Consider the following 72,089-nt stretch of genomic DNA (forward strand, 5'->3'; position numbering starts at 1 on the left):
TATAGATCATAGACTTCGTGTGCGAGAGAGCTTTTGACTTTATTTGCTCTCGTTTGGTTTCAAAAACTTTGGTTTGTTGGATGACTTTATCATATGTCTGTGTGTGATCGTACACTTTATCATTTGTGATGCTACGATATTATATTTTAGCTATCCATGTGATGATCATTCACTTATTTTGTTGGTGTCATGTGCATTACTATTCCTTTTACGCACCAGCAAGATGTATGTGACATGGAAGAGTAACCCATGATCCTAATCGATTGTGCATTTGCATTCAAATGCAAATTTTGAAGAATGCACAAATTTTGGGGGTAGCTCTTTCTTTTCACATACTTCTCAAAGCATCGATGCTAATCGTTGATTATATCTTTTGTCGAAGCTTTGATCTACATGTTTTCATCAATTACCAAAAAGGGGAGATTGAAAGCACAGTTGCTCCCTAGGGTGATTTTAATAATTGATCACAACATATGTATCATTGGACTAAAGTGTTTTCCAATTATATTTCAGAAAAGTTCAAAATATGCTATGGCTTAAGGTGTATGTGGAGATGCCCCTATATGCAAGAAAGGAATAATATTGGCTCAAGCTTCAAGCTAGAGGACTCTTCATTTTATATTTGTGAGAAATTAATTTTTGAGTCCATAGAAAAGCCAATACTATTAAAAGGGGGTGAGGTAGTAAAATGAACTGATTGCTCAAATGCTCAAAGTTAGCCACCAAAACACTGAGTCATTTCTCCCACATATCCACTCTGTCAAGTTCCACATACACAAATTCGGTGTCACCAACATTGCCACATCAGACCCACCGAGTTTGATCCTCAGACAGAACCCTAGACATTCCCACCAAGTCGGTGCAACCGAAAGTGCATCGCTGCTATCGAGTTTGGGTGACGAACATTCTGTTGCCAAGATACACAAAATTTGAATTTCCGAGTTTGAGTTTCAATGCCACCGAGTTTGGCCATCTGACCGTTAGTCACCTTTTGCCACCGAGTTCTATATATTGGTCTCACCGAGATTCAAAACTTCACACCTTTGTACAAATCGGTACCACCGAGTTGTCCACTTCGGTGTCACCGAGTTTGCGCTATTGTGTGCAACGGTTGGATTTTGGTTGCTGCCTATATATACCCCTTCACCCACCTCTCATTCGTGGGAGAAGCACTCATAACACACACTCCAAATCCATTTTGTGAGAGAGAACCACCTACTCATGTGTTGAGACCAAGATATTCCAATCCAATCATTTGAAACTTGATCTCTAGCCTTCCCAAACTGCTTTCCACCAAATCAACCTCTCCTACCCATGCATATTCTGTGAGAGAGAGATTTGTGTTGAGGAGACTATCTTTAGAAGCACAAGAGCAAGGAGTTCATTGATCTACCCCATCTATTACCTTTTGGAGGGTGGTGCCTCCTAGATTGGTTAGGTGTTGCTTGGGAGCCTCCTACTTCGTGTTGTGGAGTTGAACCAAGATGTTTGTAAGGGCAAGGAGATCGCCAACTTCGTGAACATCTACTGTAAGTAAGGCTAGTCCTCCGTGAACGGAAGCCATGGTGGGATAGACAAGGCCGCTTCTTTGTGGACCTGATGACGAGATGATGTATATACTTCTCGTACCTACTTGGTTACCCAAGTGGAAGGTTGAGATGTAGTCACCAGCAAGTTTTCCCTCACACGGGAACCGTAAGGTTTATCGAACCAGGAGGACTCCTAGGATCAACAAGTAGGTGTCTCCTGTCCTGGTCAGCAGAAGACGTGGACCTGCACACACAACATATAACTTTGCTCCCAACGAGAATAGAGTGGTTGTCAATCTCTCCGGCCTTGTAGTTTGCAAAGGATCAAAAGACAAGCGGGAAAAGTAATAGTGATTGCAACGGAAAAGTAAATAAAAGTGGTAAATGATGGAGGTGTAAACAATGATGGTGATGTGGACCGGAGTCACATGATGTTCACTAGTGATGTCTCTCTCCCAAAATACGATAAACAACTATGCTTGGGTAAACAAATCACAGTTGGGCAATTGACAGAATTATGAACGCACCGCAATGCTAATTATGCTACTTGATAGTTAGAGGTTCAATAGTAATGGGAAGTACGCCAAGACAAGTAGACCGTTTATTCATCATCATCTACTTACAAATCATCCACCTTGAGATATCTATCCATAACATCTCTCCGGTATTAAGTTGCGAGCCCCACCCAAAGTGTAAACTCAAAGAAACGGACAACTGCATTAAAAAATTATGCACAAGGTAAACAAGATTTGCAATCGTGGTCACAATCACCGTTATTTTCTCCCTGGTTGCAACATCACATCCCCTAGTCTCCTGTTTCTGTCACTTAACCTAGACATCGAGGGGCATGAACCCACAATCATGCATAACACTCCCTCTTGGAGTTACAATCTACTACTCGGCCAAAGCAATAAATAGCAACGGAGAACATGCATGAATCACTAAGGAACATAATACAAAAGGATAATCAAATATATAACTCATAACAATCTTAACATAATCTCATAATCCATCGGATCCCAACAAACCGAGCATAGCAATAGCAAGAGAATTACATACATGCCTTGATCATGTAGGGCAGCTCACAAGGACTAACCATTGAAGCACAAGATTGGAGATAAGACATCAGAGAGCTACTGGTCATGGACCCATGGTCCAAGGAGGACTACTCACGACACGTTCGGGTAGCGTCCATGGCGGTGGAGAAGCTCCCGGAGGTCAATCCTCCCTACGGCACGGTTCCGGGAAGAGGTCTCCTGACGGTCCCGATCTCGGAAGCGCTGCGGCGGCGGAACGATGGATAAATTCGCGATTCTAGAAGTTGTGGAAGGTTAAACTCTCGGAGGACTAAGTATAGGCCAAAGGAGGGCACCGGAGGAGGTGAGACCACCCAGGTGGCCTCTTGGCGTGGCTTAGGGCCTGGCCGCGCCAGTAGGTCGCCTGGGAGGCCCGTGCCCCCTCTAGCCCATCTTCGGTAATCTGGAAGTTTCCGTTATGCTGATTTTTTATATATTTTTCCTGGAATTTTTATGGCTTCGGAAAATTGGGTAAAAGCCCCTGCAAAATAGACATCAGCAGACAGAAACGGGCACTGGGTGCACTGAGTTAGTAGGTTAATCCAAATATGTGTAAAATGATATAAAAGTGTAGCAAAACATATAAAAATGTCACCCAAAAGATCATGGAACAAGGAGAAATTATAGATACGTTTTGGATGTATCAAGACCCTCCGTGGGTGGAGCCCTCCATAGACTCTCGCAGTCGTTACCCTCCGTGGGTTGAAGTCTCCACTAACATGGACATACGATAGCGCCACCTATCGTAACCATGCCAAAAATCACTGTGTCAACCTCATGTGTTTGATCTCCCAACCTTACTCCTCTATTTACACTTGCATGTTCTATTTTCCGCTGCAATACTATTAGAACTGAATATGTAGGGTGTGCTAGACCTGTTATAACTATCGTAGCTGCCTCTCAAGTAAAATTGGGAAAAGGAAAAAAAATTATCTTGTCAAGATGTCTAATCACCCCCCTCTAGACATACTTTCGATCCTACAGCACCACCAAGATTTATGTGACATGGAAGAGTGATACGTCCATTTTGCATCATGTCTTGTTACTGTTATTTATAGTGTTTTAATGCATTTTTCCACTTGGTGCAGTAATTCTAATGCATTTTCTCTCATAATATGCAAGGTTTACGTCAAGTGGGAGAATAGAAGTAGATGGAATTTTGGACCTGAAAAAAGCTACATTAGAGATACCTATTCCGCACATCTCCAATTTGGCTGAAATTTTATGGAGATGTATTTTATAATAAATAAAAAATACTGGAATGAAGAAGTGCCGGAAGGGGCTACCAAGCGGCCACTAGACACTAGGGCACGCCCGACACCCCTAGTGTAGCATGATGTCTAGTAGGCCACCTGGCCCACCTCTCGTGCCCATCTTCTGGGATAAATTATCCTTTGCCCTAAAAAATTAAGGGGAGGACTTTCGGGATGAAACGTCACCATATCGAGGCGGAACCTGGGCAGGAGCATTTTTTCCTAGGTTGTCAATCTCTCCAGCCTTGTAGTTTGCAAAGGATTAGAACACAAGCGGGAAAAATAATAGTGATTGCAACAGAAAAGTAAATGAAAGTGGTAAATGATGGAGGTGTAAACAATGATGGTGATATGGACCGGAGTCACATGATGTTCACTAGTGATGTCTCTCTCCCAAAATACGATAAACAACTATGCTTGGGTAAACAAATCAAAATTGGGCAATTGACAGAATTATGAACGCACCGCAATGCTAATTATGATACTTGATAGTTAGAGCTTCAATAGTAATGGGCACTACGCCAAGACAAGTAGACTGTTTATTCATCAACATCTACTTACAAATCATCCACCTTGAGATATCTATCCAGAACATCTCTCCGGTATTAAGTTGCGAGACCCACCGAAAGTGTAAACTCAAAGCAACCGACAACTGCATTAACGAACTATGGGTAAGGTAAACAAGCCTTGGAACCGTGGTCACAAGCACCGTTGTTTTCTCCCTGGTGGCAACAACGCATCCCCTAGTCTCATGTTTCTATCACTTAACCTAGACATCGAGGGGCATGAACCCACAATCATGCATAACACTCCCTCTTGGAGTTACAATCTACTACTCGGCCAAAGCAATAAATAGCAACGGAGAACATGCATGAATCACTAAGGAACATAATATCAAAGGATAATCAAATATATAACTCATAACAATCTTAACATAATCTCATAATCCATCGGATCCCGACAAACCGAGCATAGCAATAGCAAGAGAATTACATAGATTCCTTGATCATGTAGGGCAGCTCACAAGAACTAACCATTACCGCACAAGATTGGAGAGAATACATCACATACCAACTGGTCATGGACCCATGGTCCAAGGAGGACTACTCACGACACACCCGAGAAGCGTCCATGGCGGTGGAGAATCTCCCGGAGGTCAATCCTCCCTCCGGCAAGGTGTCGGGAAGAGGTCTCCCGACACTCCCGATCTTGGAAGCGCGGCGGTGGCGGAACGATGGAGAAATTCGCGATTCGGAAAGTTGTGGAAGGGTTTCCTCTCGGAGGACTAAATATAGGCTAAAGGAGGGCATCGGAGGAGGTGGGACCCACCCGGGCAGCCTCCTGGCATGGTTTAGGGCCTGGCCGCGCTAGCACATCGCCTGGGAGGCCCCTGGTCCCCCTCTGGCCTATCTTTGGTGATCTCGGAGCTTCCGTTACTCTGATTTTTTATATATTTTTCCGGGAATTTTTCGGGCGTCAGAAAATTGGGTAAAAGCCCCTACAAAATAGACATTAGGAGACAGAAACTGGCACTGGGTGCACTGAGTTAGTAGGTTAATCCAAATATATGTAAAATGATATAAAAGTGTAGCAAAACATATAACAATGTCACCCAAAAGATCATGGAACAAGCAGAAATTATAGATACGTTTTGGGCATATCAGGACCCTTCGTCGGTGGAGCCCTCCGTGGACTCTCGCAGTCGTTACCATCCGTGGGTTGAAGTCTCCACTAACATGGACGTACGATAGCGCCACCTATCGGAACCATGCCAAAAATCGTTATGTCAACCTCATGTGTTTGATCTCCCAACCTTACTCCTCTATTTACACTTGCATGTTTTACTTTCTGCTGCAATACTATTAGAACTGAATGTGTAGGGTGTGCTAGACCTGTTATAACTATCGTAGCTGCCTCTCAAGTAAAATTGGGAAAAGGCAAAAAAATTATCTTGTCAAGATGTCTAATCACCGCCCTCTAGACATACTTTCGGTCCTACAACACCACCAAGATGTATGTGACATGGAAGAGTGATACGTCCATTTAGCATCATATCTTGTTAGTGTTATTTATAGTGTTTTATGCATTTTGCCACTTGGTGGAGTAATTCTAATGCATTTTCTCTCATAATATGCAAGGTTTTCATCAAGTGGGAGAATGCAAGTAGATGGAATTCTGGACCTGAAAAAGCTACATCAGAGATACCTATTCCGCACATCTCCAATTTGGCTGAAAGTTTATGGAGATTTATTTTATAATAAATAAAAAATACTGGAACGAAGAAGTGCCGGAAGGGGCCACCAAGCGGCCACTAGACACAAGGGCGCACCCGGCAACCCTAGCGCAGCATGATATCTAGTGGGCCACCTGGCCCACCTCTCGTGCCCATCTTCTGGGATAAATTCTCCTTCGCCCTAAAAAATTAAGGGGAGGACTTTTGGGACGAAGTGCCGCCATCTCGAGGTGGAACCTGGGCAGGAGCATTTTTGCCCTCGGGTGTAGCAATTTCGCTGGAGGAACTTCCCTTCTGAAGGGGGAAATCGAGGCCATCATCATCACCAACAACCCTCTCATCTTGGGGAGGCCAATCTTCATCAGCACCATCTCCTCTCAAAACCCTAGTTCATCTCTTGTACTCCATCTTGTACCAGAATCTCAGATTTGTACCCGGGATGTTTATACATCTTGTAGTTGATGCTTTATGGTTGACTTGGTCGAAGATCGTATGTTGAGATCCGTTATGCTATTCAATACCTCTATGATCATGAACATGTTTATAACTTGTCAGTAGTTACTTTTTTCTTGAGGCGATGGGAGAAATCATGTTGCAAGTAGTCATGTGAAGTTGATATTCGTTCGATATTTTGATGATATGAATGTTGTGATTCCCTTAGTGGTGTTATGTGAACGTCGACTACATGACACTTCACCATATTTTGGGCCTAAGGTAATGCATTGTGGAGTAGTAATTAGAGGGTGGAACACAAGAGTGACATAAACTTAAACCCTAATGTTGGAACTACTTCATAAGGGGCTGATTTGGATCCCTAAGTTTAATGCTATGGTTAGGCTTTATTGTTAATAATTTTCTCGTAGTTGCGGATGCTTGCGAGAGGGTTAATCATAAGTGGGAGGTTTCTTCAAGTAAGAAAAAACACCCAAGCACTAGTCCACCCACATATCAAATTATCAAAATACCGAACGCGAATTAACCCAACATGACGAAAGTGACTAGATGAAATTCCTGTGTGCCCTCAAGAACGCTTTGCCTATTATAAGTAATTGTTCTGGCTTGTCCTTTGCCACAAAAGGATTGGGCTACCTTGGTGGACCTACTGTTACTATTGCTACTTGTCACTTGCTACAATTTTCTTGCTATCAAACAACTTATCACCACTATTTCAGTGCTTGTAGAAATTACCTTGCTGAAAAACCGCTTGTCATTTCCTTCGGCTCCTTGTTGGGTTCGACACTCTTACTTGTGGGTCATCAAGACTCTTTTCTGGCACCTTTGTCAGGGAGTGAAGCGCCTTTGGTAAGCGGAATTTTGTAAGGGAAAATTCATATTACGTGCTGAAATTTACTGTTACTTGTCACTATGGAAAGTAATCCTTTGAGGGGCTTGTTCGGGGTATCTTCACCTCGACTAGAAACACCAAGGGTTGTCCCTCAACCTGGTGAACCTAGTGAAAATATTTACTATGACATTCCTTCGGGTATGATAGAGAAACTGCTAGCTAATCCTTATGCAAGAGATGGAACAAAACATACTGATATGCACCTAATTTATGTCGATGAAGTTTATGGATTATTTAAGCTTACAGGTTTATCCGGAGATAAAGTCAAGAAGAAGGTTTTCCCTTTATCTTTGGGGGGGGAAGCTTTTACATGGTATATGCTATGTGATGATAGAGGATCTTGGAATTGGAATCGATTGCAATTGGAGTTTCACCAATTTTTTTATCTTATGCATCTTGTTCATCATGGTCAGAATTTTATCTATAATTTTTGGGCTCATGAAAGAGAAAGTATCGCTAGCTTGGGGAGGCTGAAGTCAGAGTTACATTCATGCCCCAATCATGAGCTCTCAAGAGAGATTGTTGTTCAAAAATTTTATGCTCGACTTTCTCCTAACGATCAAACCATGCTCGATACTTGTTGCTTTTGTTCTTTTATGAAAAAGATTATTGAATTCAGGTGGGGTCTTTTCGAAATAATTAAACGCGACTTTGAATATTGGGAGCTCGATGAAGGTAAAGAGTGAGTGTTAAGGCATATTTCTCTTAAGTGGTTTTAGTGATTGATGACAATTGTTGTGCGGACTAATCTTGTGTTTTGAGCATTTGAGACTATTCTCTTCTAGGCACAAGATGACTCGACGCCCCTCGGAGGTTCTCGAAGACGTACTCTCTTCTACATTTCTCTTCTTAGTCTTGACTCGTAGGAAAGTCTTCTTATTAAGAGGGGGTCCGCGTCGGAAAGGTTTGGGTGGAATCTTCACGTACACTCTTTATGCACCCTCCTATGTTTTGGCTACAATGGAGCTACAATGTGTGTTTTCATTGTCTATGCGAAAAGGGTAAGCAGTAGTACCGCTCTCAGAGCGGTAGTAAATTTTTACCACCGCTCCAGGAGCGGTACTACTGCCCCAGGTGCGGTAGTAATTTTTTACTACCACTCCAGGAGCGGTACTACCGCTCCAGGTGCGGTAGTAATTTTTTAATACCGCTCCAAGGGTGGTACTACCGCAGTGCGGTAGTATTATTTTACTACCGCTCTGACGGACTTTTTCGCATACTTTTCCCCACGGAGGTGTTGGCACGGTAGTATCCCGGTACTACCGTGGTTGGTGAGAAGCTGAGCGGTAGTACCGCTCTAGGGAGCGGTAGTACCGCTTGTATTTTCATGTGGTAGGTGGGTAACGGGTGGATCTGCCCCCTACTATATAAAGGTATCTTCTTCTTCCTAGAGCTTACCTTTAACCTCTCTAAGCTCCATTGTTGCTCCACAAGCTCATTTTCGCCTGATCTCTCTCCCTAGCCAATCAAACTTGTTGATTTTCTAGGGATTGCTTGAGAAGGCCTTGATCTACACTTCCACCAAAGGATATTTGATTCCCCCCACTAATCCCTTGCGGATCTTGTTACTCTTGGGTGTTTGAGCACCCTAGACGGTTGAGGTCACCTCAGAGCCACATTCCATTGTGGTGAAGCTTCGTGGTCTTATTGGGAGCCTCCAAGCATTGTTGGGAGATTGCCCCAACCTTGTTTGTAAAGCTTCGGTCGCCGCCTTCAAGGGCACCTATAGTGGAATCACGGCACCTTGCATTGTGCGAGGGCGTCAGGAGAATACGGTGGCCCTAGTGGATTATTGGGGAGTATTGTGCCTCCACACTGCTCCAATGGAAACGTACTTCATGTCAAAGGGAAGGAACTTCGGTAACACATCCTCGTCGTCATCGGTTCCACTTGTGGTTATCTCTTACCTTTACTTTGTATTTGTTGTTGTTGTAGAGTATCTCTTACTTGCTTCTTTACTCTTTGTAAGTAGCATCATATAGGTTGCTCACCTAGTGTCATTTTAGAGAACCTTTATGTTGCTAATCGTAATTTGTTAAGAAAAGCTAAAAATTGGTAGTTGCCTATTCACCCCCCTCTAGTCAACCATATCGATCCTTTCAATTGGTATCAGAGCCACGTCTCTTTACTAAGGGTTTCACCACCCGAAGAGTATGGAAGATGAGGAGGGAGTTCCCCATGGGAAACCCGAGGCCATGGCCTTGACTTCGGTCACAAGGGACGACTTGAATACGACTATGGCTGCCCTCAAGACGTCCTTGACGAACAAAGTCAAAACCATGCTTAAAGAGTTAATTGAGGGAATTAAAGGTTCACCCAAACCGACGTTGGTGGTTAAACCCGCCAACACAGATTCGGAGGCTAGTTCCTCTAAGGAAGCGGCTAAAGGTATGCGACCTTCTTCCCCTCTCGAAAATAATGGGACTGGAACCTATGCCTCAGTTCCACCTCCCATGGTCTATGGAGGACCTGTTCCCACACCGCGTCTTAACCCTGTTGGTCCTCCTCCTAAGCTTGTTAAGGGTGATTTTGCTAACTGGTGTTTTCTATTAAGTCTCATTTGAATCACAACTCAACAAATTTATGGAGAATCATCGAGAAAGGCTACTATCCCCATGACCCAAGAAACCTCACTCCAAGAGAAGAAGCGGACAATCAATATAATCACTCCGCATTATTTATTCTACAGTCCACAGTACATCCTGAAGATCTTCCTCACTTGCGCCCCTTCACTCTGGCTAAGGACTGTTGGGAGCACATTATGGTGCCGTACAAGGGAAGCTCAAGCATTCAACGGTCCAACTATGAAGTTGTACTTGATAAGGCCGGTGAGTTTGTGATGAAGGAAGATGAGGACCCTCGTGATCTCTATCGAAGGGTGACTACTATTGCTGTTGCTCTCGAGGATCATGGGAGCAAGGATGTGGATGACACATGGATCAAGCGCAAGTTTCTCAAGGCCATCATGCCTTTCAACAAAGCCATGTCATCGGTCATTCGCCAATGACCAGATTTCCACTCCTTGTCTTCCAGTGAGGTGTTGGATGAATTCATTGCAATGTCAATCATGAACAAGACCGCTGACAATGCACTTGCTCGCATTTGGTCAAAGACACCTTTGACCCAACCTTGCTTTAAAGGCAAAGGCTGCTTCTGAAGAAGAAGAATAGGATGAGGAAGAGGAGAGCTGCCCTAAAGACACTAGGTATTCTTATCACGAGCACATGGCTCTTGCGTCAAGGCAATTCTGGGGCAACAAGAGGAACTCAAGACCCAACTTCACCAAGAACAAATAAAGTGCATTCAAATCCAAGCAACGAGTGAGGACATGCTATAACTACGGTAATGTGAGTCACTTCGTGGCAGAATGTCCCTATGAGAAGAGGGAAGACAACGGGGCCAAGCTCATTCGCAGAGGCAAAACCAAGTCATTCCCAAACAAGAACAACTTTGTCAAGAAACCCCACCCAAAGGGTATGGTGGCACTTGAAGAGTACCCCTCCGATGATGATGACAATGACGATATGGTGGGAACTACGACTGTCGCCATTGCCACCCCTTCTCCCAAGAATGTGTCTCTCTTCAACGCCCCCAACGATAACCACATCGCCAAGTGACTCATGGCCAAAGGTATCGATCAGGTAACACCCAACATTAAGACCAACATCACTACTGCTCCTTCATTGTTGAATTGTGTTGATGATAGTGATATTGTGGAACTTAATGAGCATGATCTTGACAAATTTCTGTGTACAATCAAAGGAGAAGCCAAATGGCACTTTGTTGCTCTTTTGGAACAACTGGGTGAGGCTAATGACCTCATCGAGTCTCATGAGGAGACCATCTCCGAGCTGCAAGGACATAGTCGTGACTATACCGATGAGATTGCTGAACTATCTATTGCACTAGAAAAGGAGCGCACTCTTCGTTTGGCTATTGAGGAGTCATACAACGATGACCGCGCTAAATTGCAAAAGGAACTAGATCATGCTACTGTTCTTACTCGTATGCTTAAGTCTGAAAAGGATGCTCTTGGGGTTGGCCATGACAAACTCAAAGTGGAGTTTGACACACTTGACAAGGCTCAGAGGTCTTGAAACGTGCTCATTTCTCCCTGAAAGAGTCTCATGATCAACTCCAAGCAAAGCTTACCAAGGAGATCTCTACTTATCCTCCTTTCGTTTTAATAGATAATGCTTGTACAACTAACCCTTGTTGTGAGCATGTACATCTTGTGGAGGAAAATGCCAAGTTGAAGGATAAACTTGAGAAGGGCCTTGTGTCATGCATCCAAGGCGAGAAGAAACTGAACGACCTCTTGAGCAATCAAAAGGGTGTGGTAGGAAAGGAGGGACTTGGACTTACATCCAAGTCGAAAAGAAAAAGGAAGAACAGGAACAAACGATCCCCTACCCTCATGGACATCTTTGTCAAAGAGGGCGAAGGGACTGAGGAGGTGAACAGGAACAAGATGGAAAATGGTAGCATCAAGAAGGGCACGACAATTCCTACCAACATAGCCGGCAAACTCAATCCTTCCTATGTTTTATGTCGTGCTGGTGATGGGCATGTTTATGCCAGATTTGTTGGTTCTTACTATGAGTTCATTGAATGGGCTGTTTGGATTCCTAAGACCCTTGTCTCTAACATTAAAGGACCCATTCAAAAATGGGTACCTAAAACCAAGGCTTGATCTATTGCAGGAGTTTGCTTCCGATGGGGTGTCATGGTTGCTCGATAGTGGAGCAACAAATCATATGACCACAAGCAAGGACTTAGTGGTGGATGTGCATCCTTCCCCATCTATGCCCACCCATGTCCAATTTGCCGATGCATCATCGTCAAAGGTATTGGGATTTGGTAAGGTGGTCATCTCTCAAGAGTTATCTATTGAGAAGGTCATGCTTGTTGAGTCCCTTGCTTACAATTTACTTTCGGTTCGTCAACTTGCAATTATGGGCTTTTCCACATTATTTAATCTTGATACTGTGGTCCTTTTGTGGAGCAAGACTCTTAAAGAAGCCTATGTTGGATATGTCGAAAATGGTCTCTATGTGGTGAACTTTTCAAAGAGAACCACTAAGACTGCGACTTGTCTAATGGCTAAAGTTGATGTGGGCTGGCTTTGGCATCGTCGACTAGCTCATGTCAATATGAGATCTTTGCAAAGTCTCCTCAAAGGGGACCATATTCGTGGACTAACGAATGTGAGTTTTGCCAGAGATCGTGCTTGCAGTGCTTGCATTGAAGGAAAGATTCATGAAACTGCTCATCGTCCAACGACTCTCATTTACACTAAGAGGCCGTTGGAGCTTCTTCATATGGATATCTTCGGTCCTCCATCATTTGATAGTCTTGGGGGCAGAAAGTACTGCTTGGTGATTGTTGATGACTACTCAAGATACACCTGGGTATATTTCTTCAAGAGGAAGAGTGAGACTCAACAAACTATCATCAATTTTGCTAATGAAGCCCAACGTCAACATGATGCAAAGATTTTGATGATTAGAAGTGACAACGTCACCGAGTTCAAGAACTATACCTTGGATGAATTTCTAGGTGATGAGGGAATAAAACATCAATATTCAGCACCATATACCCCTCAACAAAATGGTGTGGCGGAAAGGAAGAACCAGACGTTGATGGACGCTGCAAGAACAATGATGGCGGAATTCAAATCTCCATATAACTTTTGGGCCAAAGCCATCAACACAGCATGTCATGCGTCCAATCGGCTCTATATCCGCAAAGGCTTGAACAAGACCCCATATGAGATTCTCACCGGAAACAAACCCAATCTCAAGTACTTCCGGGTATTCGGTTCTAAGTGTTTCATTCTCAAGAAAGGTGCACGTTTAGCTAAATTTGATTCTAGAGCACAAGGGGGCATCTTTGTTGGTTATGCTACAAACTCTCATGCTTACCCTGTCCTCAACAAGTCCACCGGGCTCATTGAGGAGACGTGTAACGTGGAGTTTGATGAAAATAATGGCTCCCAAGTGGAGCAAAGTGGTCTATGTGCTGTAGGTGATGAAATTCCTCCCCAAGCCATAAGAAGAATGGGGATTGGTCAAATACTCCCCATTGAGGAACCCCTTGTGGCTGAAGGAGAAGGACAATGCTCTACTCAAGTGGAGCCATCCTCCTCAAAAGCCCCACACGCTTCCAATGAACAAATAGAAGACCATCAACCAGTTGAACAAGCTCAAGGACAAGATCAATTGCTCAAAGATGGTGATGTGTCTCATGACGTACAAGTGCTTACACGAGGTTCCGAATCTGCTCAAGATCAAGATCAAGTGCAACTACAAGATCCAGACCAAATAGAAGCACAATATCGAGATCAAGAGCAACCACAAGAAAAAGGACAAACCAGTGAACTTGCTCAAGTCGAAAATCAAGTTGATTGGGATGCTGTCTCTCAATTCCCTTCTGCGGCGCCTAAGAGGGCTACTGGTGCCAAGGGAGGATCAAAACGCAAGGGCAAGCAAAGTAATCAAGTCGATGCTCCCCAGTTATCCAATGCAGAACTCTTGGAGCGTCGCGCAGCCAAGATTGCAAACAAGCTGAGAATCAAGTCACATCTTATGAAGAATGTGCTTGGCAGTTTGAGAAGGGGAGTATCCACTTGTCAACAAATTTGGAATTATTGAGCATCACGCATTTGTTTCGTATTGTGAACCTCAACAGGTACAAGAACCGCTCGATGATGAGGATTGGCTTATGGCCATGCATGAAGAACTCAACAACTTCGAGGGTAATCAAGTCTGGAATTTAGTGCCAAGACCAAAGGAGGAACATAATGTCATCGGGACCAAATGGATCTTCAAAAACAAGCAAGATGCCAATGGAATTGTGATTCAAAACAAGGCAAGATTGGTGGCTCAAGGCTACTTCCAAGTCGAGGGTATCGACTACGGTGAAACCTTTGCCCCTGTTGCTCGTCTAGAATCTATTCGCATGCTGCTTGCATTTGCTTCTCATCATAATTTCAGATTAGAACAAATGGATGTGAAAAGTGATTTTCTTAATGGTCCTTTAAGTGAGTTGGCTACGTCAAACAACCCCCAGGGTTTGAACATCCCAAGCCCCCCAATCATGTGTACAAACTTAATAAGGCACTCTATGGCCTTAAACAAGCCCCACGTGCGTGGTATGAGTACCTTACTGAGTTGTTACAGGATCGTGGGTTTGAAATTAGGAAGATAGATCCGACACTTTTTACTAAGAGGGTCAAAGAGGATTTGTTCATATGCCAACTATGTATTGATGATATCATTTTTGGTTCTCCTAACGAATCTTTCAATGAAGAATTTGCTGCACTAATGACCGAAGAATTTGAGTTGAAGTTCTTCCTCGGGTTCGAGATTAAACAAGGCTTAGAAGGGACCTTCATGAAACAAGCCAAGTACACTCAAGACATGCTCAAGAGGTTCGATCTAGAGGATGTCAAGCCGGTCAAGTTTCCCATGCCAACAAGATGCAAGCTTGACAGTGATCCCAATGGTAAAGCAGTGGATCAAAAGGTATATCGATCCATGATTGGATCCCTTCTTTATCTTTGTGCATCTAGATCGGATATCATGTTGAGTGTAGGGATTTGTGCACGGTTTCAATCTGCACCAAAAGAAAGCCATTTTATGGCTGTTAAGCGAATCTTTCGATATTTGGCTCATACCCCAAACTTTGGTCTATGGTATCCCAAAGGAGAAAACTTCAACCTAGTGGGCTATTCTGACTTAGATTGGGCAGGAGACTGTGTGGAGAGGAAGTCAACTTCTGGAGGATGCCAATTCCTTGGTCGTTCACTGGTAAGTTGGTCTTCAAAGAAGCAGAATTGTGTCTCACTTTCTGCCATCGAAGCTGAGTATGTGGCAGCTGCAAGTTGTTGTGCACAGTTGCTATGGATGAGGCAAACTTTAAAGGATTAGGGTGTCACTTGTGACAAAGAGCCTCTTCTATGTGACAATGAAAGTGCTATCAAGATTTCCCTCAATCCGGTGCAACACAACAAGACCAAGCATATTGATATTCGCCATCACTTCATTCGTGAACATGTCAAGCTAGCTGATACTGAGATTCACTTCATCAACACTGAAGAGCAACTTGCAGATATTTTCACTAAGCCCCTAGATGAAGCAAGGTTCCGGGAGTTAAGGAATGAGCTAGATATCATTGATTCAAGTAATGTGGATTGAAACTAGGCACTTTGCACCTCACCCTGCATTACATCTTGCTCTAGGTGTAGGCATGGACATAGGGGGAGTGTTGTTCTCTCAATGAACTTTCCCTCCCCCCATTATGCATAAATCGATCAAGTCTTTCACTTTGGCCATTATTAAATGGCACTTGTGCTTCAAAGACGAGCTATGGTCATGAACCCAAGGATAATTCTTCGCGGTGTCATACCATTTGTCTCAAACATAGGTGGCTTTGGCCACCGCCCTCTCCATTGGAGATTCGGTGTTGCTTCTCTTCTTTCTGTGGTCATCCTTTGTTCCCGCGTTTTGATTCTCTTGCTTTGATCAAGATCCTTCTACCACCTGAGGAGTAGAGAGCTAATTTTTTGGCTGATTTTTGACTTAGTGCACGGTACTACCGCCCCCAGGATAGTAGTAAAATTTTACTATCGCTGGGGGAGCGGTACTACCGCTTACCAAGCGGTACTACCGCCCCCAGCACGGTAGTAATTTTTTACTACCGCCGAGGGAACGGTACTACCGCTTGGGCAGCGGTACTACCGCGATGACAGCGGTAGTACCGCGCCGCCTCGACCTAGGGGCTATTTAAAGGGCTGGGGAGGCCTTTTTCTTTCCCCTCAGCCCCGAGTTCATCTCTCTTTCTCTCTCTCCTCTCTCCAAGAACTGCCCAAAGGGATTGCTGGATCTCCATAGCCGGCCGCCGTCCTTCAATTCCGACCGGTGGGATTCTTCCCCACGTGCCATGGACCCCAGTACTGCCCCTCATCTGCGTTCTTTTGCTTTCTTGGTGATTCAATCTAGGGTTAGGGGCATATCTCTGTTCCGGTCACTCATGGCACCGTTTCTTCACGTGATTGGGATTTAGTGGCAGTCTTGCTTAGTGTGATCTCTTGGCATACGGGGTTTGTGTGTCTAGGAGTGCAAAGGGTTCCAGATCTGAGGTTTTAGATCTTAGTTCGAAGTTTTATAGTTCAAAAACATGTTAGATATGGGATTATGCTTCCCGTGCAGTACTACCGCCCCTCGCGGCGCGGTACTATCGCTCGTGGAGCAGTACTCGCTCCAACAGCGGTACTACCGCTCCCAGAGCGGTAGTAAAATTTTACTACCGCTCCCCTCTTTGCACACACTTCACTCCATTGTTCTTTGGGTTTTCCGGTCCTTCTTGATCTTTGCCTTGACTTGTTTTCCTTGTCTTTCGTGTTTTGTGTGCCTTTTGCGTGTCCCAGGTGGTGGTTCCCGGCGTTCGAACCCGCCTCGCAGTGCCAGCTCCAAGCGTCCCTCCTCCGAACCCTCTGAAGGGTCCAATGCACCCAAGCGCAGTTTCAGGAAGCCTGCTCAGAAGAAGAACACCGTCAACTGGAACTCCATGCCGCTGGTTGAGTTTCAACACCGTCGCAAGCTCAATCCCTATGACAGCAGTAGGGAGACATTCCATGGAGGTGACATGTTTTGGAATCGCGACTAGTTCCTGATTTATGAAGATGTTCTCAAGTCGAAGAAGAATCTGTATGTTCCGGTGCAATGGATTGATATTGCTCACTTGAAGAAAGACCTGTCTTACTTTGGGGAGGCCCTCTCTCTGGTGGACCAACTTCAGATTGAGGACCTCATCACTTTTCAGCAGGATTTTGACTATGAGATAGTGGCTCACTTCTTTGCCACAGTTCACTTTCACCACGATGATGCTCGTACCATGACCTGGCTGACCAATGGAGAGCAGCTGACTGCTACATGGAAGGATTTCATGGATCTCCTTAATGTTAGGGATGAGAGCCTACTAAATGTTGTTGGCTTGCGCCCCCATGCCAAGCCTCAACATACTGCCAAGGAGAAGCTGCTCCCTTACTACACTGTGAAGCATACCCTAGCTGGTGAGGTCTCTTATGTCATGAATCACTTCCTGGATGTGATGCACCGCATATTTCGCAACTCTCTGTTTCCCAAAGTTGGCAACAAGGACCAAGTTCACTCTTACCTGGTAGATATGCTCCTCATGTGTCAGAAGGGGAAGACTCGTCCTTGTCAACCCCTTGATGTCTCTCATGTCATGTGGAATGAGCTGTACTCCACAGTTATCAACCGTAAGGTCCCAATCTACGGTCCTTACCTGTTTTTCTTCATCAAGACCACTTGGGCCCAGACTTTTCCCGGAGTTGAGTTTCTTGCTCCTAATTGGGTTCGCCATGAGCCCATCAAACTGCACCAGAAGGACAAATGGCCAACACCTCCTCTCGTCCTGCTGCCACGAGGGATTCTGATGAGGATGTGCCTGCTGCTGACGATGAGGCCCCTCTAGAGGCTCACCGACAGGGTGAGGGTTCACATATGCGTGCCTCTGCGGAACCAACATGGGCCAAATGGCTCACCGACAGGATGAAGACCTTGTTCTGCATGCAGGCCAAGGGCCAGTACAAGACCCATGTTGCTCAGAAAGAGAGTCGCCAACGTGACAAATTGATAATGAGGAATCTTGATTTGCCCTTCTCTAGCAGTTCTGAGCGCGAGATCACCCCGGAGGCTGAATGGATGGCGAAGCACGAGTTTCAGTGGGCTGCATCTGAGGAGGACACCGATGATGACTCAGATGAGGAGTATGTTGATGAGGAGGACACCGACTGATAACCTCGTTCTCTCCAGTTCGCACTACCACCTGGGTCGTAGGGGTCCTCTCTGCCCTTTTGGTGTTCCGATGCCAAAGGGGGAGAGAGTGTAGGATTTGCTCGTTTTCTAGGTTTCCTGGTTATTTGGTTTGTTAAAACTTTGTTTCTTCCGTTATTTGCTTTTGCTTTAGGGTTGAGACTATGAGTCGTCAGATCCTATCATGGTGTGAGACATATGCTTTATCTTCCTTCTCCTTTGTGTCAGTATTATTTATCTTCTTATTAGCTTGTGAGACATATTATCTTGTGCCAGTATCCCCTTGCTCACATGCTATGCCATGCTTCCATATTCTTGCATCTACTCTTACATATGTAGCAAGGATGGCTTAGTCTATATAATCTAGGGGGGAGTGTTCTCTCTGTTGTTGGTTGTTGGTATGCACATACTCAAAGGAAACTAGTCTCTAGTTGTGTAAACTTTGGAGTTTGCATATGCCTATCTATATCATTCTGTGTAAATCCAACATTTTCATCAATCCACCAAAAAGGGGGAGATTGTTAGGACATATTTCTCCTAAGTGGTTTTAGTGATTGATGACAATTGTTGTGCGGACTAATCTTGTGTTTTGAGCATTTCAGATTATTCTCTTCTAGGCACAAGATGACTCGACGCCCCTCCGAGGTTCTCGAAGACGGTCTCTCTTCTACATTTCTCTTCTTAGTCTTGACTCGTAGGAAAGTCTTCTTATTAAGAGGGGTTCCACATCAGAAAGGTTTGGGTGGAATCTTCACGTACACTCTTTATGCACCCTCCTACGTTTTAGCTACAATGGAGCTACAATGTGTGTTTTCATTGTCTATGCGAAAACGGTAAGCGGTAGTACCGCTGTACGAGCGGTAGTACCGCTCTCAGAGCGGTAGTAATTTTTTACTACCGCTCCAGGAGCGGTACTACCGCCCCAGGTGCGGTAGTAATTTTTTACTACCACTCCAAGGGCGGTACTACCGCCCTCAGTGCGGTAGTATTATTTTACTACCGCTCTGACGGGCTTTTTCGCATACTTTTCCCCACAGAGGTGTTGGCACGGTAGTATCCCGATACTACCGTGGTTGGTGAGAAGCTGAGCGGTAGTACCGCTCTAGGGAGCGGTAGTACCGCTCCAGGAACGGTAGTACCGCTTGTATTTTTATGTGGTAGGTGGGTAACGGGTGGATCTGCCCCCTACTATATAAAGGTATCTTCTTCTTCCTAGAGCTTACCTTTAACCTCTCTAAGCTCCATTGTTGCTCCACAAGCTCATTTTCACCCGATCTCTCTCCCTAGCCAATCAAACTTGTTGATTTTCTAGGGATTGCTTGAGAAGGCCTTGATTTACACTTCCACCAAAGGATATTTGATCCCCCCCACTAATCCCTTGCGGATCTTGTTACTCTTTGGTGTTTGAGCACCCTAGACGGTTGACGTCACCTCGGAGCCACATTCCATTGTGGTGAAGCTCCGTGGTCTTGTTGGGAGCCTCCAAGCATTGTGTGGAGATTGCCCCAACCTTGTTTGTAAAGGTTCGGTCGCCGCCTTCTGGGGCACCTATCGTGGAACCACGGCACCTTGCATTGTGCGAGGGCGTGAGGAGAATAAGGTGGCCCTAGTGGCTTATCGGGGAGCATTGTGCCTCCACACCGCTCCAACGGAGACGTACTTCCTGTCAAAGGGAAGGAACTTCAGTAACACATCCTCGTCTTCATCGGTTCCACTTGTGGTTCTCTCTTACCTTTACTTTGTATTTGTTGTTGTTGTAGAGTATCTCTTACTTGCTTCTTTACTCTTTGTAAGTAGCATCATATAGGTTGCTCACCTAGTGTCATTTTAGAGAACCTTTATGTTGCTAATCCTAATTTCTTAAGAAAAGCTAAAAATTGGCAGTTGCCTATTCACGCCCCCTCTAGTCAACCATATCAATCCTTTCAGTGAGGTATAAAACCTAAGTTTGATTGTGTTAAATCTTTTATGAATACCAATGCTTTCAATGATTTTAGCACCAAGTATGGACTTGACTCTGAGATAGTAGCCTCATTTTGTGAAACCTTTGCTGCTCATATTGATCTCCCTAGAGAGAAATGGTTTAAATATCATCCACCTATTAAAGAAAAATTGAAGAACCAATTAAAATTTATGCTGGAACTATCATTTGCAATGTTGACCTAGTTGTGGCTACTACTTATATTGACAAACCACCTTTCCCTCTTAGGATAAAGGAGCATGCTAAATCTTCAAATGTGGTTAATAAAATTTATGTTAGAACAACTAAACCGTGTGAGCAAATCAAGATAGAACCTAGCACCGCTATGGTTAAAGATCTCTTGGTAGACAATATTGATGGGCATGTTATTTATTTCTGTAACGAAGCTGCTAGAATCGCCAAACCTGATACTAAAGACAAGAATAGACCTGTTTTTGGTATGCGTGCCATTTCAGTCAAAATAGGAGATCATTGCTATCATGATTTATGAGATACGCGTGCTAGTGTTAGTTCTATCCCTTTTATCTTATATCATGGAATTATGCATGAGATAGGATCCGCTGAAATAGAAGACATAGATGTTTTAAACTTGCTAATAGATACACCATCACACCACTTGGGGTTGTTAGAGATGTTGAAGTCTTGTGTTGAAAAGTAAAATACCCTATTGATTTTTTAGTACTTGGCTCACCACAATATAATTTTTGTCCCATAATATTTGGTAAACCCTTCTTGAACACTATGAATGCTTAAATAGATTGCAAAAAGGAAACTGCGAGTGTTAATTTTGGTGGTACGTCTCATGAGTTTCGTTTCTCCAAGTTTGGTAAACACCCCCATGACAAAGAATTGCCTAGTAAAGATTAAGTAATTGGTCTTACTTGTATTTCCATTCTTCCTACGGATCCATTAGAGAAATATTTGCTAGACCATGAAAATGATATGAATTTGCATGAAAGAAATGAAATAGATAATTTGTTCTTTGAGCAAAAACCTATCCTTAAACACAACTTGCATGTTGAAACTCTAGGAGGTCCTCCTCCACCCAAGGGTGATCCTGTGTTTGAATTAAAGCAATTACCTGACACTTTGAAATATGCTTATCTTGATGAAAAGAAGATATATCCTGTAATTATCAGTTCTAACCTTAGAGAGCATGAAGAAAAAAGATTATTAAAAACTTTAAGGAAGCACCAAGCTGCTATTGGGTATACTCTTGATGATCTTAAGGGCATTAGTCCCACTCTTTGTCAGCACAAGATAAATATGGAACCAGGTGCTAAACCCGTTGTTGATCACCAATGAAGAATGAATCCCAAAATGGAAGAAGTGGAGAGAAATGAAATATTAAATCTTCTCGAAGCAGGTATAATTTATTCCATAGTTGATAGTAGATGGGTAAGTATCGGTCATTGTGTCCCTAAGAAAGGAGGCATTACTATTGTTCATAATGATAAAAATGAACTCATTCCACAAAGAATTGTAGCTGGCTATAGAACGGTAATTTATTTTAGAAAATTAAACAAAGCTACTAGAAAAGATCATTATCCTTTACGGTTCTTAGACCAGATGCTAGAAAGATTAAAAAAGCACACATATTTTTGCTTTCTATATGGTTATTCTAGTTTCTCTCAAAAACCTGTCTCACAACCTGATCAAGAGAAAACCAACTTTACTTGTCCTTTTGGAACCTATGCTTATAGACATATTCCTTTTGGATTATGCAATGCACCTGCTACCTTTCAAAGATGTATGACTTCTATATTCTCTGATTTTTGTGAAAAGATTGTTGAATTCTTCATAGATGATTTTTCTATTTACAAAACTTCTTTTGATGACTGCTTAAGCAACCTTGGTTGAGTGTTGTAGAGATGTGAGCAAACTAACCTTGTCTTGAATTGGGAGAAGTGCCATTTTATGGTGGATGAAGGTATTATCTTGGGTCATAAATTTTTTGAACGGGGTATTGAGGTGGATAAGGCTAAAGTTGATGCAATTGAGAAGATGCCATCCCCAAAAGATATTAAGGTACCCGTAGTTTCCTTGGTCATGCTGGTTTCTATGGGAGGTTAAATAAAGACTTATTAAAGACTTCTCTAAAATTTGTAGGCCTCTTACTAATTTATTAAAGGATGTTCCTTTTGTTTTTTATGATGATTGTGTAGAAGCCTTCGAAACACTTAAGAAAGCCTTAACTTCTGCACCTATTGTTCAACCACCTGATTGGAACTTGCCTTTTGAAATTAAGTGTGATGCTAGTGATTATGTTGTTGGTTTTTTCTAGGACAAAGAGTTGATAAGAAACTAAATATCATTCATTATGCTAGTAAAAATCTAGACAGTGCCGAGAGAAATTATGCTACCACTGAAAAAGAATTCTTAGCAGTTGTATTTTCTTGTGATAAATTCAGATCTTACATTGTTGACTCTAAAGTAATTGTTCACACTAATCATGCCGCTATTAAATATTTTATGGAGAATAAATATGCTAAGCCTAAACTTATTAGGTGGGTTCTCTTGCTACAAGAATTTTATTTGCATATCATTGATAGGAAAGGAGCTCAGACCCCGTAGCTGATAACTTGTCTAGGTTAGAAAATGTTCTTGATGACCCACTACCTATTGATGACAGCTTTCGTGATGAACAACTAGTTGTGTTCAATGTTTCTCATAATACACCGTGGTTTGCAGATTATGCTAATTACATTGTTGCTAAATACATACCACCTAGTTTCACCTATCAACAAAAGAAAAAAAATTCTTTATAAAGACATTACTTTTGGGACGACCCACATCTTTATAAAGAGTAAGTAGATGGTATTATTAGATGTTGTATACCTGAGCATGAACTAGAACAAATCCTTCGGAAGTGTCACTCCGAGGCTTATGGAGGACAACATGTGGCAGATATAACTGCACACAAGGTATTACAGTCTGGATTTTGTTGGCCTACTCTTTTTAAAGATGCTCGTAAGTTTGTCCTGTCTTGTGATAAATGTCAAAGAATTGGTAATATTAGTACATGTCAGGAAATGCCTATGAATTATTCACTTGTTATTGAACCGTTTGATATTTGGGGATTTGATTATATGGGACCTTTTCCTTCCTCTAATGGGTAGACATATATTTTGGTTGATGTTGATTATGTCACTAAATGGGTAGAAGCTATTCCAACCAATAGTGTTGATCATAACACCTCTATTAAAATGCTTAAGGTAGTTATTTTCCCACCTTTTGGAGTCCCTAGATACTTAATGACTGATGGTGGTTCACATTTTATTCATGGTGATTTTCGTAAGTTGTTTGCTAGATATGATGTTAACCATAGAATTGGATGTCCCTATCATCCTCAGTCTAGTGGTCAAGTAGAATTAATCAATAGAGAAATAAAACTAATATTGCAAAAGACTGTCAATAGGTCAGGAAAGAATTGGTCTAAGAAATTAGATGATGCATTGTGGGCCTATAGAATAGCTTATAACAATCCTATGGGTAAGTCTCTTTATAAAATGGTTTATGGGAAATCATGTCATTTACATCTTGAGTTAGAACATAAAGCTTATTGGGCAATTAAAGAACTCAACTATGATTTCAAACTTGCTGGTGAAAAGAGGTTATTTGATATTAGCTCATTAGATGAAGGGAGAACGCAATCCTATGAAAATGCCAAACTATTCAAAGAAAAGGTTAAAATATGGCATGACAAAAGAAAACAAAAGAGACACTTCAAAGTTGGTGAATATGTTCAAGTGTACAACTCTCGTCTTAGATTCTTTACAGGAAAACTTCTATCAAAATGGGAAGGACCATATATCATCGAAGAATTTATCGGTCTGGAGCTATTAATATCACTGATCCCGAAGGCACTAACCCGAAGGTGGTAAATGGACAAAGAATAAAGCACTATATCTGAGGTACACCAATTAATGTTGAAACAAATATTTGTTGGAAATATTCCCTAGAGGCAATAATAAAATCGCTATTATTATATTTCCTTGTTCATGAGAATTGTCTATTGTTCATGCTATAATTGTATTAACCGGAAACCGTAATAAATGTGTGAATACATAGACCACAACATGTCCCTAGTGAGCCTCTAGTTGGCTAGCTCGTTGATCAATATATGGTTATGGTTTCCTGGCCATGGACATTATATGTCATTTATAATGGGATCACATCATTAGGAGAATGATGTGATGGACAAGACCCGATCCTAAAGCATAGCACAAGATCGTGTAGTTCGTCTGCTAGAGCTATTATAATGCCAAGTATATTTTCCTTAGACCATGAGATTGTGCAACTCCCAGATACTGTAGGAGTGCTTTGGGTGTATCAAACGTCACAACGTAACTGGGTGATTATCACTACAAGGATTTCGGTCTATTGCAACGAAATCGTTCGTCGCAATACATGACGATTTGTGGCGATAAGTACCTATTGCCACAAAACGACATTCGTTGGTAGCCATTGCGACTGGACGCATGGTAATAGGTTATTGCCACAAAAAATCAATCGTGGCAATAAAGTGATCTATTGCAACATCCATTGCGGGAAGTTGCCACATGTTCCCCCGTCGCAATACTTACCTGATGCCACAATTTGATTTGTGGAGATAGCTTTAATGCAACATGCCACAAATCGTCGCGCCTGGTAGTTCGTGGCGATAGACATTTGTGGCAAGAACCTATAACAACAACGATCATTTCGTGGCGCATACTCTTTCGTGGCAATAGTAAATTGTGGCAACAAACTATGGCAACAATCCTTATTTTCGTGGCATTTGGAATTTTGCCACGAACCACTACACTTGTGGCATTAGCGTATCCCAACAAATATTCCATTCGTCCTAACAGAAAATTGCAACAAAATCATGTTGGTGGTGATAAAAAGGTATCGCAACGGATGAAATGTTTGCAGCGAGAAACTATTGCGCCAATTTACACATTTCGTGGTGATACTGTATTTCAACAAAACTTTGTTTGGTGGCACCAAATAGTTATCGCAACGTCAACATGTCTGTAGCGAGAAGCTACCGCAACAATGTAAACTTTCCGTGGTGATACTCTATTTCAACAAAACTTGCTTTTGTCGCGCCACACAGTTATTGCATCATGGGGAAAAATTGTGGTGCCAAAGCTATTGCCACAATATAAAGTGCTCTATTGCAACACTATAATTTTCTTTGTGCAAACATGTGGCAACCAAAAGGGGGTCGTGGTAATAGCCTATTGCAACCATAAAAAAATATGGCATTCAATTACACTATTCAAAACCGTACATATAATAGATTCATAAAACTCATAATTCTCATAGCAAACCATCAAATGAAACTAGCCCAGTCATAGACTAAATTGTGCGTGGTCTCGAGTCTAGTCCAGGTAGTTTTTTGGATCCTCCGTCATCTCGAGTCCAGTCCAGCTAGTTATTTGGATCCTGCAATCAAGAAATCAAAAAAAACATCCAGTTAATGAGCCTAGTATAACATACCTCAAAAATCATATCGATGGTACTGCAATAATCCAAAAAACTCTTTTACAGAGACCTAGTCCTAATAAGAAAGGACACATCATTTCGATGAGATATTTTCTTAGACTCAGTATGTGACTGCTAATATTTACTTTCCAAAGATCTGTGAAATCTTCTATTATATACTTAAAACGATAGAAAACGAACGGCTAAGATGTAACAGTAAAAAAAAGCTTGAAAGAACGATCAGGATTAGTTTTAAAGTACACGTATGCATGATTCCTGTTCACGTGCATGTCCACATCGTGAGCATTTTAAGACTGAGGGAAGGTGTCCAGGAGACATACGCTATACTTGAACTAATAAAGGATTCCTGAAGGCACACTTATATTGATTTTAAAACATCCGATCTTCACAAGGAAAATATTTCAGAAATATAATTAGGAAATAGAAAAAACAAGGAAAGAAAACACGTAATGTGAGCAATCAGATCTTTTCCTTTTTATGGTCAATAATGTTTACAATTTTAAGAATCTGACACGTGCAAGGTTTAACCATATTTACAAAGAAAAATTCCTATACATGTTGGTCTAGGGTACGCGGCAGCTTTCTAAAAGAAGATACAAGGCACCTAATCAATCGGTTTACGACCGGCTGTACAGAACTTTTCTTAACACTTGCGGAAAAAACTTAACCGGCAAGGTTGATGTCATGTTACGGACAGCCATCCATGAAACGCGTACGTGCAGAATTCGTGTTTCTCACATAATGGGTGATGTCAACATCATCTAATTCTTTTTCTTAGCAATCATCAATCTCTAATTAATCACATATTTTTCAAATAATAAAATAGTTCTATCTTTGTTTTTGTTTACATGCTCTACGGATGAGACGGGATATTTTTTGAGGGGTAAATCAGACGCGATGTTGATTCTCAATGTCACCATCGACGAAGTAACAGATTATTAAATATATTTTATAATCAAATATACAATCGACTGAGATAATTAACTTAATCTAAACCTTAGAGTTACCTTTCCCTAGATAATAAGCAATATACTATGCTTTCGGAATACTATGTAACATGTCCTGCATAAGTACATGCATGCACACTTTTAATATATTAATGTAACATGTCATGATTTTTTATGTCAATAAATTCGTATAAGATATCCAAGGCCTCATGGGTATTGCTACACTCCTTAATCTACGGTTTAAGATTGATATGCTGCATGTGTGCTTTGAAATGCTCCTTGGTGACTAGTCCATTATTGATGCTGAGAGTAAAGTTTGGGAAAAAAGCTGGGCTAATAGTCTTCACACAGATAATTTTGGGCTTTTTGTCCCAGCTAACATGACGAGCTATGTTATTCTTTTCTTTCCTAGTATTGGAATTCCATCGTTAAAATATCTATGGCTTTCATTGTTCAATCTTCACTGTTCCTTTTCTATTGTCTTAATAATATAATAGATAGATAACGTTGTAGGTGAAAATGAAGAGAGAGCAAAGTTGTGACTTACAATTGCTTTAAACATTCGAGAATTTCTTGTTGAAGCATGTATGAGCGCATTTGAAGAAATAACAGTTGGCCTTGCACCTGCAGCCTTATTAGGACTAGGTCTCTGTAAAAGAGTTTTTTGGATGTTTGGATTACTATTTTCTTTGTCAATCCTGTTCGTAAACACCTGTAAATAGAAGTTCACTTTTAACAATGCAAGTAACCAACATAAATCTTAAGAGGTTTGAAGCATATACATGTAATCACCTGTTGGGTTCCCATCTGTTTGCTGAATTCTGCAAACTTTGCCATCATGTTTTTTTCAAATTTCAATCTTGATGTTCGCTCCGCTTCCAACAATCTTTCTCTTTCAGCACGCTCTTCTTTTAACTTCCCCTCAAGTTGTTCTCTCTCAGCGCGCTCCAAGTTAATAATCTCTTGTGTGTTTGCACGCTCAGCTTGTAGTTGATCTTGTAAATCATTGACCTGGTGGCTGAGCTCAGAGTTTCGCTGCTGGAAGGCTGCTGTAGCACGAGCTTGCTCTTCAATCTGGATACGAATCCTTTCAAAACCAGTTGATGGTTTGGCCATGTATCCATACCCACGAGGCTGCGATGACTTGCATTGCAGAGTGCCTTTGTATGTGGTCTGGAAAATATTGTGTCTTTGCTCATCTGAAAGTGGACCTTGAGTTTCAGTCTCTTTGTTTTTAACCTCTGCACATGCTTTGTCCTGAAAATGGAAAGAACAATTATAAATATGGTATTATTTTAACACTATAAAAGATGAAACAAGAATAACACGATCCAACGCATGAATAACCCCAGCTGATGATGAAGCATGTCGAATGCACATCATTGAATAACTATAGAATGTCAAAAGTCAGTGTACTCACATAAACATCCTGTGACTCTGTGTTAGACCATATTCCATCCTTCATGTGGGTGAGTTCCCACAAACTAATACAATCTGGCTCTTCTCCAGGTTTCGGGTTTCTCTGCAAGTGATATAACAATGAGAAGATTGAAACATGAAACCATGTTTAGCAGCGAGACATAAATAATTAGTTAGACTCATACCTTCTCAAAACTAACTTGCGAGTAAGATTTTGATCCAATTCTGTGTTTTGTCTTCTGTTTCTTACGGTTATCGGTGTTCTTTTGGCTGCGTTCCTATCAATTCATTAAAACCCAAATATAACCAATCAAACAAGGCATTTCATCTCAACATATAGTAGACAAACCATGGTCTTAGAGATGACCTGGAATTTTGAATCTTTGCCAAAGTACTGAATCATCCATTCCCACTCTTCTGGTTGTAAATCTTCCGGTAGATTAGCCAATCTAGCTGTATCGGTTTTGTATGCCTTGTAAGTGGAGCTTAGAGTTGATCGCCAACCTCTGTATCGCTCTTTCGCGATTTTGAGTACCTTTTCTTCTGTGTCTGGTGTATCCTCCAGGTCCCATCTATCCTGTAAAGCATAAAGCAAATGAACATACATATGCACTGCATTATCGATAGTAAAGTAAGATAACACATGTAGAAAAGATCGTACGTACTATAATATCTGCAACAATGAGTCGATGGATGGTAGGGTGAATGTCCGACCACCTCCTTACTCCAATGAGTGGTAACTTTCTTTTCATTATGACTACCACGTCATCCTTGAATGAACGATAGTTCATTCCAACTGTACCACCCAATGTTTCAGAGAATGCAATATTTAGCTTTGCAGATCCATTGGCAAAACGCTTCTTAGATGCTTTGAAACCTTTTAGAACACCTCGCCCTTTCTTCTTCTGTCCACCAGCTTCTACAGCCCACATCATACAAGAACTATTGTATTACTGGGTATTAGATTGTAAGAAATGATGACACAAATATAAACAAAAGAAAGTACCATCCTGTAGTTGCGCGCGGTTGCGGCGAGCATGGGATGGCCATTCATCCAGTGCACACATGTCATTAGCAGATACCGGAGTGTTAGATTGGTCTTGAGTTCCTGTATAATGTTTCATAGTTTTCAAGATTAAGCAATTCAGAATTTTCTGCATTAAGTATCAAAAACTGCAGTAATTTTTCTGTTGGTATGAGATACAATATATATAAATTGGGCTACTTGCAATCACAACAATGTATTTTGCATATTTCTATAATGTATATATTAAAGGCCCCAGGTTTTACTTTCGCCCTGGGCCCCTGAAATTTCGGGACCGGCCCTGAGCTAGATGGCTAGCTAGCTTCCGTATACTATGCAAAGAAAAACTACAGTTTAGCTAATACTACAGTATTAAAATCATCATTGTTTGAGACAACCAAACACCTCCTTGTAATCAAAACTATGATAACTGAAAAACTGCAGTATTCTCAGAATACGTTAAAAATGTTGAGCTACCAAACAGGGCCTAAATGTCATAAACTTTTTACCAAATCTCGGTTGTCGATGTTGGTTTTGGTAAGTTGTTATGCTTTCCATCCTTGTTACCAGAACAGATCCTTTCTTTACTGGACACAAAAAAAATGTAGGGACTTAGCATTATCAATGTGCACATTCATATAAGTGATAAAGAATTAAGGACGTCGTGTACGTTGTAGAAAGGAGTCATGTGCATCATCTCTTTCCTCTTGTGTTGAATGCATCATTGTGCCATTCTATAGGTAATATCATAATTTAAAAAAATATCAAAAGAAACACAATACTTAAAGTAGGCATAAAAAAACCGGAAAAATATCTATGATGGTCTTCTTTTGATACTGTGTGGTTGCTAAACTTTTCACAAAGCATCACCACCTACGGTGACTACAGTGTGAGGATGTGCATGACTTAAACACATTAACACAGACGATAAAAAGTCTCACGAGCAAAAAATAGTAGACTAGAGCAAAGGTATGAGTATGACAAGAGAACATAAGTATCCATTCTGTGGTGGCAAAGATAAATCCAATGATTCAGGCATAACATCTCACTGAACCTACCAATTGAAGTTTGCGATGTCAAATTTAAAATAATGTCATGTAAACCGATGCATTGACAAATACATCAGGATCCCGCTGCTTGGTATTCCACAGTTATAAAAATTGATGCATTGACAAAACAAAACACCTTCATCTGTAACTTTTGACACGAATGACACGCTTTGTTGCCTTGACTGTATGTCACTTTGTCAAGGCCCAAGCATAGGTGTGTTATCAAATTCCTAATGCGCAATCTAAGAAGGCAGCAGCAGCGCCCTAAAACCAAGACAACGCAGAGGGAAGTAAGCGCATCCTGAAGGAAAAACTTGGATAGAGTAGCGGCCCAAGCATCAGCCAATTTAAAATAATGATTCATGCATAACATCTCACTGAACCTATCAATTGGTGGCGTTGACTTTTTTAGCAGAAAAATACCACACAACCCATCTTGCTCTGGAGAAGACTAATGTAGGGAATAGGGAATACCAAAAAGAATAAGAGTAATGTACATGGCTGGCTATGGAGGTTCAGAACCGATGAACCTTGCTCTGCTTCTTCTCTGTTGTACAACGCTGCAGTGTGAGACCAAACTCGGAGGTTCAGGGATGCGGCGAGCAACCTCGAGGTGGGCAGGCCGGCAGTGCGCTCGCGATGCAGGGGAGAACACCAAAACTACGCCGGCGCCGACGCCAGACCGCATCGCTGCCGCCGGCAGCATGGATAAGGACACGGAGACACAGTTCGCGTCAGCGGGCGCGGAGGAGAGGGAGGGCGATGACCGTGGAGTGCCGAGGCGAGGGAGCCCACTGCGTGCGGCGACGCACACCACAGCACACACAACCAGTGGCCGGCGGAGGAATCCAGACATGACCAAGGACGCGAGGCCTCTCTGGCCGCAGCTGCGGGGTGGGTTCTTAAGGGAGCAGAGCCGACAATTGGATTGATGGATTTCTCTGCTACGGAGGAAATAGCAGGGAGGAGGATTGATGGATTTCTCTGCTGCCGGCCGTAGCTACTCCTCCAATCCATTCGTATACTGCTGCTACTCCGTGCCCGTGGGGAGGAGGAGATGGGGGAATTTGGGGGATTTCTGATCTCTCTCACGCGGTGGCGGAGGCAGAGACAGAGGTGCGTGCGGTGGCGCAGGCGGAGGAGGAGAGGTGCGTGCGGTGGCGCAGGTGCAGACAGAGGTCCATGCGGTGGCGCAGGCGGAGGAGGAGATCGGGGAAAAGAACAACCTCAGACGCGGTTCGCTGTGTTGACGCCGATGTCGTTCCCTGTGTTGTTGACGCCGTCATGACGCCGTCGGGAGGAGAGCTCAGATCCAATCGCCCGAAAAGACGTGGTTTAGAATAATAATCGAGGATAAATATAGTCTTTTTTTTGGAGGGAACGAAAGCACTAATTCAGGAACTTTTAGCGGGAGGCTAAAATTTTTTTGGCGCCAAAAAAATATAGTCCACGCGACCCTCTATTTTTTTACTCCCTACGTACCATTTTTTCATCATGGATCTATAATTATGTATATTTGTTTACTCCCTAGGTACCATTTTTTTAACTTAGGATATGTCAAATATTTGTGTTTTGTTGCATTGTTCGTCAAAGGAGCATAAATTTGATCAGTTTTGAATTATCGCTCGCACAAAACTCTTGCGACTCGTCTCGCAGTGGACCACCAAGCATTGAGCGATTCCTCGCCATCCGGTGGGCGACACGGAATCCTTAGCCAGGCCAGGGTTTCATGGCATACTTGTCGGGAGAATGGGCAGGCAAGGAGGAGGTGGTGCATAGTTTCCGGTTCTTGGTCGCAGAGGACGCATCGTGGGTGGTGCTGCAGATCCCGGACGCCGAGGCCACCCAAGGAGATTGGCCGCGCAACGCGTTGCCAATTGACGTGGCAGTTACCTCCCTGGGCATTGGCATGCCCCACCCACAGGAATCCTCGCTGGATCTTTACCGGCGCTTGGATTGTCTTCTTCGATGGAGCCATCACGAGGAGTTGGTGGATGGAGATCGCGCTCAGGACGGCTTTGACGAATGCGAGGCGACTGGCCTTGTTCATGAGGGGTGCCTTCCAGCACGGGAGCATGCCGGCGGTTCTGTCGACGACGGGCTGTAGCTGGGCAGTAGTTGGGCGCCGTAGCGTCAGCGGGATGCCCAAGTAGGTGATGGGAAGATCCACGATGGGGCATCCCAGTAGGTCGACGACAGGCGTGGCTGTGGCGGGGTCGCAGCGGATCAGCGTGGTCGTGCTCTTCAGGAAGTTGACCTGGAGTCCCGAGGCGCGGCCTCCATGGGGGTGGGCAGCGGCGGTGTGGTGGTCGCCAAGGTGCGCAGCGGCGCCGGCAGCGCGGCCCTAGTCGCAGGCGGCGCGGGCACCACCACTGGCCACCCCCATACTCGCCGAAATTTTTACATGTGATTGAACCAAAATTCATTTCTATACTCCGATATAGTAATACCAGTTTTGAATCGAACTCAAAGCGTCCATCGGAACCGTTGATTTCCTAAATCTAGCAGCTGATATGCTCAGGATTCGCAGTGAACAGTGGCATCAGTTTACTCCACGGTCCTCTAGAGTCATCCTGAAAGAAGGGCCCCATGCATCGTGTGCTCGTGACCTGGTACGTACGAACCTTTTGATATAGCCTGAGAAGAAAACTGCAAGGAGATAGGAAAATAGTGGGGTACGTGGATACATCTTTCTATATATATTTTTTGTTCCGTTCTTAGTCATCAATTAATAAGTATTTATTTTAAATGACTCGGATTGATCGTCATGCTGGTCCATCGGAAATACAACAAACAAAATAAAATTTACATGAGCGAGAATGAACCGTTGACACGTTGTTTATCATCGTTTTCGTGTCACATCTAACTTAACCTTGTTGATGATAACCGGGATGTCTTCATGCACGACTAACACACGATAAAAAATTCTAACCTCACCGTCCCAAGGAGTCAGTACAGTTGTACATCGGAGCTCCATCTAATCCATCTCTACAAACGAACTTGAGGACGACCGAAGCCCGGAAAATAAACACGAAGATGAAGTGCCGCCCATTATGAAGGTTAAAACCCTAATCTATCTACTAGCTGAAGCTTTGTGCCAATATCACTTGCTAATTTTAAGTCGTGCATTGCACATGTATTCATACTAGTATATATGGTTGCCTTCAATCTTTATATTATTAAAAAGAAATAAGTACGCATGCATGTTTCTTAATCGTACACATTTAAAAAAAACAATTTGCTGGCCTTGCAATATTGGAATCTTACGCATGCATGTTTCTTAATCATACACGTTTCAAAAAAACAATTTGCTGGCCTTGCAATATTGGAATCTTACGCATGCATGTTTCTTAATCATACACGTTAAAAAAAAACATATCCCGGATCATCAAAAGTACTACCCCAAATAAATCAACTATCCCAGATCCTCAAAAGTACTACCCCAAATAAATCAACTATCCCAGATCCAGCAGCCACACCATGGCTGCGCGACGAAGCAGCCCGTGGTGGCACCACCCTAACGCTCCCCTCTCCCTCTAACCTTGATCCGGCACCCTTTGCTCGGCGCCTTCTGCCCTTCGGCCTTCTCTTCCCTGGATCTCTGCTGCTCGATCCTGCCAGTGGGCGCATGGTTGGATCGCCTGACGTAGGAACTCCGGCGCCAACCGGCTCTGCTCCGGCTCTTCCTCCATCCTGGTCGGCTGCCCGGGACTCCCGTGCGCATGAGTGGAACGCCCTGCAGAAGCTCTCCCCTGGTCAGCCGTCCCTCTCCTGAGAGCAGCAAAGTGCAGCAAATTCAGAGTAAGCAAAGTGCAACAAATTCAGAGTAAGCAAAGTGCGGCAAATTCAGAGTATTCCCCTCCCTGTTTTCCTCTGTACTATTTGTCATTGCAAGTGCAGCAGAGTGCAGCAAATTTAGATTCCGGCTTCAACACTTGTGATTCAGGCTTCTACACTTGTGATTCAGGCTTCAACACTTGTGATTTTAAGCAGGCTATAATGTTATTGTCTTGTGTCCTTGTTGTCTTCTCTTGTGATGCAGCTAGTGATTCTATTGATTGTAGTGCAGGTACTAATGCAATTTCTATGTTTTTTTAACAGGACAGGCTTTACGGAGATAAGGCAAAATGACACGAGATAAGAGCTGGATGGATAAGGAAAGAGATTCTGTTGAGTGGCAAACTAGCATGAAGAATTTCTTGAATTTTGCTTTCGATGGTCCTCATCCAAAATCAGTTGTACCATGTCCATGTAGGAAATGTCTGAATAGTGCTCAAAGAAATAAAAAGGAGGTTCATACTCACTTGCTGTACTATGGGATGGATCAGAGCTACACTCACTGGATATACCATGGTGAACAACCTGATGAGGGCATCATGTCTGAAGATTCTGATAATGAAGATGATGTAGATGATGGTGCTGGAATGTGTGACATGCTCCATACTCTCCTAAGGGGCACGGGCATGGAAAGTAATGCAGATCATGATGAAGGTACAAGAGACATTCATGTGGATGATTCCAGCGGTGATGGAAGAAACCAGGACCCAAATGCAACAGCCAAGGTGTTCTTCGAACTATTGAAAGAGGCAAAAAAAGAGTTGTACCCAGGTTGCGAGGATGTCACAAAGCTATCTGTCATTGTGAAGCTTTACCAAATCAAGTGCGTGTCTGGGATGACCAACAGAGCATGTGATTTAGTTCTGCAGATGTTCGCGCAGGTGCTGCCAAAGGGTCACTGCATTCCTACTAATCTCGCAAAAGTAAGGAAGGTGATCCGAGATCTTGGGTTGGATTACAAGAAGATACACGCGTGCGTTAATGATTGTGTTCTATTCCGTAATGATCATGCTGATGCCGAAGAATGCCCTGTCTGTCACGCGTCTCGATGGAAATCTACTCCTACCAGTGACGAAGACAATACATCAAGTCGTAAATCAAGGAAGCCAGTGCCACAGAAAGTTCTAAGGTATTTCCCACTCATTCGGAGACTGCAAAGGTTGTACATGACAGAAGTTATGTCATCACATATGAAATGGCATAAGGATGGTCGGGTGGATGATGGCGTAGTGAGGCATCCTGCAGATTCAAAGGCCTGGAAGCATTTTGATAAGAAATATTCTAAGAAATTCTCAAAAGATGCTCGCAGTGTTCGGCTTGGCCTTGCTTCAGATGGATTCAACCCTTTTGGGCTCATGAGTTTATCACACACTACATGGCCTGTCATTCTTATCCCATATAACTTGCCACCTTGGATGTGCATGAAGCAACAAAATTGGATTATGTCAATGATTATTCCAGGACCAAAGTCAGCAGGAAATAACATAGATGTATACTTGCAGCCCTTGATTGATGAACTGAATATTCTATGGAAGGATGGTGCTTACACATATGATGCTGCAACTAAAAGAAATTTCCAGATGTATGCATGCTTGTTATGGACCATCAATGACTACCCAGCTTATGCAATGCTGAGTGGTTGGAGCACAAAAGGGAAGCTAGCATGCCTGTATTGCCACAAACGTACAGATTTTTTATGGCTAAAGTATGGTCGAAAGCATTGCTACATGGGACACCGACGTTTTCTGCCGAGGACCCACAAATGGCGTCGAAACAAGTGCTTGTTCAACAACAAGACAGATAATAGAGAAGCTCCAGTGGCACTTACTGGTGAACAAGTTGTGCGGGAGCTTGATAGCATTCCGCATGCACCGTTTGGACGGTCAAATAAGAGAAAACGACCGGAAACTAATAGCTGGCATAACTGGCGGAAGAAAAGTGTATTTTTCCAGCTCCCATATTGGAAGCACTTGCTCGTTAGGCACAATTTGGATGTTATGCACATCGAGAAGAACATTTGTGAAAGCATTCTAGGGACTTTGCTTGAGATGGATAAGAAATCAAAGGATGGTGTGAAGGCTCGTCTTGATTTGGAGGACTTGAAAATTAGGAAGGACCAGCATCCAAAGCCCGGTAAGCATAAGTATGAAATAAAGAAAGGTTGCTACACTTTAAATAAGGAAGAGAAGATAATGCTCCTCAAGTTTCTGCAGAGCATTAAGATGCCTGATGGCTATGCTTCACACATTAAGCGATGTGTCGTCCTCGATAAGTGCAAAATTAGTGGACTCAAAACTCATGACTGCCATGTTATATTTCAGAAACTTCTTCCTATTGCGTTGCGCAAGCTTTTGCCAGAGAATGTTGTTAACCCATTGCTTCAGCTGAGTAAATTATTTTCTGATTTATGCTCGAAAGAGTTAAGGGATGAAGATTTGGAGAAGTTGAGCCAAACAATTCCAGAAACTCTATGTCAGCTCGAGATGATCTTTCCACCAACATTCTTTGATATTATGATGCATCTTCCAATTCATCTTGCTGAAGAGGCCCGGTTGGGAGGGCCTGTCTTGTATAGATGGATGTATCCAATTGAGCGATACTTGCGTACGCTCAAAGGATATGTGCATAACAAGGCTCAACCAGAAGGTTCTATTGCAGAGGGGTACATACTTGAAGAGTGCATGACTTTTTGCAGTCGATTCCTTGATGGAATGCCTACCAAGCTAAGTCAGTCCGAACGTCATGAAGATGGAGGTACAGATCAACCACCAACAGGGATTAGCATAATGAGTACAGTTGATTACTCCAAGACAGGTTTTGTTTGTGAATCATTCTCTTTGGCTGAGATTAATAGAATGAGGCATTTCATAATAACAAACTGTGAGGAAACTGCACCATGGATGGAGTAAGCATACTCGTGTATTTATTTCACATCGTGATATGCATTAATAATTTGCTTTTGAACTAAAAATCATTTCTCTTTCAAGTGAACATCTTCAGGAGCTCACAAGTAACAATTATCCTAATCCTCAGAAACGGCACAAGGAAGAGTTTGTTGGATGGTTTGAGAGACGGGTAAGTTTCTTTCGTATTTTCACTAGTGTTCCTCATAATAATGTATCAACACTGTACATTACACTCACACATATTCTATTCGATGAAACAGATCACATAACTGCACAATGATGGCAAGGTCAGCAGTCTTCTTTATGCACTAGCTAAAGGACCTCATCACCTAGCTCGTGTACACAACCGTACAATTTTGAATGTATATTTTTTTTCGGAATTCCTATATAGAGAAGGATTTGAGTACCCAAAATAGTGGCGTCATAGTTAAGGGCGATGCAACCACGGGCAATATTGATTATTACGGGGTGATCAAGAAAATCATATTTCTTGACTTTCCTCCTGATAAGGAGGTTGTTCTATTCCAGTGTGATTGGTTTGATGTGACTCCTTCCAATAGAACTGAGAGTAAGGGGTATAAGAAGGACACCAAATATGGAATTATTGAACTCGACACTACTTTAGACAGATTCAAGGGGGACCCTTACATTCTAGGCCTCCAAGCTCAACAGGTTTTCTATGTGAGAGATGTGAAGAACCCTGATTGGGCAGCTGTTATTAAAATGAATCCACGCAATTTGTTTGCTCCTTCTGTTTTAAATGGTGTAGGCCTTGATGAAGCTGTTGAAGACGATGAAGGTGGTGAGGCAAATGTAATGGATGTCATAGATGCAGAAATTACAGTGCCAATATTACACTACCTGAAGAGATCACTAGTTGGAGTAGAAATGATGACGAAGGATCAAGCGTTGATGTTTCAGTCATAACAAATATAAAACCTGTTGAGTTTGAAGATGTTCAATTCAAATCTGATGATGATACGGATGATGATGAGGCTTATGTAAATGATGGCCACATTGCTCCTTCGGGAGAAGAAGAATTGGATGATGACGAGGGGTTCTTTGTGTAGACTTAAATCTCTTGGTAAGGTGCTTTTCACATGTTTAAGCCATGAATATGAACTCCTGAACTTTTTTTATGGTTACCTACGAGTGCTAGTCAAGAAACTATGCTGGTGTACCAAACATAAGTTTAGCCAGTCAGCTTCTATAGGGAATGTTAGATCAACTCGCAGAAATAAATCTATAATGGCCAAATCTATAATGCTGGATCATCTGTAAATAACAAGGTCAAATATCCAAACCCAAGGAACAAGGTCGCAGCAAGTGCAAGACCAGTGACACCTCCAATCTGCAGGAAAATAGATGCATCGTCAGCGTATGATTGTTCAGTAAAGCTAAGGAAGATGAGAAAGTTAACAAGCAATTGTGAGTGAATATAATATCTTCTTAACCTGCAGAACTCTGTACAAAACCAAGCGGGCCTGCTTGTAGTTCCCTTTCGCATATTCACTTGCAAGTAGAGCCTGCATTAAGTTATAGATACTTCAGAACATATGAAGGTATCGAGCTAGAGATTAAATGCCTGTTCCTGTAAATGTATAGACCTGACCAGCAAGAGCCAGTGCATCATTAAGTAGAGAAATTGTTAGCCAGACTTTCAAGCTTATCTCATAATGGAAGGATTACAGCGATGGTCCTGGCAATTAGCAAAGCACCTAGAAAAACAGTAAAGTTAGAGTGGCTATCATACAGGTATGTTGCAGCAACATTTAAGGAATGCTTAATTGGTTGATTACTAAGCGGAGTTCAATTCATGAATATCCTCTTGTCTTTCTGTATAGACCAAATAATTCTCACAAGGAAGCAAAAGCGCTATTTTGTGAAGTCTTAGGAAATGAAAATGAGGGATATGGGCCAACCAGATTTCAGGTAGCGGATAATGTCACCGCCAATGACATTCCATGAGAACAGAACTAGTTCGTTATTCAGCTTCCATAGGAGGATGAATGCCGCCAAGTACCTGAACAAATGCAGATGAATGCAAATAGTTTACGCAGCCTACAAATATTGATAATAATAGGAGGAAGCAAAAAAAGTAAAGATCTCATAATGGCTTCAACATACCAACTATGACTGCGATTTTGCCTCCCCACTCTCGATTTTGCCTCCCCACTCTCGGCAATCCAATCCCGGACCGGCGGCTGGCGAGCGAGCGAGCGAGATGGCGACGCTGACCTCGGACCTGCTGCGGCCGGTGCACGAGACATAGGCGCTGGACGAGGCGGCGCTGCTGCGGTACGCGGCCGCGCACGTCCCGGGCTTCCCCGCGCCGGCGCCGGCGCTCGCCCTCACGCAGTTCGGCCACGGCCAGTCCAACCCCACCTACTGCCTCGGGGCCTCCGCGCCCGGCGGGGAGCCCCGGCGGTACGTGCTGCGGAAGAAGCCCGCCGGCGCCATCCTCCAGTCCGCCCATGCCGTCGAGCGCGAGTTCCAGGTCCGCCAAAGATCCTCCTCCTCCGCCCTCGCTGCCCACCTCGGTTCCCGCTCTCCAATCCCGCTCCCTCCCGTCGGCGGTGGGCTCTCCCATCGGCGGTGGACTCTGCTGCTAGGGATTTGGCGGAGAGAGTGAGGGAGGGGAATGGGTAAGGGTAATGGAAAGTGAAGTGGAGTGCAGAGAGAGAGTGTCCAATGCGCCTAGTCAGCGATTAGGAAAAAAAAACCTAAACTGTCCGTGTAGAAAAAAAATACCATCATGATAACTTAATGGTTCGCCTAGGCCACGATAACTTAATCGGAACGGCAGGCACTGTGAAAATGTACATGATAAACATTAAAGAGAATGTTAAACACTACTAAGCGAAATACAGTTAAGTACTGAAACGCGCCACGCGGTTTTATAGGAGAACCCATAATTTATCACCAAAGGGCAAATATATTGTGTCATGAGCAGCTTGGCGGCTTGGGCAGCTTGGCGGCCCTTCAGAGCAGCGTGGCGCGTGACAGCTCGCCGGCGTCACCGCCTCCGCCGGACGCCGCTGCGGCCGAGCACCGCACCCGCCGTAGCGCGCGGCGCCTTCCCCGGGGCTCTGCGGAGACTGCAACGCTGCCACGGGCACAGGGAGAGGGAGGCGAGAGAGGGGATACGAGGAGAGGCGCGAGGGCAATGACGGCGAGCGGCATCGGCTCCGAACGCTGGCTAGGGGAGGGAGCTCGGGTTAGATTAGGAGTGGCGTTCCACCATGTTATTTTTATAAGAAAAAACCTGTAATTTTTCTTATTCAACCCGCTTTCCATCATTATTTTAATAAATCAAAATGATTATAAAAAGATTAAAAGCGTGTGGTTTTTTTTCTACCGTTAAAACGCACGGGCCCTTTTGCTATTATTAATTATATGTCTATAATTAAGACGAAAATGCAGAGATGTTCTATTGCTCCTTTTTTGCATCACTAGGGATTGTTGCAACATGTTATAGATATTACCATGATTGCACAATTTGTCGCAATATATAATAGTTATTGCAACACAATGAAGGTGAGGCAAAACATCGTCCTATTACAACCAATACATGTTTTGTCGCAATACAAAGCCATTTGTTTGCAACAATGTCTATGTCTAGTACCACACTTCGAAATTGTTGCAATATGCGCCAGAATATTACCACAAAGATTTACTTTGTTGCATTACCTAAGCCTCTATTGCAACAAAACGACTAATTCCCGCAACGAAACTTTTTTGTTGCAATATCACTGCCATATTACAACGGTGATCCAGTTTGTGGCAATACACGATTTCTATTGCAACAAAACGGAGTACTTAGAGCAAAAAAACTGGAAAGTGGCAATATGTAGGGCATATTACCACGAACTGAAAGTTTGTGGTAATATAGCATTTTATTGCCATGAAAGATTGTTGTAGAAATAAATTTTGTTGCAATAGACTGTATTCCTTGTAGTGTATAAAGGTGCACTACAGGTATCTTAGAAAGTCTTTGTTTGGTTGGTACAAATCGAGACTGGGTTTTGTCGCTCCGTGTGACGGAGGGGTATCTCTAGACCCACTCAGTAATGCATAATCATAATAAGGTCAATGTGACTAAGGAGTTACCCACGGGACCATGTGTTACTGAACGAGTAAAGAGACTTGCCGGTAACGAGATTGAACAAGGTATAGGGATACCGACGATCGAATCTCGGGCAAGTATCATACTGGTAGACAAAGGGAATTGCATACATGATTGAGTGAATCCTCGACATCGTGGTTCATCTGATGAGATCATCGTGGAACATGTGGGAACCAACAGGGGTATCCAGATCCCGTTGTTGGTTATTGGCCGGAGAGATGTCTTGGTCATGTATGCATTATTCCCGAACTCGTAGGGTCTACACACTTAAGGTTCGGTGACACGAGAGTTGTAATGGGAAATATATGTGTGGTTACCTAAGGTTGTTAGGAGTCCCGGATGAGATCCCGAACGTCACGAAGAGTTCTAGAATGGTCCAGAGGTGAAGATTTATATATGGGAAGTCCAATTTCGGTCACCGAAAAGGTTACAGGGTTTATCAGTATTCTACCGGGACCATCGAAAGGGTAACGGGGGTCCACCGGGAGGGTCCACGTGTCCCGGAGGGCTGCATGGGCCAAATCTGGAAGGGAACCAGCGCCTGGTGGGCTGTTGTGAGCCAAGAGAGGAGGGCCCAAGGCGCCTAGAGCTAAAACCTAGGGGGTGGGGCTGCCACCCACCGACTTGGGTGGCAAGCCACCCCTATGGCGCCGCCGCCCCCACCTCCTAGGACTGCCGCCACCCCTCCTAGGGGAACCCTAGGGTGGCCGGCCCCCTCTCCCTCCCTCCTATAAATATAGATGGTTTTGGGAGGGTTGCACACACCTTGGTCACCACCCCTTGGTGCAGGCCTACCTCTCCACCTCTCCTCCTCCGCGATGCTTGGCGAAGCCCTGTCGGGAACCACAAGCTCCATCCACCACGCCGTCGTGTTGCCACAGCTCTCCCTCAACTTATCCTTCACCCTTGTTGGATCAAGAAGGAGGAGACGTCCTTGGGCTGTAGGTGTGTTGAACACCGAGACACTGAACGTTCGGTGTTTGGATTGGATCACCGCGAGTATGACTCCATCGACCGCTTTGATGAATATACTTCTCGCTCCTCGTTGGTTACCCAAAGTGGAAGGTGGAGATGTAGTCAACAACAAGTTTTCCCTTACACAGAGACTATAAGGTTTATCAAACCAGGAGGACTCCGAGGATCGACAAGTAGGTGTCCCCTGCCCTGGCGCAAGTAGAAGACATGGACCTGCACACACACAAATAATTTGCTCCCAACGAGTACAGAGAGGTTGTCAATCTCTCCGGCCTTGTAGTTTCCAAAGGATCAAAACGCAAGCGGGAATAGTGATAGTGATTGCAACTGAAAAGTAAATGAAAGCAGTAAATGATGGAGGTGTAAGCAATGGTGGTGATATGGACCGGAGTCACATGATGTTCACTAGTGATGTCTCTCTCCCAAAAGACGATAAACAACTAAGCTGGGCTAAACAAAGTACAGCTCGGCAATTGACAAAATTATAAACGCACCGCAATGCTAATTATGCTACTTGAAAGTTACGGGCTCAATATTTATGGGCAGTACGCCAAGACAAGTAGACCGTTTATTCATCAGCATCTACTTACTAATCATCCACCTTGAGATATCTATCTAGAGCATCTCGCTGGTATTAAGTTGCGAGCCCCACCCAAAGTGTAAACTCAAAGCAATGGATAACTGCATTAATGAACTATGCGTAAGGTAAACAATCCTTGCAACCGTGGTCACAAGCACCGTTGTTTTCTCCCTGGTGGCAACAACACATCCCCTAGTCTCATGTTTCTGTCACTCAAGCTAGACATCAGGGGCCATGTACCCACAATCATGCATAACGCTCCCTCTTGGAGTTACAATCTACTACTCGGCCAAAGCAATAAAGAGCAACAGAGAACATGCATGAATCACTAAAGAACATAATATAAAAGGATAATCAAATATATAACTCATAACAATCTGAACATAATCTCATAATCCATCGGATCCCAGCAAACCGAGCATAGCAATAGCATGAAAATTACATAGGTGCCTTGATCATGTAGGGCATATCACAAGCGTTAATTATTGAAGCACAAGATTGGAGAGAAGACATCACATAGCTACTGGTCATGGACTCATGGTCCAAGGAGGACTACTCACGGCACGTCCGGGAAGCGTCCATGGCGGTGGAGAAGCTCCCGGAGGTCAATTCTCCCTCCGACAGGGTGCCGGGAAGAGGTCTCCTGACGCTCCCAATCTCGGAAGAGCTGCAGCGGCGGAACAATGGAGAAATTCATGATTCTGGATGTGATGGAAGGGTTTCCTCTCGGAGCAGTAAATATAGGCCACAGGAGGGCGTCTGAAGAGGTGGGGCGCACCCAGGCAGCCTGTGGGTGAGGCCAGGGGCCAGGCCGTGCCGGGAGGTCGCCTGGGCAGCCCCTGGCCACCTCTGGCCCATCTTCGGTGATCTGGAAGCTTCCGTTACGCTGATTTTCATATATTTTTCTCGGTATTTTTGGGGCTCCCGAAAATTGGGTAAAAGCCCCTGCAAAAAAGACATTAGCAGATAGAAACTGACACTGGGTGCACTGAGTTAGTAGGTTAGTCCAAATATGTGTAAAAAGATATGAAAGTGTAGCAAAAGATTTAACAATGTCACCCAAAAGATCATGGAGCAAGCAGAAATTATAGATATGTTTGGGACGTATCACGCGTTCATAGTAACGCTTCCGCTATGCGATCTTCAGTGGTATGAAGATGCTCTTCCTCTCTCGTTGCTGGTTCTCCTAGTTTGATCTTGGTGACACATAGGATTTTTTTTGAATTATCTCTACGTCACCCAACAGTGGTATTAGAGCTAGGTCTATGTGTAGATTCTATGCACGAGTAGACCACAAGTAATTGTGGGCGATGATTTGGTCAATTTGCTTACCATTACTAGTGTTATCTTGATTCGGCGGCATCGTGGGATGAAGCGGCCCAAACCAACTTTACATGTACTCTTATGTGAGACCGGTTCCACCGCCTGACATGCACTTGTTGCATAAGGTGGCTAGCGGGTGTCTGTCTGCCCTAGTTTAGTCGGATCGGATTCGATGAAGAGGGTCCTTATGAAGGGTAAATAGCAATTGGCATATCACTGTTGTGGCTGTGACGTAGGTAAGAAATGTTCTTGCTAGAAACCCATATCACCCACGTAAAACTTGCAACAACAGTTAGAGGACGTCTTACTTTTTTTTGCAGGGTATGCTATGTGATGTGATATGGCCAAAAGGATGTAATGTTATATATGTGATGTATGAGATTGATCATGTTCTTGTAATAGGATTCATGACTTGCATGTCGATGAGTATGACAACCGGCAGGAGCCATAGGAGTTTTCTTAATTTATTGTATAACGCCATATGATTACTTTACTTTATTGCTAACTATTAGCCATATTAGTAGAAGTAATAGTTGGCGAGACGACTTCATGAAGACACAATGATGAAGATCATGATGATGGAGATCATGGTGTCATGTCGGTGACACTGATGATCATGCCGCGCCCCGAAGATGGAGATCAAAGGAGCAAGATGATATTGGCCATATCATGTCACTTTATGATTTGTATGTGATGTTTATCATGTTTCTATATCTTATTTGCTTAGAACGACGGTAGTAAATAAGATGATCCCTCACTAAAATTTCAAGAAAAGTGTTCCCCCTAAGTGTGCGCCATTGCGAAGGATCGTTGTTTCGAAGCACCACGTGATGATCGGGTGTGATAGATTCTAAAGTTCGCATACAATGGGTGTAAGCCAGATTCACACACGCAAAACACTTAGGTTGACTTGACGAGCCTAGCATGTATAGGCAAGGCCTCGGAACATGAGAGACCGGAAGGTCGAACATGAGTCGTATAGAGATACGATCAACATGGAGATGTTCACCATTGATGACTAGTCCATCTCACGTGATGATGGACACGGCCTAGTCGATATGGATCATGTATCACTTAGATGACCAGAGGGATGTCTATCTGAGTGGGAGTTGATTAAATAATTTGATTAGATGAACTTAATTATGATGAACTTAGTCTAAAATTGTCTTTACAATCTATATCATAGATCCAATGGCCCACGCACATGTCCCACTGAACTTCAACGCGTTCCTAGAGAAAACTGATGACCCACAAGTGTAAGGGATCTATCGTAGTCCTTTCGATAAGTAAGAGGGTCGAACCCAACGAGGATCAAAAGGAAATGGCAAGTGGTTTTCAGCAAGGTATTCTCTGCACGCACTGAAATTATCAGTAACAAATAGTTGTGTGATAAGATAATTCGTAACGGGTAGCAAGTAACAATAGTAACAAAGGTGCAGCAAGATGGACCAATCCCTTTTGTAGCAAGGGACAAGCCTGGACGAACTCTTATATAAGGAAAAGCGCTCCCGAGGACACATGGGAATTTATGTCAAGCTAGTTTTCATCATGTTCATATGATCCGCGTTCGCTACTTTGATAGTTTGATATGTGGGTGGACCGGTGCTTGGGTGCTGTCCTTACTTGGACAAACATCCCACTTATGATTAACCCCTCTCGCAAGCATCCTCAACTACAGAAGAAGAATTAAGACAAGGTCTAACCATAGCATTAAACTGGTGGATCCAAGTCAGCCCCTTGCGAAGGAACGCATAAACTAGGGTTTAAGCTTCTGTCACTCTAGCAACCCATCATCAACTTATTACTTCCCAATGCCTTCCTCTAGGCCCAAATAATGGTGAAGTGTCATGTAGTCGACCTTCACATAACACCACTAGAGGAAAGACAACATACCACACATCAAAATATCGAACAAATACCAAATTCACATGACTATTTATAGCAATACTTATCCCATGTCCTCAGGAACAAACGTAACTACTCACAAAGCATAATTATGTTCATGATCAGAGAGGGATTGGATAGCATTAAGGATCTGAACATATGATCTTCCACCGAGTAAACGAACTAGCATCAACTACAAGGAGTAATTAACACTACTAGCAACCTTACAAGTACCAATAGGAGTCGCAAGACGTAGATTGGGTACAAGAGATGAACTAAGGTTTGGAGATGAGATGGTGCTGATGAAGATGTTGATGGAGATGAGTCCCCTCCGACGAGAGAAGTGTTGGTGATGACGATGACGATGTTTTTCCCCTTCCGGGAGGGAAGTTTCCCCGGCAGGACGAACCTGCCGGAGCTCTAGATTGGTTCTACTCAAGTTCCGCCTCGTGGCGGAGGCGTTTCTTCCCGAAAGCTCTCTCCTGATTTTTTCTTGGATGAAACCCTCCTTATAGCAGAAGATGGGAGCCGGAGGGGTAACAGGGGGCCCACGAGCCCCCTAGGCGCGCCGAGGGGGTAGGGCGCGCCTGGCAGGCTCGTGACCTCCTGGTAGCTCCCCTCCAGTATTTCTTCCGCCCAGTATTTTTTATATATTCCAAAGTAATTCCTCGCTGATTTTCATGGCTTTTGGAGTTGTGCAGAATAGGTATCTCAAACTTGCTCCTTTTCCAACCAGAATTCCAGCTGCCAGCATTCTCCCTCTTCATGTAAACCTTATAAAATAAGAGAGAAAAGGCATAAGTATTGTACCATAATGTGTAATTACAACCCATAATGCGATAAATATCAATATAAAAGCATGATGCAAAATGGACGTATCAACTCCCCCAAGCTTAGACCTCGCTTTTCCTCAAGCGGAAGCTGAGATCAATAAATATGCCCACATGTTTAGAGATAGAGGTGTCGATAAAATAAAATGCGGACATGCAGGCATCATGATCATATTTAGAACAACAATATCGTCATATAATCTCTTATGCTAAAGTGACAATTCCTTCACAATGTAAAGTATGGATCAAGAACCTTATTGAGAATTAACAATCAATAGTCTTTAGTCATTGAGGCAGTTGCAATTTATCGTAACATCGGAAAGAGTCAAACAAGCGCTTGTAAAGCAAATCCACATACTCAATCATCTTTTAGTCTTCTACAATTGCTAAAACTCACGTGGTACTCATGAGATCAAAGTTTCAGTTAGACACAGAGAAAGATAGGGGCTTATAGTTTCGCCTCCCAACTATTTACCTCAAGGGTAATGTCAACAATAATAATTCACAATTACTTACTTCCAAGTTGATATATGAATATAGATCTTTCCCTAGCACATGACGCTAGCCAAGATAATGGCGAAATAAGGAACTGGTGTCGATCACCATGACTCTTTTAAATACAAAAAATAAAGGTACAAGATAGGCCCTTCGCAGAGGGAAGCAGAGGTTGTCATGCGCTCTTGAGGTTTGGATGTGTGATCTCTTAGTGTGAAGGAACGTCACTTATATTGCCCCCTGTGATAACGAACTTTATTATGCAGTCTGTCGCTTTTATGTCTTCCTCATCACAGGTTCGTACAAAGCTTATTTTCCACACACTAATAGATCATACATATTTAGGGAGCAATTTTTTTATTGCTTCCACCGATGACACCTTAGTTGAGGGATCTTATTCAATCCATAGGTAGGTATGGTGGACTAATACGTCTCCAACGTATCTATAATTTTTGATGGTTCCACGCTATTATCTTGTCAACTTTGGATGTTTTATATGCATGAATATGCCATTTTATAACTTTTTTGGGACTAACCTATTAACTCAGTGCCAAGTACCAGTTTCTGTTTTTTCCGTGTTTTTGGCCCATTTTCAGACGGAGTCCAAATGGACTGAAACTTTACGATGATTTTTTTGGACCAAAAGAGACCCCGAAGCTTTGGAAGAAGGCCAGAAGAGCCACGAGGGAGTCACAAGCCCTCACGCCGCCACCACCCCCCCCCCCCCCGGTGGTGGCGACGAGGCTTGTGACCTCCTCGTGGGCCCAACCGACGTAATTCCACCGCCATAAATTCCTACAAATTCAGAAACCCCCAGAAAGAAACCTAGATCGGGAGTTCCGCCACCGGAAGCCTCTGTAGCCACCAAAAACCAATCTGGAGCCCGTTCTGGCACCCTGCCGGAGGGGGAATCCATCTCCGATGGCCATCTTCATCATCCCGGCGAGCTCCATGACAAGGAGGGAGTAGTCATCCCTCGGGGCTGAGGGTATGTACCTGTAGCTATGTGTTTGATCTCTCTCTCTCTCGTGTTCTTGAGATTTCTTGATCTCGATGTACCATGGGCTTTGCTACTATAGTTGGATCTTATGATGTTCTTCCCCCTCTCCCTCTTGTAATGAATTGAGTTTCCCCTTTGGAGTTATCTTATCGGATTGAGTCTTTGAGAACACTTGATGTATGTCTTGCACGTGTCTATCTGCTGTGATCAACTTGCGGGTTTGTGACAATTGGGAACCTATGCATATGGGTTGGCACACGTGGATTCATGTGAGTACTTGATGTATGTTTTCCTGATCAACTTGCGGGTTCGTGACATTGGGAACCTATGCACAGGGGTTGGCACACGTTTTGACTCTCTGGTAGAAACTTTGGGGCACTCTTTGAAGTTCTATGTGTTGGTTGAATAGATGATTCTGAGATTGTGTGATGCATATCCTATAATCATGCCCACGGATACTTGAGGTGACAATGGAGTATCTAGGTGATATTAGGGTCTTGGTTGATATGTATCTGAAGGTGTTATTCTAGTACAAACTCTATGATGGATCGAATGGAAAGAATAGCTTCGTGTTATTTTACTACGGACTCTTGAATAGATCGATCAGAAAGAATAACTTTGTGGTGGTTTCGTACCCGACAATAATCTCTTCGTTTGATCCTCACTATTAGTGACTTTGGAGTGACTCTTTGTTGCATGTTGAGGGCTAGTTATATGATCCAATTATGTTATCATTGTTGAGAGAACTTCACTAGTGAACGTATGAACCCTAGGCCTTGTTTCCATGCATTGCCATACCGTTCATGCTCACTTTTGTTACTAGTTACCTTGCTGTTTTTGTAATTTCAGATTACAAAAACCTATATCTACCATCCATATTGCACTTGTTTCACCTTCTCTTCGCCGAACTAGTGCACCTATACAACTTACCATTGTATTGGGTGTGTTGGGGACACAAGAGACTCTTTGTTATTTGGTTGCAGGGTTGCTTGAGAGAGACCATCTTCATCCTACGCCTCCTGCGGATTGATAAACCTTAGGTCACCCACTTGAGGGAAAAATGCTACTGTCCTACAAACCTCTCACTTGGAGGCCCAACAACGTCTACAAGGAGAAGGTTGCGTAGTAGACATCAAGCTGTTTTCTGGCGCCGTTGTCGGGGAGGTTAGAGCTTGAAGGTATATCTTTAGATCTTGCAATCGAATCTTTTTGTTTCTTGTTCTTTCGGTAGAAAACTACAAAAAAATGGAATTAAGGATGCCTCATATGCTCCATCTTTTCAACGTCTTTCGTGAGCATGATGGGAAGGAAAATTGTGCACAAGTGCTGAAAGAAGAATTACATAGAATGCTTGGCATAAAATATGTGAATGATGAGCATGATTGCAATGTTGTTAGCATGAATTCTTTGAATACCATGATGCTAATGATATGCAAAGCCAAAAGCTTGGGGATGCTATATTTGATGAAGATGATCTTTTTAGTTCTTCCACTTTGAATGATCAAAATCATTTTGATGAAAGCATGCCCCCTATCTATGATGATTGTTGTGAGGATACTTATGCTCTGAAGAAGATGGATGATAAAGCTTCTCATACTTTCGAAAACCCCTTTGCTAAACCTTGCTTTTTCATTGTGGACACAATTTGTAGTGCTCAAGTCTTTTACGATACTCCCACTACTATTCTTGAGAATAGATTTCCTTATGTGGAGAGAAGTAAAATTTCTATGCTTGTAGATCATGAAAAGAAAGCTTTAGGTGCCGGTTATATTGTTGAATTCATTCATGATGCTACTGAAAATTACTATGAGAGAGGATCATATGCTTCTACTTATTGCAATAGTATGAAGCTTCCTCTCCATATGTTGAAATTTTTGAAGCTATGCTTGTTTTGCCTTCCTATGCTAGTGGATTCTTGCTCCAATAAATTGTTTGATCACAAAATCCCTATGCATAGGAAGTGGGTTAGACTTAAATGTGCTAGCCATTTGCTCCATGATGCTATCGTTGTGTTCCAATCCTTACCTTTTATGTGAGTATCATTGAAATCAATGCCTAGCTAAGGGCGTTAAACGATAGCGCTTGTTGGGAGGCAACCCAATGAATAAATTTTTCTTTGCTTTTTTGCTTCCTGTTTTGTTTTCTCCACACCATAATAATTCTGTTATGATTGTGTATTTTGTGTTTCTTTTTGTGTTTTTGCCAAGCAAAACCGTTATGATTAGTCTTGGTGATGATTGTTTGATCATGCTGGAAAAAGACAGAAACTTTCTGCTCACAAAAAGAATTTTCATTTTTATTCTGTAAGAGATTTTGAGTTGATTCTTTTTTCTGCTGATCTGTAAGCAATTTCTTCAGAATTTCGTAATTGTTCAGATTTTTTGAAGTACCAGAAGTATACGAAGTATACAGATTGCTACAGACTGGTCTGCTGTTAACAGATTCTGTTTTTGTTGAGTTGGTTGCTTATTTTGATGAAACTATGGATAGTATCGAAGGGTACTAGCCATGGAAAAGTGAAAATACAGCAACCCAACACCAACATAAGTATAATTTAAGTTTGCTACAGTACCTTAGGAAGTGGTGATTTGCTTTCTTATACTAATGATATCACGAGTTTATGTTTAAGTTTCGAGTTGTGAAGTTTTCAAGTTTTGGGTGAAGTTCTTATGGACAAAGAGATAGAGAGTGGAAAGAGCTCAAGCTTGGGGATGCCCAAGGAACCCCAAGTTGATTCAAGTATGTCGTAAAAGCCTAAGCTTGGGGATGCGCCGGGAAGGCATCCCCTCTTTCGTCTTCAATCCATCGGTAACGTTACTTGGGGCTATATTTTTATTCACCACATGTTATGTGTTTTTTCTTGGAGCGTCTTCTATCGTAGGAGTCTTTTATTTTTGTTGTGTCACAATCATCCTTGCTGCACACCTAGAGAGAGACATGCACTCACCATGATTTTGTTGAGCTTCACTTATATCCTTTGGTAGATAATTCAGCTCACATGTGCTTCACTTATATCTTTTGAGCTAGATACTTTTGCTCTATGTGGTTTACTTATATCTTTTGGAGCACAGCGGTGCGTGGCTTGGTAGGTGATCTATGCTTTGAAAGTAGTCTCAAAAGGGGTAGTTATCCAAAGGGATACGAAAACTTCTACCTTCATGTACATTGAATAGTTAGAGAAGTTTGATTCATCTCAATTAGTTTTGAGTTGTGGTTTTGGTAATATTGAAGTCATGGTAGTAAGGTGTTGTGGATCTAGAAATACTTGTGTTGAAGTTAGTAATTCCCGTAGCATGCACGTATGGTGAACTACTATGTGATGAAGTCTGAGCATGATTAGTCTATTGATTGTCATCCTTTGTGTGGCGGTCAGGATCGCGCGATGGTTTATACCTACCAACCCTTCCCCTAGGAGTATGCGTTGAATGTTTTGTTTCGATTACTAATAAAACTTTTGCGACAAGTATATGAGTTCTTCATGACTAATGTTGAGTCCATAGTTTAGATGCACTTTCACCTTCCACCATCACTATCTTCTTAGTGCCATGCAACTTTCGCCGGTGCACAAAACCCACCATTAGCCTCCCTCAAAACAGTCACCATACCTACCTACTATGGATTTTTCAAAGTAATTCCGAGATTTATTTCCGTGCAACTACCACCATGACATGTGCCACCACGTCTACATTGCCATTGCATGATCGTAAGATAGCTAGCATGATGTTTCCATTAATGTCTATGCCATGCTAGATCATTGTCACGGTACACTACCGAAGGCATTCCATATAGAGTCATCATTGCTCTAAGTATTGGGTTGTAAGTGTGATGATCATCATTGATGGAGCATTGTCCCATGTGAGGGAATAAAACAGGCCAGCGAAGCCCATTTACAAAAAGAGGCCAAAGATGCCCACCAAAATAAAAAAAAAGACCAAAGAACCCACCAAAAAATGAGAGAAAAAGAGAGAAGGGACAATGCTACCACCTTTCCACACTTGTGCATATTAAGCACCATGATCTTCATGATTGAGAATCTCTCGTTTTGTCACCACCATATAGCTAGTGGGAAATTTTCGTTATATAACTTGGCTTGTATATTCCTATGATGGGCTTCCTCCAAATTGCCTTAGGTCTTCGTGAGCAAGCAAGTTGGATGCACACCCACTAGTTTTCTTTAAGAGCTTTCACATACTCCTAGCTCTAGTGCATAATTTGTATGGCAATCCCTACTCATTCACGTTGATATCTATTGATGAGCATCTCCATAGCTCATTGATATGCCTAGTCAATGTGACCATCTTCTCCTTGTTTGCCTTCCAACCTCCACCACACTCCAGACCACTTATAGTGCTAAAACCATGGCTCACGCTCTTGTATTGCGTGAGAGTCGAAAAAGTTTGAGAAAGTAAAGGTGTGAAAACAATTACTTGGCCAATACCGGGGTTGTGCATGATTTAAATTCGTTGTGCAATGATGATAGAGCATAGCCAGACTATATGCTTTTGTAGGGATAACTTTCTTTTGGCCTTGTTATTTTGAAAGTTCATGATTACCTTGCTAGTTTGTTGAATTATTATTGTTTCCACGTCAATAGCAAACTATTGTTTTGAATCTAACGGATCTGAACATTCATGTCACATGAGAGAAGTTACAAAGGACAACTATGCTAGGTAGCATGCAACATCATAAATTCATTCTTTATCACTTCCCTACTCGAGGACGAGCAGGAGTTAAGCTTGGGGATGCTTGATACGTCTCCAACGTATCTATAATTTTTGATGGTTCCATGCTATTATCTTGCCAACTTTGGATGTTTTATATGCATAAATATGCTATTTTATATCTTTTTTGGGACTAACCTATTAACTCAGTGCCAAGTGCCAGTTTCTGTTTATCCCTTGTTTTTGGCCCATTTTCAGACGGAGTCCAAATGGAATGAAACTTTACGATGATTTTTTTTGGACAAAAAGAGACACCCGAAGCTTTGGAAGAAGGCCAGAAGAGCCATGAGGGAGTCACAAGCCCTGACGCCGCCACCACCCCCCCCCCCCCGGTGGTGGCGACCAGGCTTCTGACCTCCTCGTGGGCCCAACCGACGTAATTCCACCGCCATAAATTCCTATAAATTCAGAAACCCCCAGAAAGAAACCTAGATCGGGAGTTCCGCTGTCGCAAGCCTCTGTAGCCACAAAAAACCAATCTGGAGCCCGTTCTGGCACCCTGCCTGATGGGGTTATAGACGTAGGGTAGGGTCATAGGCCTGCCCTGTAGGTCCTACCCAAGGACTACCCCTCACAAAGGACAAGGCCCTTAGTCAGCTCCGACTGAATTAAGGAGTCCCCATCATCCAGTCGGTAATAGGTCCTCGATCATCCAGTCGGAGACTAGCATTCGGAGGATATCAAGCTAACCAACTGGATACCACTCGGTACATCGTAACCCCCCTGGAGGGAAACAGTCGTACGTTTCCAGGTGCATTTATTAGCATTTAGGGCGTACGTTACCTGTAACGTACGCATTCAATCGCCACTACTCCACCCCTGTACCGGAACCGCTGTGGAGGGCAGCGCACTGTATATAAGCCACCCTCCCCCGCAGGTAGAGGGGTTAGCAACTCATGGTATTCCATATTTCCACTCGACAACAAGCTCCCTGACCACTGAGACGTAGGGCTATTACCTCCACCGCAGAGGGGCCTAAACTCATACAACCTCGCCGTAGCTAAGGCTCTGCCCATCCTTTTCGTACCCTACACATCTACTGTCAGGCTTATACCCACGACAGTTGGCGCCCACCGTGGGGCAGGCGTCTAAGCGACTTTCGGCGAGTTTGCGACTACTTCCTTTCGTCATGTCGTCCGGTGGAGGTTCGAGCATGGGTCACCAGATCTTCTTCGGCGCTCTCTCCTTCATCATCGATGATTCGGCGTGGCTTCGGGATGCTCCTCTCGACGTCGAGGCGCTTCCCCGTCGTGGGGCTACGCACTTCCGTGCCGGCGCCCGCGGCATTCTTCTTCTCCAACAGTCGGCTCCGGTGTCGACCTGCACCGCCATCACGTGCCGTAGCAAGCGGTCTCGCCGTCCGCGACTTCAGCGTTGGGTGCAACACGCCCAGGCGCACTAGAACGCGTCTTCACAAGTGGCAGTTCTAGAGTCTGTTGTGGTTGCCCCGCAGTCCCAGCACTCGGGCTCGGTTCCGACTGAGTTTCCTTCCGAATACGCGGGTCGCGGGCCTGCAGCAGAAGTACACATGGCCAACTCCCATGAAGATCCCCGTCAAGCTGGCCGGAACGAGCACGAGATCGGCGAAACGTCCGGCGCGCGTAGTCCTCCTCGCTGTTCTGCCAGTCGACACACTCGGCGGAGCAAGGTGGAGTTGTTCCGCACACCCCTCCTCAACTTGGCTGCAGCTGCCAAGATAGCCGATTCCCTCCAGCCGACTGATTCAGAGGCTGGTAGGGGAATCGAGCAGATCCGAGCCCTGTTGCACACGGCGCAGCAGCAGAATTCGGCAGTCTCCCAGTCGCATAACAGGATCCATAATAGTTCCGTTCATGCGAATATGCATCGGTCGGTTCACTGCCCTGGTTCCGATCAGCGGCACAGAGGAGGCAGCCGTTCCATAAATCACGAAGATCGCCGCCGTTCACGCACCCCTCCGCGGGGTGGGCCCTACGGGCCCCAACATCATGATGATCGGCGTTCAGTCGGTGACACTTACGACCCAAGGCCCGACGCAAGAGGGCGTATCGCTCAGCGAAGGGTCGACAGGGGCCGAGCCCACCGCGAGGGTTATGATATGGACCGTCCGAGTGGAAGCAGGACCATCGTGTCTGGTCCCGAGTGTTTCAGTCGAGCCATCCGTTCGGCTGACATCCCGCCAAACTTCAGATTGGCGACGGGAATCAACAAGTTTACAAGAGAGTCCAAGCCGGAAACGTGGCTGGACGACTACCGAGTGGCAGTCCAGATCAGAGGAGGGGACGACCATGTCGCCATGAAACACCTCCCTCTGATGCTCGACGGCTCGGCGCGAGCATGGCTGAACCAGTTGGCCCCCTCCAGCATCTACAGTTGGGCAGATCTGGCCTGAGTGTTCATCAAGACCTTCGAAGGGACGTGCAAGCGCCCTGCAGGCCTCTTAGAGCTCCAGCATTGCGTCCAGAAGCAGAATGAGCCCCTGCGTGACTTCATTCAGCATTGGACAACCCTCTACCACACGGTGGAGAACGTCACCGAGCATCAAGCAGTCTGTGCCTTCAAGGCAGGCGTGCGGTACAAAGATCTGTACTTGAAGTTCGGCCGAACAGGCGACATCTCCATGAGCAAGATGATGGAAATAGCGACGCGCTATGCTAATGGCGAAGAAGAAGACCGCATCCGAAGTGGCAAGCACAAAACAGTCGCTGATGGAGATGGGGGCAACACTCGGAAGCAGAAGCAGAAAGCTCCGACTGCTCCGCAAGCAGAAGCCGCAGCCGTAACCAATGCCAAGTTCAAGGGCAAAGGGAAGGCTCAGTTCACCCCCAAGAAGAAGCAGTTCAATAAGCCCATGCTGGACCAGCCATGTCCGGTTCATACGAAGATGGATGAAGAGGGCAACCCCATATATGCGAAGCATACCACTCGGCAGGATGAGGACAACGAAGGGCAACCGAGTGAAAAGGACAACGAACAGGATGAGGAGGACCAGGAGGATCCGTTCCCCCAAGTCCATGCAACTCTCATGATTTTTGCCGACGTTGAGAGCAAGAGTCGACTGAAGCTGGTGAACAGGGAGGTGAACATGGCCACCCCTACCAGCCCCAAGTTCCTCAAATGGTCTCAGACTGCGATCACCTTTGACCAATCGGATCATCCAGCACATGTACCCACCCCAGAAGACAAGCTCTGGTCGTCGACCCGGTGGTAGAAAGAGTCCGACTGCGCAAAGTCCTCATGGACGGCGGCAGCGGTTTGAACATCATGTACGCCGACACTCTCAAGGGGATGGGCATTCCGATGTCCAAACTCAGCGAGAGAAGCATGCAGTTCCATGGAGTCGTCCCTGGACGGAAGGCCAAGTCACTCGGCCAGATCACGTTGGACGTCATTTTCGGCTCCGACAGGAAAAGCTGGCGTTCGAAGTGGTCGACATCCAGAGCGCTTATCACGCAATTCTGGGCCGCCCAGCGTATGCACGTTTCATGGCCCGTCCATGTTACGTATACCTGAAGCTGAAGATACCAGGCCCGAAGGGTGTGATCACCATCACAGGAAATCGGCAGCGAGCCGAAGAGTGTATGCAGCAGGGATCAAGAATCGCTGACCAGCAGATGGCCGTCCTCGAGCTTGACGAGTACAAGAAAACAGTCGACCCCGCCGACCTGATGCACTCAAAGAAGCCAGCTTCTGAATCCGCATTCCAGTCGGCGGGAGAGACGAAGAAGGTCAGCATTCACCCGACGGACGACACTGTTGCCCCGACGAATATCTCCACCACCCTCGATCCTAAATAGGAAGCCGAGCTCAGCCAATTCCTCCATGAGAACTGGGACATCTTCGCAAGGAAACCCTCTGACATGCCAGGTGTACCCAGGGAGTTGGCTGAGCACCGACTACATGTGGACCCCGTCGCTCGGCCCGTCCGAGAGCGCTTGCGCCGGTCCGCCGCGCACAAGAGGAAAGCAATCGGGGAGGAGGTGGCCAAGCTGCTGGCAGCCAACTACATTCGCGAGGTCCACCACTCCGAGTGGCTCGCCAATGTTGTCATGGTGCCCAAGAAGGACAAGTCGCTCCGGATGTGCATCGACTTCAAGCATCTCAATAAGGTCTGCCCGAAGGACCATTTTCCGCTCCTCCACATAGATCAAATCGTCGATTCGACTGCGGGTTGCGAGCGTCTGTCTTTTCTTGATGCCTATTCGGGTTATCATCAGATCCGTCTGTATGGCCCCGATGAGTTAAAAACAGCCTTCATCACCCCATTCGGGTGCTTCTGGTACATCACTATGCCATTTGGTTTGAAGAATGCAGGAGCTACCTTTATGTGCATGATCCAAAAATGTCTCCTCGACCAGATCGGTCGGAATGTGGAGGCGTATATGGATGATATCGTAGTCAAGTCACGCAAAGGTTCCGACCTGCTGACTGACTTGGCAGAAACATTCGCCAACCTTCGTAGGTACGATATCAAGCTCAACCCCGCCAAATGTTCATTCGGCCTTCCCAGTGGAAAGTTACTCGGTTTCTTCGTTTCCGAACGAGGGATCGATGTCAACCCCGAAAAGATCGGGATCATCATCCGAATGGAGAGGCCGGTCAGAATACACGATGTTCAATGGCTCACAGGTTGCCTAGCGGCTTTGAGCAGGTTCATCAGTCGACTCGGCGAGAAAGCACTTCCTCTATACCGACTCATGAAGAAATCAGATACTTTCGAGTGGACAGACGAAGCCCAAGTCGCATTCGACGACCTCAAAGTCCTACTTTCCACCCAGCCGGTTCTTACTGCTCCGCTCAGTAAAGAGCCCCTTCTTCTGTACATTGCCGCTACAAATCAAGTCGCCAGTACTGTTCTTACAGTCGAACGAGAAGAAGAAGGCAAAGCATACAAAGTTCAGCGGCCAGTGTACTACGTCTCCGAAGTCCTGACTCCTTCCAAGCACAGGTATCCCCACTATCAAAAGCTTATCTACGGGATCTACATGACTGCGAAGAAGGTGGCCCATTATTTCCAAGACCACTTGGTGTTTGTCGTTTCTGATGCTCCATTGTCGGAAATTCTCCACAATCGAGACGCGTCAGGCCGAGTGGCGAAGTGGGTGATGGAGATGCTGTACTGCGATATCAAGTTCGAGGCCAAGAAATCAATTAAGTCTCAAGCTCTGGCTGACTTCATAGCAGAATGGGTAGAACAACAGCAACCGACCCACATCTACTCGGCCCATTGGACAATGTTCTTCGATGGGTCCAAGATGTTGAATGGCTCCGGCGCTGGCGTTGTGATCATATCGCCAAAGGGCGACAAGCTCAAGTACGTGCTATAGATACACTTCGATTCCTCCAACAACGAGGCAGAGTAGGAAGCTCTCCTCTACGGGTTGCGTATGGCCATCTCACTCGGCGTCCGTCGCCTGATGGTCTATGGCGATTCGGATTTGGTGGTCAATCAAGTGATGAAAGAGTGGGACGTTAGGAACCCCACCATGACCACATACTGCAATGCTGTGAGGAAGCTTGAGAAAGAAGTTTGAAGGTCTAGAACTTCACCATGTTCCGAGACTGAAGAACCAAGCGGCGGATGAGTTGGCAAAAATCGGATCCACTCGGAGACTAGTCCCGAGTGACGTCTGCCTCGAGCACCTCCACCTTCCCTCAGTCAAAGAAGATCCTTTTACAGAGGAACCAGTACAACCAAAGAGTTCAACAGATCCGACTGAAGTCGATGTACCTACTGTGGTTGATCTGGTCATGGAGATTCTGGCTGTCATCCCCGATTGGACTGTGCCGATCATTGCATATATCCTAAGACAGGAACTACCAGAAGACGAAGTCCAGGCCAGGCAGATAGTCCGCAGGTCGAAGTCATTCACTGTCATTGATGGCCAATTGTATAGGGAGAGCATTTCAGGCGTTCTCCAACGATGCATCTCCCCAGAGGAGGGGCAGCTGATCCTGGAAGATATTCACTCGGGGACCTGCGGTCATCACGCCTCTTCGAGAGCAATCGTCGCCAAGGCATTCAGGGCTGGTTTTTTCTGGCTGCAGGCAAACGAGATGGCTAAAGATATGGTCGACCGATGTGAGGGCTGTCAGTTCTACTCCAACAAGTTCCACAAGCCGACATCTGCGTTGAAGACAATCCCTCTTGTGTGGCCGTTTGCAGTTTGGGGATTAGATACAGTCGGACCATTCAAGACAGGCCAAGGGGGATACACACATCTGTTGGTGGCAGTCGACAAGTTCACGAAATGAATCGAAGCCAAGCCCATCAAGAAACTCAACGCCTCAACAGCCGTCAAGTTTATGAGGGACATCATCTTCAGATTCGGTGTACCTCACAGCATAATCACGGACAACGGGACAAACTTTGATTCGGACAGATTCAAAGGTTTCTGTACAAGCCAAGGTATCCGAGTGGACTTTGCTTCCGTGGCGCACCCGCAGTCCAATGGACAAGCAGAGCGGGCGAACAGACTTATTTTGCAAGGTTTGAAGCCCCGACTCCTGCGAGAGACAGGACATGCCGCTGGCGCTTGGGTCACCGAGCTACATTCAGTGCTTTGGGGTCTTTGCACAACCCCGAACAGATCTACATGGCGATCACCATTCTTCCTCGTCTACGGAGCAGAAGCAGTCCTTCCGAGTGACTTACTTCAGAACGCTCCACGAGTCGAACTCTTCTCCGAAGCTGAAGCAGAACAAGCAAGGCAAGACGGAGTGGACCTTCTAGAGGAGGAGCGCGAGATGGCACTGACTCGCTCAACCATTTATCAACAAGATCTGTGGCGTTTTCACGCGCGACACGTCAGGAGTCGTACGTTCCAAGCAGGCGACCTGGTGCTCCGAGTGGATCAGCAAAGACCTCACAAGTTGGCTCTTGCCTGGGAAGGACCCTTCATCATCTCAAAGGTGCTGAACAATGGAGCATTCAGACTCTACAACGTCGACAGGGAGATAGACGAGCCGCGAGCATGGAACGGAGATCTCCTGAAGCGCTTCTACACATGACCGTCGACTGAAGCAATGTAAAGAACAAGTATTGGTGAAGTAATATAAAGCAGATTGAGTTTTTTGCAGGTTCAAAGTTCTTCCGCGGTCGCAGACTCCGGTCTCAAAAAAAACTTAGCTGCGATCCAGAATCGCCTAAGTATGAACTTTCTCCGAGTGTGCACTTAACGTCTAACTCGGGGACTTAGCTGCGATCCAGAATCGCCTAAGTATGAACTTTCTCCGAGTGTGCACTTAACGTCGCACTCGGGGACTTAGCTGCAATCCAAAATCGCCTAAGTATGAACTTTCTCCGAGTGTGCAATTAACCTCACACTCGGGGATTTAGCTGCGATCCAGAATCGCCTAAGTATGAACTTTCTCCGAGTGTGCACTTAACGTCGCACTCGGGGACTTAGCTACGATCCAGTATCGCCTAAGTATGAACTTTCTCCGAGTGTGCACTTAACGTCGCACTCGGGGACTTAGCTGCGATCCAGAATCGCCTAAGTATGAACTTTCTCCGAGTGTGCACTTAACGTCACACTCGGGGACTTAGCTGCGATCCAGAATCGCCTAAGTATGAACATTCTCCGAGTGTGCACTTAATGTCACACTCGGGGACTTAGCTGTGATCCAGAATCGCCTAAGTATGAACTTTCTCCGAGTGTGCACTTAACGTCACACTCGGGGACTTAGCTGCGATCCAGAATCGCCTAAGTATGAACTTTCTCCGAGTGTGCACTTAACGTCACACTCGGGGACTTAGCTGCGATCCAGAATCGCCTAAGTATGAACTTTCTCCGAGTGTGCACTTAACGTCACACTCGGGGACCTAGCTGCGATCCAAAATCGCCTAAGTATGAAATTTCTCCGAGTGTGCACTTAACATCACACTCGGGTACTTAGCTGCGATCCAGAATCGCCTAAGTATGAAATTTCTCCGAGTGTGCACTTAACTTCACACTCCGGGACTTAGCTACGATCCAGAATCGCCTAAGTATGAAATTTCTCCGAGTGTGCACTTAACGTCACACTCGGGGACTTAGCTGCGATCCAGAATCGCCTAAGTATGAACTTTCTCTGAGTGTGCAGTTAACGTCACACTCGGGGACTTAGCTGCGATCCAGAATTGCCTAAGTATGAATTTTCTCCGAGTGTGCACTTAACGTCACACTTGGGGACTTAGCTGCGATCCAGAATCGCCTAAGTATGAACTTTCTCCGAGTGTGCACTTAACGTCACACTCGGAGACTTAGCTACGATCCAGAATCGCCTAAGTATGAACTTTCTCCGAGTGTGCACTTAACGTCACACTCGGAGACTTAGCTGCGATCCAGAATCGCCTAAGTATGAACTTTTTCCGAGTGTGCACTTAACGTCACACTCGGGGACTTAGCTGCGATCACGAATTGCCTAAGTATTAACTTTCTTTGAGTGTGCACTTAACGCCACACTCGGGGACTTAGATGCGATGCAGAATCGCCTAAGCACCCACATGCCTTCGACTGTATCCTACAGGTACACTCGGGTAATTAACTGACAACTACATGAGTTGCAGACCCTCATTGAGGCTCATGTGGAGGTCAAAACAACTGACATCTACACGAGTTGCAGACCCTCATTGAGGCTCATGTGGATGTCAAAACAACTAACAACTACATCAGTACCAACCCGCAATCCTACCGATCCACTCGGTGACAATACAGATCCAATCGGAAATTCCACGGACCCTCAATGAGGCTCATGCAGATGTCAAGACAACTGACATGTTCCGAATGTTTGCCTTTGGCTTCACCAAGAAACGCCAAACAAAAACTCGAGTCAAAATTGCAATAGAAGAGCAAAAGATTTGATTCAAAGTTCAACCAAACATAGTGCCTCAGTGTGGATCAAGCTTACCCACACCGAAACAAGAATGTGACGGCCAACAGCAGTGGCCAAAGTTTCTTGCAAAACAAAACTCGGCATACCGAGGATCAAGTTTTCTTACGCGTCGTCTGGAGTAGCGCCAGGACTGGAGGGCTCCACGAAGGTGTCCAGGTCGATTCCGTCGGCGATGCGGGTGGCACTTTCAAGGAAGGTTTCCATGAAGTCTTCGAATCGAAGTTTCTTCGTGTTGGCCACCTTCAATGTCTTCAGCTTCTCCTCGCGCACCTCCTTGCAATGGACTCGAACCAGGGACAGAGCAACATCTGCACCACAACGAGCTGCAGATTTCTTCCACGACTGCACTCGGTTCGGAATCTCCTCCAGTCGAGCCATCAGGTTCTCCATCTCCTGCCGCGACTCATCTTCTGGCCAAAGCTCCTTGTCGATTCGGCCGACGACTTCTCTCAGTCGACCGATGAAAGGGCCAACTTTGCCCACGCGGATGTGCGCCCGGAGCAGATCCCGATTGGCATCCTCGCCGAGTGGCACGTCATCGCGAATCGACCGCTCCAAGTCAGCTGTTTCAACTTCAGCATCAATGCAAAAATCTGCAACAGAAGGACAAGCAAACAATAAGCGTCGAGTGTGACGCACATAGGACAAGCACTCGGCAAAACACAGGACTTACCAGCCAGACGCGTCATCATCCGCTGAGCCCAGTCGCTGACGTATTTCTCCTGAGCTATGCATCGTTTGTTCAGCACGTCCATCTGCCCCATTAGAGCGCTCCTTTGTTTCCCCATCTTCTCAACTTCCTCAGTCAGCACTTTGTTCGCTTCACGAGCCTCCTCCAACAACTTCTCTCGCTCCGCCAGAACCACCTTCATACCATCCATTGCAAGCAGTGCCGCATCCCGCTCACCAGCAAACTGAATCTTCTCCGCCCTCATAGTCTCATATGTTGTCCCCATTTCACAAGTTTTCTGCCAGCCAGCACCAAGAGACAATCAGATAATTCAACAATAAAAGTCTAAGTTCATCAGACCCGTGCCAAGCAAGCAGTCGACAGCGGTCTCGGGGACTACACCCAGTGGGTTCACTGAGAGTGACCCCACTGGCATGCAACTCAAGCAGGCCCGCCCTATTGAGATACATGTTAACACCCATGCCTACGAGACTAATACTACCTGACCCGAGTACAAATTACTCTCGGGGACTCTTATAGTAAGTGCACTCCGAGTGCCACAACTGCTCGCACTCGGTCATATTATTTACAGACCTGACCAAAGCAAAGACAATATGTATAAAGACAACTGCGGGTGCAAGCACTCGGCAGAAGTCTCGGGGACTACACCCACTGGGTTCACTCAGAGTGAACCCATTGCAAACAACAGATGCTATCCAAGATCACCCAGCGGTTTACAAGAGAAAAGTAAATACTTACTAGCCCACTTACTCGGATATCATCCGCAGCTCCAAGCTCTGCTGGTACAAGGATGTGACGGAGTCGTACGCCCTCTTGGCTTCTCCAGCCATCAGCTCCGCCTGCACCATGGCTCCCTTGGCCGCTCCCACCTACTCCTCCGGGAGACGTTGGATGTTGAACTCGACATTCGACGAGCCTGGCATCGTCGGAAGTTCCTGAGGCATCCCAAGGTCCGCTCCAGTCGGCTCTTCAACCACCAGCGCCGGTTTAGTCGGCGGCAGCGCCTCAGTCGGCAGCACGTCGGCGGCGAGAGCAGCAACAGGCGGAGCAGCCTCAAGAACAGGCTCCGCAGCTTGTTCAGCTCTCCCTGATCACCCTCGTCCACGCAAATCACCCCTGATAGACCGAACGGCACGAGATCTCTGAAAAAGAAAGAGGCAAGACTTAAGATAGAATTCGCGTCGCGATAGTATAACACTCTCAGAGTCACTACAACGCACCTGGCTGGGACGAGACGACGTTGTCCGCGTCCATGGGATCATCCTCCTGGCGCGCCGGAGAGGTGGCAGAGGTGGCAACCCTGTCGAGTGAAATTCATTCGACCTTCAAACAGGAGTTCAACCAATATCATAAGAAGTTGGAGGAACAGAGCACTTACGTCGAGGCGATGGGAACGACGACCCTTATCCGCGGCAAAGCCTTCCGAGGTTTAGACCCACTCGGTTTGGCCGCCTTGGAAGGCTGACCCACGGGCTCGACAGCAGCGTCCCTGGCCCTCTTGGTGCTCCGAGCACTCGGAACCACAGGAGCAGCAGGCGGAGCACTCGAGGATGCCGGAGGGGCCGAAGGAACCGCAGGTTCATGTCGGCGCTTGGTCCGGTGCTCTGGCAGCGGAGGCGGCGAGTCCTGCTCTTCGTCATCCTCCTCTTCTTCACCAGACTCCTCCTCCGTCTCCCCACTGTCGGAGACATACTCGCCGCTCTCCACACTGCCTTCCTGGCTGCCTTCTTCCTCCTCCTCGTCCGGGTCCCCGTTCGAGACACGAGAAAACCAGTTGGTCCACTTCTGCGTGACAAACACTCGGCGACATCAAACGACAGGCAGAGATTCAAGAAAGCGATAAAACTAAAACAGATATGTGCACTCGACAAATGGTATTCACCTGGTTCGGAGGAGGATTGTCCGCGCTGAAAGCCCTCACTCACTGAGACCCTCTGGGATTCTCGCGGGCGCCTGTGATCTGGAGCACCCACGACGCCACCTTCTCCTCGGTCACGCTCAAGACGTTGGTCCGAGTGGAGTCTTCAGGCCCCACGTAATGCCACATGGCGTGGTCGTGAGCCTGCAGTGGTTGTATGCGCCGACCATGGAAAGTCTCCATCAAATCCATGCCGGTGACTCCCCTTCTGACGACGTCAACGAGTGCGTCAACCAGGGGCTGGATGTCGATCTTCTCCGCCTTCGTGAGCGCGAGCTGCTTAGGTGGAGCGGGACGATCTAAGCTGAAAGGAGGCAACCCTGTCGAGGCATTCGGGCAAGCGACGTCTTGGCAGTAGAACCACGTCGTGTGCCAGTTCCTGACCGACTCGCTCAGCTGAAGAGCACGATAACTACTCCGACTCTTTTTCTGGAAATCTAAACCTCCGCAGAGTTGGAGAAGATGCATTTTATCATCCGACTGGCTGAGTCGTTTGATAGTCTGAGATCTAGCAGAGAATATATGTTTGAACAACCCCCAATGGGGGGGGGCAGCCGATGAAACACTCGCACATAACGATGAAAGCAGAGATATGGGCAATAGCATTCGGAGGAAAGTGGTGAAGCTGTGCCCCGAAGTGGTTCATGATGCCCTTAAAGAAAGGATGCGGGGGCAGGGAGAAACCTCGGTAGACATGGCTGAGCAGCAAGACGCGCTCCCCCTCCCGGGGTGCCGGCTCGACCTCGTTCTCAGCCGGCAGCCTCCAAGACTTGTGGACGATCATCCCGTCCTCCACCAGCTGCAGCAGATCCCCCTCCATCGCATTAGAGGGGAGGAAGTCGCCTTGAATCCACCCCGCCGGCAATGGCCGCTGCCGCCGCTGAGCAGGAGCCGCCGCCTTCCCCTTCTTCTTCCTCACCTCCATCTTGCTGGTTTGACCCTTGGTCATGGCGGAAGTTCCGAGTTCGCGGAGAGAGAGGAGGAGTGGGGAGGTTAGGTGCGCTGGAGGAGGCGAGGAGGACGAAGCAACGGCAAAAGATCCGGCGGGCGTAACGGAAAACCCTTGCCGCCGGGATTTAAGTAAGGTTCCGACTGGGTCGCTGGCAGGTGGCCTCGAAACCTTATCCCCCGACCGGCCGCGGAGATATCAGTGGAGGAGTTGAAGGCGCGAGAATCGAGGCGTCAGACGCTAATCGAGCGCGCTGGCGTCATCCCTGCTGAGCGCGTGGAAACCGAAATTCGAAGATCCTGGAAAATCCGCTGCTGTGAGTTGACGGGTCGCGTCAAGAGATACCATGAATACACTCGGTTTCCGACAGTTTATTCCACGGAGATTTCCACTTGGATCGTTGGTCATAAAAGATAAAATGAATCGAGGCAAGCAACACCCAAGCCAAGTCCGCTCCAGTCGGATCCAAACTTCAAACATCGCTTCGTCGTTCCAACCCCAATCCATTCGGGGACTAATGATGGGGTTATAGTCCTAGGGTAGGGTCGTAGGCCTGCCCTGTAGGTCCTACCCAAGGACTACCCCTCACAAAGGACAAGGCCCTTAGTCAGCTCCGACTGAATTAAGGAGTCCCCATCATCCAGTCGGTAACAGGTCCTCGATCATCCAGTCGGAGACTAGCATTCGGAGGATATCAAGCTAACCGACTGGATACCACTCGGTACATCGTAACCCCCCTGGAGGGAAACGGTCGTACGTTTCTAGGTGCATTTATTAGCATTTAGGGCGTACGATACCTGTAACGTACGCATTCAATTGCCACTACTCCACCCTTGTACCGGAACCGTTGTGGAGGACAACGCACTCTATATAAGCCACCCTCCCCTGCTGGTAGAGGGGTTAGCAACTCATGGTATTCCATATTTCCACTCGACAACAAGCTCCCTGAGCACTGAGACGTAGGGCTATTACCTCCACCGTAGAGGGGCCTGAACTCATACAACCTCGCCGTAGCTAAGGCTCTGCCCATCCTTTTCGTACCCTACACATCTACTGTCAGGCTTATACCCACGACACTGCCGGAGGGGGAATCCATCTCCGGTGGCCATCTTGATCATCCCGGCGATCTCCATGACAAGAAGGGAGTAGTTCTCCCTCGGGGCTAAGGGTATGTACCAGTAGCTATGTGTTTGATCTCTCTCTTGTGTTCTTGAGATGTCTTGATCTCGATGTACCATGGGCTTTGCTACTATAGTTGGATATTATGATGTTCTTCCCCCTCTCCATCTTGTAATGAATTGAGTTTCCCCTTTGGAGTTATCTTATCGGATTGAGTCTTTGAGAACACTTGATGTATGTCTTGCACGTGTCTATCTGCTGTGATCAACTTGCGGGTTTGTGACAATTGTGAACCTATGCATATGGGTTGGCACACGTGGATTCATGTGAGTATTTGATGTATGTTTTGGTAGTCAACTTGCGGGTTCGTGACATTGGGAACCTATGCACAGGGGTTGGCACACGTTTTGACTCTCTGGTAGAAACTTTGGGGCACTCTTTGAAGTTCTATGTGTTGGTTGAATAGATGATTCTGAGATTGTGTGATGCATATCGTATAATCCTGCCCACAGATACTTGAGGTGACAATGGAGTATCTAGGTCACATTAGGGTCTTGGTTGATATGTATCTTAAGGTGTTATTCTAGTACAAACTCTATGATGGATCGAACAGAAAGAATAGCTTCGTGTTATTTTACTACGGACTCTTGAATAGATCGATCAGAAAGAATAACTTTGTGGTGGTTTCGTACCCGACAATAATCTCTTTGTTTGTTCCCCGCTATTAGGGACTTTGGAGTGACTCTTTGTTGCATGTTGAGGGCTAGTTATATGAACCAATTATGTTATCATTGTTGAGAGAACTTCACCAGTGAAAGTATGAACCCTAGGCCTTGTTTCCATGCATTGCGATACCATTCGTGCTCACTTTTGTTACTAGTTACCTTGCTGTTTTAATTTGAGATTACAAAAAACTATATCTACCATCCATATTGCACTTGTTTCACCTACTCTTCGTCGAACTAGTGCACCTATACAACTTACCATTGTATTGGGTGTGTTGGGGACACAAGAGACTCTTTGTTATTTGGTTGCAGGATTGCTTGAGAGAGACCATCTTCATCCTACGCCTCCCACGGATTGATAAACCTTAGGTCACCCACTTGAGGGAAAATTGCAACTGTCCTACAAACCTCTGCACTTGGAGGCCCAACAACGTCTACAATGAGAAGGTTGCGTAGTAGACATCATGGACTCTCATGGAAAAACTCGGTTGAGGGTTTATGGATGCACAAGTAGTATCTCTACTTAGTGCGGAAGTTTTGGCTGATATGAGGTGGAAGCAAGCATCACATGCTAAGGGATCCCTAGTCATATAACATTGTTCGGAACCAAGCAAACATAATTCATTACGTTGTCTTCCTTGTCCAACATCTACTTCTTAGCATGTAATAGTTTAATGAGTGTTCACAATGATAGACGGTGTCAAAAATGAGATATTTATATCTGAACCTTCTTTCTTTATTACTTCCTAATAATTGCAACAATGACCAAGGTCTACGTTTCTCCACCCACAACAAGTTTCAATCAACATTCCTTTCATATGTCAAGCCATCACTTCCCATAAGATCATCACATGACCTTTCATGCTTTTGTTCTTTTATTATTCTTTTCTTTAGATCATGACATGAAGCAAGGCCCTTAACTAAAACACTCCTTATTATATAACTCACGAACTCGATTACATTGGGGTGACATAAAGCAAAACTCAAGCCTATATCATACTAAGAACTTTACTCTACTAGAAAAATATATTACCAAAAAAGGATCGAACTAAGATAAAGGTAAAGGCAAAAGATGTGATGGTGATACGATATCGGGGCAACTCCCCCAAGCTTGGCACAAGCCAAGGGGAGTTCCTATACCCATGTTTAATTGTCTTCCTTCGGGGGTGATGGTGGTGTAGTTGTTGGAATCTGGGGTTGATTATCCTTCTTCCAAGGCATAGGTTCTCCATCATGGAAAGATGATCGAGTCTCCTGAATCCTCAAATCTGCAACCAACCGCATTGCTTTAAATCTATACTCATATTCATAGTTTTGGTTCTGCAGGTCCTAGATCTGGGCTCGGAGATGATCGATTCTGTCATAGAGCTTCAAGAGGTGCTCCCCGATGTCCTTGGCATCAATCTTATGCTTGTTGGTGAACTCCGTGATCATCATGTGGTTGGCGTTGAGTCCGCGTTCCACCATCCCTTGGCACTTGAAGACTTGCTGCTCCATTGCTTCGAGCCTCGCCTCTACGCTTTCGATCCTCTTGGGCCCCTCAACATCACAGATGTGCAACACCCCCTCATGCATCTCGATATATTGAGGGTGTTGCAGCACCTGTGCGAGGTAGGGATTTATGACCTTCTTGAAGAACTTGTCCTTGGGAAATTTTGGGGACGCCATAGCGATCTGGATCTGTCTGCACAACAGCTCGAAACGAAAACAAAGGATATTTGCGTGATACGAGGGTCAGACCTTTCAGGAGATTATATAATGAATATGTACCAACCATAAGGAGTATTCCACAAGAAAACAGAGTCCGGGAGACACACGAGGTGCTCACGAGCCCCCCAGGCGTGCCCAGGGGGTAGGAGCGCGCCTGGCAGGCTTGTCACCTCCTCGTGTGCTTTCCGGACTACTTTAAATTTTTCTATTTTTTTAAATATTCCAAAACGGAGAAAAATTGCTATTGGAAAAGTTTTGGAGTCGTTTTACTTACCGTATCACATACCTCTTCGTTTTCAGAGTCTGAAACAGGCTGGTAAATGATGACCCACAAGTATAGGGGATCGCAACAATTTTCGAGGGTAGAGTATTCAACCCAAATTTATTGATTCGACACAAGGGGAAGCCAAAGAATATTCTCAAGTATTAGCAGTTGAGTTGTCAATGCAACCACACCTGAAAGATTTAGTATCTGCAAAAAAGTATTAGTAACAGAGTAGTGTGATTGCAACAGTAGCAATGGTAACCGGTAGCAATAGTGACAACAGTAGCAACAGAGTAACAGTAGTAGCAGTGACAGCAATAACGGCAAAGTAACATAGCTAGGACCAGTAGGAAAAACTCGTAGGCATTGGATCAGTGATGGATGATTATGCCGGATGTTATTCATCATGCAACAGTTATAACACAGAGAGATATGTAACTAGCTCCAGTTCGTCAATGTAATGTAGGCATGTATTCCGTATGTAGTCATACATGCTTAGGGAAAAGAACTTGCATGACATCTATTGTCCATCCCTCCCGTGGCAGCGGGGTCCTAATGGAAACTACGGGATATTAAGGTTCTCCTTTTAATAAAGAACCGGACCAACACATCAACACTTGGTGAGTACATGAACTCCTCATACCATGGTCATCTCCGGGAGTGGTTCCGGCTATTGTCACTCCGAGGTTGCCAGGTCATAACACATAGTAGGTGACTACAACTTGCAAGATAGGATCAAGAACACACATATATTGACGAGAACATAATAGGTTCAGATCTGAAATCATGGCACACGGGCCCTAATGACAAGCATTAAGCATAGCAAAGTAGTAGCAACATCAATCTCAAAACATAGTGGATACTAGGGATCAATCCCCGTCAAAACTAACTCGATTACATGATAGATCTCGTCCAACCCATCACCGTCCAACAAGCCTACGATGAGATTACTCACGAACGGTGAAGAGCATCATGGAATTGGCGATGAAGGAAGGTTGGTGATGACGATGGCGATGATCTCCCCTCTCCGGAGCCCAAAACGGACTCCAGATCCGCCCTCCAGAGGAAGAACAGGTGGTGTCGGCGCCTCTGTATCCTAAAACACGATGAACTCTTCTCCGTGATTTTTTTCCGGATGAAAGGGACTAAATAGAGCTTAGATTGGAGGCGGTGGAGCTTCGTGGGCCCCACAAGCCTGCCAGGCGCGGCCAGGGGGGCCCACGCCTCGTGGGCTTGTGGGCTCTCAGCTCCACCCCTCCAGTTGATTCTTGTGCCAGTATTTTTTATATATTCCACAAAAAATCCCCGTAAATTTCCAGGTCATTCCGAGAACTTTTATTTCTGCGCAAAAATAACACAAAGGCAATTCTGTTCAAAACAACGTTAGTCCGGGTTAGTTCCATTCAAATGATGCAAACTAGAGTCCAAAACAAGGGCAAAAGAGTTTGGAAAAGTAGATACGACGGAGACGTATCAACTCCCCCATGCTTAAAACCTTGCTTGTCCTCAAGCAATTCAGTTGACAAACTGAAAGAGACAAAAGAAAAACTTTTACGAACTCTGTTTGATCTTGTTGTTGCAACTATGTCTAACTTGTATCCAGAATTTCAGCAAGATCACAAGCTAACCACATAAGCAAATGACATCTAGGTCTCACGGTAAACTCATACCAATGGCATAATCGACTAGCGAGCAATAATAATGAGTTTCAAACGTCAACACTTCAATCAAAACAATCATGAAGCAGTACTAACAGGTGGTATCTCGCTAGCTCTTTCTGAGACCGCAAAACATAAATGCAGAGCACCTTCAAAGACCAAGGGCTGACTAAACATTGTAATTCAATATTAGTCAAAAGCAAAGCATAAAAATGACGGAGGTGCTCTCTAATTGGTGCTTTTATAAGAAGAGGATGACTCAACAAGAACATAAATAGACAGGCCCTTTGCAAAGGGAAGCATTGATTTGCAGAGGTGCCAGAGCTCAAGCTTTTAAAACAGAGATAAATAATTTTGAGTGGCATGCTTTCATTTTCAACGCAATGACCAAGAGTTCTCAGCATCTTCCATGCTACACATGCTATAGGCGGTTCCCAAACAGAAAAGTAAAGTTTTGACTCCCCCACCACCGATCAATCACACTCCACGACTAGCCAAATCCTCGGGTGCCGTCCATACCAACAACAATCCAGGGGGAGTTTTGTTTGCAATTATCTTTTCGATTTGAGCATGGAACTGGGCATTCCAATTACCGGCCCCTTTCTCGTGAGTGATACTGAATAAACACATATCGAGGATAACACGCCTAGCAAGGAAGATACTGATAGCCCCCTGTCACCACATGAGCGGTTCGGGCATGCAAAACATATTATTTCTTGAAGATTTAGAGAGTGGCACATGCAAATTTACTTGGAACGGCAGGTAGATACCGCATATAGGTAGGTATGGTGGACTCATATGGAACAACTTTGGGTTTATGGAAGTGGATGCACAAGCAGTATTCCCGCTTAGTACAAGTGAAGGCTAGCAAAAGACTGGGAAGCGACCAACTAGAGAGCGACAACAGTCATCAAAATGCATTGAGATTAACCAACTTTGAGTGCAAGCATGAGTAGGACATAAATCACCATGAACATGAATATCATAGAGGCTATGTTGATTTTGTTTCAACTACATGCATGAACACGCGCCAAGTCAACCCACTTGAATCATTCAAAGGAGAATACCATCCTATCATACTACATCATAGTCATCTCAAAATTCATGTTGGCATCCAAGACAAACCATTATAAGCTCCAAGGTAATTAAGCATGGCATCAGAAACTATTATCTCTAAGTTGTCATTGCAAACATGTTTCTCTCACAACAAAGCTGAATGTGGAACGATGAGCTAGTCATATTTACAAAAACAAAATAGATCGAATTCATACCAGCTTTTCCAGGCTCAGTCACTTCGTCATATATCGTCATTACTGCCTTTCACTTGCACG

At 44.9% G+C, this 72,089-nt stretch overlaps 3 long non-coding RNA genes across 3 annotated transcripts; all 3 read right to left on the reverse strand.

The window, feature by feature from the left end:
- Positions 1-25,495: 25,495 nt before the first annotated feature.
- Positions 25,496-27,353, reverse strand: LOC123429745. Its single transcript, XR_006622737.1, has 2 exons — positions 27,246-27,353; positions 25,496-25,691 (listed from the first exon to the last, which is right to left on the reverse strand). It is a non-coding gene; the product is annotated as an uncharacterized LOC123429745 (long non-coding RNA).
- A 6,134-nt stretch (positions 27,354-33,487) lies between these two features.
- On the reverse strand, positions 33,488-37,934 carry LOC123429746. The gene is made up of 2 exons (XR_006622738.1): positions 37,795-37,934; positions 33,488-33,961 (listed from the first exon to the last, which is right to left on the reverse strand). It is a non-coding gene; the product is annotated as an uncharacterized LOC123429746 (long non-coding RNA).
- Positions 37,935-38,197: 263 nt separating this feature from the next.
- LOC123429747 lies at positions 38,198-39,193 on the reverse strand. The gene is made up of 5 exons (XR_006622739.1): positions 39,061-39,193; positions 38,856-38,956; positions 38,541-38,651; positions 38,388-38,459; positions 38,198-38,284 (listed from the first exon to the last, which is right to left on the reverse strand). It is a non-coding gene; the product is annotated as an uncharacterized LOC123429747 (long non-coding RNA).
- Positions 39,194-72,089: the final 32,896 nt, after the last annotated feature.

This window comes from Hordeum vulgare, chromosome 2H, assembly GCF_904849725.1.
Source record: "Hordeum vulgare subsp. vulgare chromosome 2H, MorexV3_pseudomolecules_assembly, whole genome shotgun sequence".
NCBI lineage: Eukaryota > Viridiplantae > Streptophyta > Magnoliopsida > Poales > Poaceae > Hordeum > Hordeum vulgare.